We start from the raw sequence: 72089 nt of genomic DNA, 5'->3' as shown, positions 1-72089 counted from the left end.
ACGGGGCAGGATGACGTGAAGTGCCCACAATGGCTCCAGAGGGATTAATTTCTCCCACTTTATTTGTGTATTACTATGCGGAGAACAACTGGGGTGGCATTGACACAACAAACCGGATATAGTAGTGAGTAGCATTCTCCTGTGGCTCCTGAAGCCTCGTGCTCGTCTGTATATTAAGATCAGTAAACGCTATATGCTGCGTTATACAGTGTATAGCACTGAGGTGGTGCTGTATACTGCTATAGGCTGCTTGGATCCAAAAACGTACATTTATGAAGGCAAATAAAGGCAAATAAAATCGGTGTATTTACCAGCAACATATTATTTGGATTTCCATGATCAATGGTGTCAGTGGGCTGATGTTACTAAATTAAGCTAATGTGCAGCTTCCCTACAGTTTAGTAATGCACAGGCATGTTTCACACTATCAGTTGTTTGATATTTTCTGTAATTTTCTCAATTGCCCATAATTTCCTCATTATCGGTGACCCTTTGAGCTCACTGTTGTATCTGTATAAATAATGTAAGCAATTAAGTCTTTGTTTTTTCAGCAAACACTTGTCTTCCACTTTTGCTGAAGCACTAAACTATCACACAACCACAACCACAAAGAAGTTTTCAAGCGTTTGTGTTCGAACGTTTGCATAAACAGATATTTATTGCTTTTATTTGCCAAGATGCTATTCACTTATGATAAAAATAAAAAAAATGTCTTCATCTTTTACTGGACTTTAAATAAAATGTTCTATATAATGTTCCGATAGTTGCAGGAATTGAACATATGTCAATCTTCACAGTCTGCTTACATCTACAAATTTCATATGGAGGATTTCCCGTAACACGGGATACCCCAGTTTAGAAATACACTATAACATATTACGAACATCTTTGCCAGCTAATACATTTACTTACCTTGAAGAATTACATGCAATTATATGAAGAGAAACACCTTTAAAATGATGGAGCACGGGTGGAACGAAATGTCCAATTGTAGATAAATACTCCTAAATAAGTGGAACTTAATCTGGGCCCCAGCATCACCCTGGATGAGCTTGACCTCCTTTTTATATGACATCCAGAGATATTTTTGTACCTTCTTAAGCCATATTCCTCTCTTCTCACAGCAAGAATCTCACTCTGCCTATCTCATATGGGACTAATGAAAGTCATATTTACAGTACCCTAACCCACACAGGCAAGGTACATACACAAATCAGATGTGGTGCTGCGACTGGTTAATAAAATATATATCGAAAAGTGTGAGTGAAGAAAGGTAAAGTGGTAGCACTGCACGATACAGCCACCAATTTCTCTCTGGTTATATTTAAAATCTCAATACAGTAAAACAATCTGGAGATTTAGAAAAAAAAGTATTTATCTAAGTACTATGTTCCTACAAGGTATTTTTAATTAAGTTTAATTAAGGAAAATAAATGTATTATTCTTATACATGGTATTATTAGGAATATGGGCTCTTTTCTAAAATATCTCAACTCAGAACTTAAAAATAACTGTTAATAATAAAATCAACCTAAACAGAAAAACAAAGTCTAAATTTATGATCAAAAATAATCTATTGTCCGAAAGGTTTGCCCCCCTTAAAAAAAGCGTGCAGCGAAACGAAAATACACTGTCATCGCTAACAATATCCAGCCAGCTGCTAACAGAAGGTTAACACCAAAGCAACTTAGGTCCACCTCAGCTAACAAGGTTATAGCGTGGCGGCAAACAACCGCAGCTTACTGTGTTGTAGAACTCGAGCTGTTCGTCAAAATAGACTGATAGCAAGAAGGATCATGCAGACAACAAATCCTTTCAGCTTCTCTCCATCCTTCACTCTCATCAGAAGCTTTCTGTGTGAATAGCTGCACATTTAAACGCTATAACAAAGAAAAGCAAGCTACTGAATGTTTGCTACCCAGTTATTTATAAGTGTTACTGTATTGTGATTTAAAATAGCTTTTAGTTCTGTTTGTTTGCTTCCAGAGCCTATGTGTTCATCTGCATCTTTATTATTGTGCAGAAATATTTCATTGTAGTTCATTTATTATTCACATATGAATGTGTGTGTGCATACATGTATAATGTGTTTATCTAGTCTGTTTTGAATTATTATTATTTCCACATATGGCTTTGGTTTTCACTTTACATTTAGTTAACTGTAATAATCTTGGGCTATAAACTGACTTGATACAAAATAACTGTAAAGCTCATCCAGTTACTAGCATGTCTATTATTTAAATCTTACCAATAAATGCATAGTTTTCCGTGGAGGATGTTGCCACCAATATTAAGTAATCACATCTGACTGACAACAGTACTACTGTGCTGCCTGAGTCAGATTGAGTTAAACATAGCGAGACATCCGCGCCATAGGGGAATACTGTGTCCCAGCAGCAGCAGCTACCTTATTCTGGCTAGAAGACTGTGATTTTAATCACATTCCATCACTTAAATAGCCTTAGTATTTTATAAGAGTCCCAGGTGGTATGTCTGCAGTTGTAAAATACTAAGATTGGTGTAGAAAAGTACTTTTTCAGCATGTGGTCCAATGCAACAAAACAAACTACAACCTCAAAAATAGGAAAACTCATTTGGAGGCTGTAGTTTAAGTCTGTATTTGTTGTTTACATGACCAGGAATTATGTTATAGGTTATATCATAGTTATTAAAGAAGTGCAGCAGGATGTTGTCAACAAAATAGTCACAATATAATTTATTTATTTTGGTCTAAAGTCCTCTTAGTTGTTACCTATTTAAGGGCTTGTACCTGTTTCATATGTACCAACACTCACAATAAAACAAATCCATACAGTAAATACAGGGAAAATACAAAATAAGTTGTGGGTTATATTATCCAGTAAAGGGAGGCCTCTTAAAAATGAGCATCAAGCTTAAAAAAAAGAATAAAACAAGAAAAAAAAACATTAATTAGTCACAATGGAACAAAATCATCCCTCATTATCAGACTATTAGCTTTTGCATGGAAAAAGAATTTTCTCAATTTAATTTAGTAATGTCCTTTTCAGTGTCGTGTTTGTCCATGTTTTAATTTCCAGCTAATTTCCAGCTAACTGGCAAAATGATATTCAATTACTTAATTAAGTATGATCCAGCTGCGTGCCATCTCTCCACACCAGGGGCTGTCTCCCTGTGGGCTGCTGGTTTAAGCCTCTCTGCACTAATTATCACACTGACATTATCACACTGTACCTGGCATTCTCTGCTACCTTAAGCACTGCACCATTATGGACTTTTAACCAGAGCATCATAATAAAAGACAGCATATTATGCGCCGTCTTTGTCTAAAAAGCATGACAGAGCTTCCAGTTATCTCAGCTCATAGAAAAATATTTTTTATCTATCCCTAAATTTCACGTAGCTTTTCATAACCCTTTTTGACAACATTTTGCAAATGACTACTTAAGAGTTGAAAATTTCAGTTCTTTTCAATAAAACTCCTCTGCGCTCGTTTCATAGTATGAAAAATACAAAAATAAACATGGTAGCAGTGAGACAATGAAGATGTTTGCTATTATATGCAGAGTCAAAGGGATGCTATAGATAACCTCAAAGAGACATCCTGTGAGCTGTAATATGTCCCATAAATGACCACACATAAAATAAGCTCCTGTTCAGCAAACACAGACAGGTGAAAAACAGTTTTCCTGCTCCTACCAGCTCCTACTGCATTTAATGGTGAAGCGTATACTCTATTTCCAGGCTCTAATAGGGTCTTCCATGGATGGGAATACCTAATTAAAAACAACTAGGGACCTAAGACGGTACACATAAAGTGTCTATCCCACCCATGTCTACCTGACAACTGACAGCCCAATCTGATTAAAGGCTGATGAGAAGAGGGGCCTTTGCCGGCCGTCCACTGCAGGCCAAAAGTGATCACTATGGCGATGGGTAATTACTGCTGTCAACGCATTCTCCATCCTGCTGGCACCAGCTTGATTGCGCTCGGCAACAATGATAGACAAGCTTAGCACGCTCTCCACCAACCGCCACCACGCTCGTTCCCTCTTTGCTCTGTTTTTAGCTGACACGCAACGTTCACATGGCCACACAACACAGGGCAGTCATGGCATCCCAGCCCAGTTTTAATTGTTTCCCCTCTCCCTTCTTCATTTCTTCCCAGCCTCAGCCTCATCCCTCTGTTCCCTCCTCTGTTCTCCCATCTCCCTCTCCTCTCCCTCTCTCATGTGGACGGCTCAGAAGTGCAAGTGTTATTACATGAAACTCCCGCTGTAGCATTAATTGAAGGGAGATATGGTGGGACAAAAACGACGGGGGGTAGAGCATGTCCATTATCACTCCTGCTTTCAACAGGTCTCACATTTGGAAACTGCAAATTGCAAAAACTTGCAAGGGCAAAATGTTTGACATTATTTGATCTGCAACCATATGGTGCAAGCAGGGAGGGGGAGTAAACACACACACACACAACACACTCACACACAAAAACAGATAAATAAGTAAACAAAAGGAGCATGAAATGCAGGAACACGTGAGGAAATGTGGGCAAACAACTCAAGAAAATAATTATCTTTAAAGTAATTAATGAGAGGTTTTGCTTGCAATCGTATGTCAAGTGCTCCCCCACTCCTGACTAACTTCTCTTCTTGGTTGCCTCTCCTCTGCCATGCCCTTGCTTCCTATCTTATGGTTGACTTTGACAATAGCCATACTGTGGATGCTAAACAGCCTATCCTGAAGTCTGGGAGGCAGGACTACAAGTTCACATTGAAAAAAACATAGCCTTCCTGCTAGCATTGTGACGGTTGATTTAAGTTAGCAGTATTAATGAAGCCGAGTGTAACTGGACAGGGCTTCCATATCCTCTCTTAATTACCTGGCTTTGTCTCTGCATGCTTGTCCTTAATCTGACCTAATGTGGCTAATAACTGAACTTGAAAACAATCAAAACAGCAATTAGAAACAACAGCCCAGAAATGCTGAATTCTCAAATTAATTCTGTGAAACTGTTGCTGCCTTTTATGACAGCGGGACATATTTAAATGACATTCCAGGTTTTGCAGATTAAAAAACAACTCTCAAATAAAGTAAAAAAAAGAGAAAAGAAACAGAAAGAGGGGAAAAAGAGAACTGTAAGCGAAATCCTATAAAGAACAAAAGGGGTTCTTCTTCTAACACGGAGACAGAATCCTTTTTAATTTGCAATAAAAGTAGATTTCAAGAAAAAAGAATAAAGCGAATAACACATCAAAGATTGCGTTTGAACAGAGATTCTTATCCTCCCACGTTCACCGAATAACATTGTAGACCTTTGATACACTGACCAAATCATTTTAAAGAACAGAAATGTTTCCTCCTCCATGTTTTTTCCCCCCTTCATTTTCTAACACAAATACACCTTCAAGGAGGTCTTGTTTAAGCCTGTAAATTCCTTGAAAGTGGATGAAATTAGGATCTGCCTATTCCGGTTACTGTCCCGGCATGATACTGACAAAAACAGATGAGTGTTTCTCCTGAGGGAGAGGATTGTGGGTATGGAAGGAGTTAGCACTGCCTGTTATTGCAGCTGATCATAAAAGGCTACGTGCATGGGAATTCCACTGTAAAAGCTGGAAAATGTTTGCTCCTATAAAAACATGTTAATGCAAAACAGTTAGGTGAAAGACAAAACTTAAGCATGGTTAATAAGGTCATAAAGTAGGTGAACTTGATTGTCCGCAGTGTGTTAATCAATGTAATTATTCTGAACATATGCTGCTAAGAAAAATAAAAGGAATCAGAAACCTAGAAATGTATTCAGTGTGTTTTTTGTTTTGTTTAAAAAAAAGCATAAACACTAATAAAACTTTAGTAATTGATAGAATATTAAAAAACTAACTGATAACATTAATTTTCCACAATTCCACTAAACCCTGACTGCAAACACACTGGGCAGGATTCTAAATCCTTGCTGATGTTTGATTGAATCGAGCCACCTCCTCTCGCTGGCCCCCAATGCTGCCTCGCTCCACCAATGGGGCACAAGCAAGCGGATTAACAGGAATCCTGAGAGGAAGTTTAAACAAGAGGAAACATTAAGTTTGAAATAAAACACAGGAAACAGGGTTAACTGCAACTCCTCCCAGTCAGTGCCAGTGGTTCGGCTATTTTTTGCCCAATTATCCTTGGTTAACGGGATTAATTACTCTAAGTTCTTTTTCTTTTCTTCCTCTCAAAGCAAACGGGCAATAAATCCTTCTCTGTGCTACACAGTCCAAGAGGGCCATTCTAATTAGCATAACAAGTTAGAAAAACATTATGGCCTTAAAGTGCTTTCAGAGAAAACAACCATCAGTGGTGCACAGGATGCAGGACTGGGGTTTAGGGGGGTGGGCTATATAATTGAATAAAATGTTTGGAGAGGTGGGAAGATGGGCAAACACAACTAAGGGTCTGACTTCCACAACAACGACCCTATGTCAGAGGTATTAACACACATGCACACAAAAATCAGGCACCAGTGAACAGAGCGGGCCACCAAGATTGGAGTAATTGAGAGCAATTTAAACATAGAAAAACGTAACTTAATTAGAATAACTTGGACAACTTAGCCATATAAATATGGCAATATTTGTAAATCCAAAGTACAGAAAATTCAGTGCGGTTACGGCACTGTCAGCTCACCATCCATCGACTCGTGCCAAAACCCACACTGCAGAGTCTGAGGGCAAAAAACAGTCATTTTCTAGCCAACTTGTTTAGCATGAGTCCCACCCAGTCGTCTGCTTTCACTAACCTGTCCTGACAAGTACCCAGATTAACGTAATCTTATATCAGTGCAGAGGAGCAGAAGAGAGCAGATGGACCCCTGTGCCCCCCCACCCCCAGCCCTCCACCCCCTTCACCCAGCACACACACACACACTAGCAGGCGCACAAGCAAATGCAAACTCTCTCACTCATAAACACACATATTAGACTTAGCTGCAGAGTGCTTAGCATGCAAAACCTGGGCCCCAGCCACAGTAATTAATGTTCTCCCAGCAAATTGCCACAGCTTTGGATGATGCTGTTTGGGGAATGTTACCCTGTACATTCATATGCTGTGTCTCAGCGAACACTGTGGTCCTGCTGGTGTGTATGCGTGTGCCAGTTTGGTCATTTTAGCATAAGAAAAAAAGAGCAAAAATAAAAGAAAAGGAAGGATCTTTTCATTCATTTTTCATATAAATAAATAAATAAATGATCATACAAGTAATTGAATAAGACAGTCAACAAGAGGCTGCAGGCTGGGGAATTGAATTTGGGATTTTTAACACTTGTCATCTGCTGTGTTGAAGTGAGCTTGTCTTTTTACAGTTTCCGTGGTAAATCTCAACAACTTTGCTAAACTGAACAGATGGGCTTGCTAATTAGCGGCGCTCAGGCTGTAAGTTTGTTTATAAAGAGAGAAAGGGTTCCAGACATCTTGACACATTTTATTAACATATCATACCTTAAAGCTATGCTTCTTGGTACCCACCAAGCTCTTTAGCTAAATGCGCACACACACATGCAGAACCACACTTTCACACATGCACGTGCACTTTTATATAAACATGCCCATGTGCTTCAGTGCGCACACATACACTGTACCCACCAGGGAAACAATAAAAGTCAGCCTTGCGAAACGGAACACCCTGTATGTATGCTCATGAATATGCACAATTAACTCCATGTGTGTATGTGAGTGTGTCCGTGCATGAGCGCATGTCTTTACGGAAGTGTAATAGCACATTTTGCACATGAGTGTGTGTCCACTGTATAAATATGTGTGTATGTGACAGATAGTGTTTGTTTATGAGGGTGTCACTGTGTGTGTCATGCACATGTCCTTGCTGGAGCAATGGCATGCTTCTCTCTCCACCAGGCCCCCCTCCTAAATTCACCCCCTGTGGTTTTGTCAGCTTTCACTATTGTGTGTCAGGACACTGACACTAGATGATGTCCCAAGCAGACAGGGTTGGTGAGCTCCCAGAGGGGCCCAGAGTATTCAGCAGCGGTTAGGATGGACCGAGGCTCTATCGGTGCCATTTAAACCTCCTGCCGGGCCCCACTTAGGACACGGGCGACATTGTGGCACCCACCCACCCACCAGTATGAGGATGCAGTGAAATGTGAAAAACTTGCTTGAGAAGTACAATGACAAATAGACAGAGAACATTTCATTTGGCAGTACCTTATGATATGGCTGATATCACTGTTGCGCACACACACACACACACACACATACCCCCAGACATACCGCAGCCTGGTGTTTCAGCAGGCACATATTGCCATGGTGATCTTGGTTAAGAGGCTTACATTCGGCCCATGCGGATGGTTGCTGGGGGACACTCCCATTGCCATGGTGATGGCTACTGGGAGGACACTCACATTGCCATGGTGATGATGGCAGGAGCCAGGCATGCCAACCAATGAGATGATGGATAGATGCCATGCAGGAGGCAAAGGGAAAACGTGACTAGAATGCCCGCTTGTTATGTCTACTGCCAAGGAGACTTTTCATAAATTGCACCTTCCTACGTGGTTGCATCCAATGGCGACCAGCAGCTTTTGTGACGTATGAAATAACAATTACATTTTTAAGAAACACAGAAAATAACGTTTTAATCTATAAAGACACGTGTCAAATATAGGGGCTACTCTAAAATATATATATATATACATATAAAACACTACATTACATATTTAAGATTGGGGATGACATGAATTATGGATAGGAAAAATGCAAACAAGGGGCTTTAAATACTTCAGAGAAAACATAAATTTAGTACGGATGGATAAGTGTTGGAGACTATTTGTACTAGTAGTTATATGTGAATTATGCATACCAGCTAATTCTATATTCCACCAGTAATAACAACAATAAAGAAGCGGCAAAGGAAAATGGATGGCAATCTGGTAATTTAGCTCTGGATAATAGCTAAAGCCATTTCGCCTGGCTCCCAGCAGAGGGAGGCTGGGACTGGGTTTAGGGCCAGCGGGACAGAGCTGGGAATCAAGGGACTGGGGCTGCCTGAAGGCATGGCCCAGGTCCAAATCAGGCCTAGTGTAAGTGAGTACCAAGAATTATTGTACGTGTGTTTACATGAGTATGAGCAACAGAGGAGGCGGGATAGAGCAGGGACCTCATGAGACCAAATCCATCTAGAACATAAAGTACACACATTTCTCGATTTCACCTGTCTCCTCTTTACTACTGAGATGTTTTTCTGCGCCCTGCATGTCTTAAAATGCCTTCCCCAAGCGTACAGCAACCAGCCAGCACCTAAAAGGTCATTCACAACAGCCCATAGAAACATCTCATCCAGCTTTGCCACTAATGCCTTAAACCCGATCAAATGCTTGCACACACTTCCAAACACACACCAGAATGCTCAGATCGCTACATGTTGCTTGTCTTCTCTTTGTCACGACGGCGTCTCACCCAATAGGAATCAGTGCCGACAGTTATCGCCGACCCTCAGGCAATGGGGCTTCAAAATCGCTCACTGACTGGACAAATTGCGTGTGTGCATTTCCGAGTGTATGCTCATGCACGAGCAACCGGGACGCACAGCTCAAAAAGGGGAGCTGTACTTTTGACTGCCTTAAATATTGCCTGAGTTGACGGGTGAGCTAAGATAAAAGATTTGCTTTTTTCCCCCTTATAGAGTGACACACAATTCAGCAAAGAAAGAAAGTGTTTATAATGCATTCAGAGTGTGTCATGTCAACAAATTTGTCTCTGCATGGGCAGGAGCACCTGCCGGATACTATCTCATGGTGCACACGAGGTGGAGAATAATAGAGTTCACACTCATCCTGACACAGTAACACAATCACACAAGTACATAGCGTACTGTTTCCTGTATGTTATGCAACACAAACCATAAGCTCTCTGTGGCTGAATATTATCATAAAGCTGAATCAGTTGCTAAAACATATTGCCTGTTACTCAAGCATTATCTATTCAATGATCCATACTCTGCAGACATAGTATAACACGTTGTATATATATATGGGACACAGCGTGATAAAAATCATGTCAGCTTGGGTTCAATAAAACCATTCAGCAAGACAGGAATGTTTTCTTAATATTTCACCCAGATGGGAATTAACTCAAACGCTGCAGCCGGCAGCGAGGGATCTCATACAAAAGCTAATAGAAAAATGAGCTGTCAATATAATATGAATGAAAGACACAGATGATGTCTCAGAATTAAATAATAGACCCCTTGAGGTTTAATCTACAGCTCGTCATGATAATTGTGTGTAAGCAGGAGCGGACTAGCAATAACACGCAGCTCAGGAATTTGCTGTCAAGTCTCCCCACTTTGATTTACCAGAGTCAAACTGACACAACATGTTTGCTGATCAAAAAGAAAAACGACGGAAAGAAAGAGGAAAACATGTTAAAGTGTATTGTTTCATTAGCCAATATTTCAAGTGATGTAAAGACATTTTCCGAAGTCCCATCCCACCCTATGTTTATGTGCGCAGAAAGCAAAAATTTAAAGCAAAAATAATTAAATCATGTTATTGTGTGACAATAATTGAGAATTTTATTATAAATAGTGCCAGCCTGAAGTATGGAATCCACATGTTGTGTTTTCAAGGAAAATGCTTGTTTATTGCTGAGCTTGGAATCACTAATAAGAAAATATTAAAATTGCAGTGTTATTTTTTTTAAAATGTAAATATTTTTTAAATTTGTGGAAAACTAAGACGGAAATCTTTTTTTTTTAAATAAAAAAAGATAAGTTAGCACATGCTAGCTAGCTTGGTTCAGAAGCCACATAATTCACTGTGATATTAAGTTAAATGCTAACATTTGCTAGGCTTAAAACAAAACGAGCTTAACCGAAAAACTGAATAGTAAAATCTGTAGCGTGTCTTTTAGGATAACAGACTACACCATTCAAACAGATGAGTTTTATTCCAATATATAAACACTCCACGTCTCCATCGGTTATTTAGTTAATGTAAATTGTTAGCAATACATACCATGCAAGCATAACATACCTGCTCTTCAGTGATCTTACCTCTTTGTTACCGTCTTCATAACTCTTTACATTTGTTTATCTCCGTTTGATAGCAGCGTCAGCTAGCAAGACATGTTTCCCAATTACTTCTTGCATCATCAATACCTTCATCCTTCATATCTTAAGTTCTAATGGTGACGTACTCCTGCTCTTACAGGTTGGAATAGAAATGAGTTATGTCATTTCTGGATCCAAAAAAAAAGATCCAAACATCTTGATGTCCATTTCATGCATATGCAAAGTAAGCAACATCGTTAGGCCACAAGTTGCATATGATACAAAAAGCACTAACCAATTGAAACTGTACTATCATATGGACAACAGTAATTGTGGGCACTACAACAGGTACACTACACACCGGAATGTTGTGGAAAAAAATGGAATTATAGTGAATTTGATCTTAGCCATGCAGCTAACAAATGACCAGTATTTTTCTATTTACTTTATTTACTGAAACTGTAAAGGGCATATATTTTTTTTTTTTTAGATCAGTGGTAAATTGCTGTGCAACAGCAACACAAGACTTTGAGGAAATAAAAATGCTTAGTAATGTCTTTGCTTCCTTATTTGACCTCTTCCAACATAAATAGAAGTAACTATGTGTGGTGCATTATTGGTGGCAACCAACGTGGCCTTAAGGAATGATTCAGGGTTGCCTGACCCAGCATTAACTATAAGCTAAGTAAGTTGTACGGTGATTTTGAACGTGAAAGAACAAGATATTGTATCTTCTTTAATTAGAAACCTTTGAAGACTTTTTGATGCCTCACCACCAGCATATTTATCCCAAATTTTAAAGACTGCAAATTATTATTAACATAATGTGCTGTAAATATGGTCCTGGGCCTTTCCGAGTCCAAGCTTGGGGAATTTTTTACAGTCTTATGATGATTATAATAGGTGGCTGTATACCATTTTTATTCAGCTTCATAAATATGAAACCACGCCGGACATAATGTAACATTTGCAATTCTTTTGTGATTTTATTTTAGCTTTCCATATACAAAGCCTTAGGGAAGGAAATATGTGTGGATTACACCTTTAAAGACACCCCCAAACTTGCCCAGCCCCTGAGGAGACCAATAGAGAGCTGTGTTACCAAAGTCCCTGCAGAGACAACAAACCATGTGAAGTGTGAAACCCCTCGCCAACATGAATTTAAGTTTTCAGAAACGTACATCAGCAAGAATGGAAATATTCAGGGAGAAAGAAGAGAACGGAGGGAGAGAGAGAAAGAACGGACAGACCGCTGTTTGACAAATATTGTGAGACGCGGTGGAGGGATGGTGGTGTTTTCATTGCTGACATCAACATAAATTTTCCTGGCGCGGCTCTCCTTGCCCAGCATGGGCTCAGCACTGGGAAACTGGAGAGGAAATTCTCCGAGCCACAAGGGAGTGGAATCAAAGAGCCGGGACTCTGAGACCTCTGACACACTGAACTCCTTGCTGACCCCACAGCGCTCTACCTTACTCACACACACGTAACAGACACGTACAAATGAGCTCACGTAGCCAGAGCATCCAAGATCGACAGGGGGCTCAAGGTCAGATTGGCACAAACAAAACAGCACGTATACACCGCTTTCAAGACGATTTGGAATCAGTGGTCACCATTTCTTGTCTTTAGTGCCTGATCTAGCTGAAGACAGGGCATCTGTTTCCACCATCTGATAAGCTGCGTTTGTCAACTCTGTGGCTCTTGGGGGTGGCGCACACTGGCCCGCATTGGAGCTGTGAGACGTTCAGTGGTGAACCAAAGGTTCAATGAGCCTTATCTGAGGAGCCTCATTAAAACTTGACAGACACACACTCATACACAGATCAGTGTGTGCCATACTGAGCGCATATGCACACGCACACACAGACACACAAGCAAACACGTGTGGCTTGAGATAATGATGATGTAATTAGCCCTGATATCCTTGAAATGCCGGGTGCCAGGAAGTGGGGATATGCTTCATGTCATCTGCAGCGTCTGAATCTGAATATGTGCATGTGTGAGCACACTATGCCGTCAGAGTTGTTGGAGACTGTACAATGAACATGATGGCCGCTCTATTCATCGCCACAGTGAGTAGGCTTTCCGAGCCACCTCCTCCGAAAAGAAGCACATGCACAATGGTCAAAATAATGAGAAACTCTTCCACGCCATCGCACAAATACACAATCTGACAATTTGAGCAGGTGTGGTATAGGCAACTGCTTCACCAAAGGCATTTTTTGGAATTGGATTGCTGTCTGTGCCTGTTTGTGTGTATATATATATATATATTTATATATATATGTCTGTGTGTGTGTGCATGTACACATACCTAAGACGTCCTTGATTAGATTCCATGGCTGCATCCAGGGACCATTCTTGATTGGGCATCAGGTGAAAAAGGGTACAGCTGTCTAGACCCAAATGAATGCTGCTCCCTCTAACCCTGTGCGTGAATGTATGGGGGAGTGTACGCACATTTGTCTGTGGTTGTATAGCTGAAAAGTCCAGGGCATGGGAGGGCATGATGAGTGGACAAAGCCACTTTGTGAGATGCCACCATAAAAACACAGTCACTTTGAGAGGAAGGGCACAGAGGTGAAGGAAAAAAGGAGGTTTACAACACTGCTCAACCATGGCAAGTTGTTCAAGCCTTCTTTGTGTGTGTGTGTGTGTTTAGTTTTGCCCTGTTACCCACTCATTATCAATGGGACACAGGCAACATTCGCAGGGAGCAAAGATGGCTTTAGCCCCAATACACTATCCTGTTATGGGTGTAAATTAAAAGATGACCTTCAGTATCCGTGAAACAGTCATTTTAGAGTTCTGATTGATTCCAAGGTTGTTTATAGATGTTGTTAAATGCATGATTTATTTATTTTTTGGCATTCCTTGCCTTATATGTGTCACCTTCTAGAGCAGCAACAAGGTCCCCAAACAGAGCTCAAAACAGACGCTGGGGCCCAACGAGGTCTGTCAAAGTGTGCAGGCTGTTTTAATCCACTCTGCTGGAAGTCGCCTCTGTAGGCGTGTGTGTGCTGTGTGAATGTCTGGAACACTGGGCATGATAAGCCACAACAAGATAAAAGGTGGCTTGAACAATGATGTCATGGATTTCCGCAGATTTTCTGTGAGGTTGCCAAAGTCGCACATGAATGAAGCTAAGGCCGCTGAAATGCTTTGGACCTCCAAAGTCCCTGTGGTTTAATAATGCGACCGCAATAGCTACAAGATTAAGCAGCAATAAGACTGAAGATTTCTCTTATCCAAACCATATTAAACACCCTAATATGTTAGTGTGCCACCTCTGCCTCGGCATATCTTTCTGATCCTTACCTCTAAATACTGGTAAACACTTGTTCTCTCCTTCCATCAAGGAGGAAAGAGGAGGGTGACTAGAGGACTCCAAATAATGCAATTAAACACTGACCGCAGGGTTCAGTGCTGCTTATCAATACACCCAGCAGGGGAGCAAAGACCAACTCAAACCAGGGCTTCAGCTGTCTGCTCTATGGAGGCAGGCAGTTTTATTAGAGTCTGCTATATGCTGCTTCCTTTAAAACTTGTCTGACACCTCATTACCTAAAATAAAACTGTAAAGCTACAATAAAAACCGAGCTATTAAGAGAAGAAGAACAAGTTATCGTTAAATTTGGCCTAAACATTATCCATAGGTGTGCTGTGGGGCCGTACTCAGTGCTAAGGACAGGTGTGCTGTTCAACAAGTATGTCCCCTCTCTGCTGTGTTTCGCCGATGGCACAGCTGACCTCCGCGGGAGGCTTGTCTGAAGCAGAGCCAAACTGAGATATAGCACATCAGACTGGGAGCCCACAGAGCACATGAACCAGGCCTGAACCAGGCCTCTGCCACACAGTCGCTCTCCCAGCCCCACCCACCCCTTGGTCAGCCGCTGACAAACCCTGAGCCTCTCCCTGGTTTTCTGTTTTCCCCAACCTGGACGCCAGACACCTAGAGGATAAACCCACTCATACATAATAAACACTGGCCCCAGGGCCTGGTGTGTGATCTCATCATGAATGTGTCCTCTGTAGAAAGAAATGTGACAGACTGCAGCGAGGAAGTGTGTATCGGGGAGAGAGGCATGTGCAGATAGCTGCAAGGGTGCCAAACAGAGTGGTACACAACAGCAGCGTGCGTTCTCTGTTGCTCAGTATGCAATGCACTACCGGCCCTCAGTCATCTGCATAATGAAAATGTTCACTTTATAGGCATGGTTAAATTGACATAAGGCCTAATCAGGAGAAATTGCTATCTTTGGACTACAGGGTACCATTGGTGAAAGAAAAAGCTCTGGGAAGATGGGAGATTCAGTTACAGAGCCAAAAGGGCAAGGCAATGGCAAGAATGCAGAGTTTCACATACTCTCTGAGAAAATATGCCAAAATAAAAAAAATGCAGGATTGAGAAATTAATAAAAGGGGAGGATTTTTTTCTCTACAAAGCCTGACTGGAGTGATGAGTGATTCTAGACAAACAGTGCCGGAGAGTTTAGTGAACAGAGCCAAGTACTTGGGGGACATGAAAAGCTGAAAAGCCCTGGCGAGGTGGTCCGGCTTTTTCATCTCTCCGCAGGCTGAGGAATCAATGGGAGCAGGGAGCGAGGGCAGCGCTGGATGACTGAATAACTGACACGCAGTGAGAGAGGTGGTGTGAAAGAAGAAGAGTCATCAAGTAGAAAGGGCTTAAGACTTTATTTTTGCGTTGCGTTATCCTCAGCAAATATTCCACTGCTGCAGTTACCACGATTTTCCTCCTGCCTCCAAATCGTCATTACCATCTCTGCTACGATGCATTGGCCTGGTGCCCCTGTGGAGTTCTGAGCATCCTAGTTAGCTCCAGGCTGTCCCACGCAGACCAGAGTGGGCCTCTCAGAGGGAAAATAAGCATTTCAACAGCAGCTGGACAAATGGACTATTGAGACAGGTGGACAGCATACGGATCATGGACACACACACTAATAGCATGGCAGGATTACCCAAATACACATTTATTAATTAGGTACACACGAGTTATTCCACATGTGGCTGAAAAAGGCTTGCTCTTTCTAATACAATGTCTTAGTTGTAATTTATATGCAGTAAGTGCCTTGCTTTTTAAGCCCTGTCCAAATCAAACACCTATTTAAATATAGTTCTGTAAAACTAAACACATATTTGTAAATTAAAAAAAATAGATATATTTTTAATTAGAAATCCCACAGTCGGCCAACTGTAAAGGACACACAGAGCCTACTATACAGTGTATATCAGCCAAAGCAATTAGCCAAACAGGGGCTCACAGAGGTGAGCTTTGATCACAGAACTGTGAAATATTTATGAAGAGATGTGATACATGAAATGAGCTTCAAGAATGAGTATCTGTGGGGGTCCGAAAGAGTTCCCCTCAGAGGGACCTTCAGGGGAGGACAACTGCTTGGACACACAATGCACTTACTGGGTCTAGCTCCCCATTCAAAATGAAGGGCAAGAGAGTCCAGACAGGCCTAAAATGGCGGCCTAGTTTTTTGAGGCACAGAGTGGAACAGACAGAGTTAATCCACGGTTTGGAACAGGAGCGGAGGCAGCCACGATGCTGGCAAGTGCCGTACCGGGGGGACATTGAGCTGTGTTCTCCGCTGACATGCTCAGTTCCACTTGGTTCCACTCAGACAGAACACAAGAGTTTTAACACACTCAAGCATGCACTAATTAAAAATCTACACTCCACATCAGTGCTGCGGCATTCAATATGCTTAATTAATTCGTCTATACATCACTTCAGCGTACGGCGGACCCTAATTTTTAGACACAGCCAGAACACAGCATTCTACTTGTAACTGTTGCATTCAATGTCAATGCCAGTTACACAAAATATTCATTTTTTTTTTCCAAGTCAGAGTCAGCATCTAAGTCATTGTCAGTTCCTCCCAAATTATCGCTGGGATCAAAATCATTACAGCTCATTTCATTTTTCTTCCTTTCAATCTGTGGCTCATCTTGCAGAGGGTTTTGTGTAAATTATACATTTCGCCCACGATTAATGTTAACCAGGTTTGCAGAGAGCAGCCCATCACACTTACACCTTTACTTAATTAATTCACCCTGAGAGACTTGGACAAGGAAATAGTTTTACTATCCAGCCCTGGTTCTAAGCAAACTGCCCCTGGAATATTTTCACACTTCAGCATGGTGAGGAACTTGGGATTCTTAATGTAACCCTGCTTCTTTAGAGCGTGTTAGATCAGATGGGAAAGAAATATTAATCATTCCTGTGATTGTTCCTTCTGACATAAGTAGAAAAAAAGGACCAGCTCATACAGTTTTTGTTAAAAATCCAAAATATTGCAAATACTGCATACAGACATAGATCCATGCAATCATGCAGATTTACATGACCTGCTACATGAAAAGAAGAAAAAGAACTATGCAAAATATTGTTTATGTTTTTTTCCAGGTGTAAGAAGAAATATTCAAAGTATTTGCATTTTTCCTTGTGTTTTCCTTCTTTTTCACTATGCACATGCAGATTTTTTTCTAATGGAATGAAAATGATTGCTATCCACTGATGAGCCATTGGTTTAGCTTGGTAAAAATAATGGCTAAAAAATGGCATTAACACACATTAATAGAGTAATTTAAGCATGAAGCATGTATCTTATCTTGTCTCTTGGTAATAAAGATCAAGTTAACAGAGATTTCAAGTACATATCTCTGTGTACTCTTATACATATCTCCATACAGTTTTTATACATATTTCTGTACAATGTTACCTGTATATATGAACTTCAGTTGATTATGTATATAGGACCACTTTGTGTCTTCCTTCTGCTATAAGAGCTGTTTAACACCCAAATTTATCATTCGTAGGATAATAAAGGTTTATTCTTTTCTTCTCTATTCTATTCCAGTCTATTCTATTCTAAGTAAAATAAATAAATAGATAAACAACTTTTCAGGGCAAAAGAGTGGAGATTCAAGCTGAAACCATCAACTTTTTTTTAACTTATTTCAGGCAAAAACACCTTTAAAAAAAGGGGGGCACACAAAATGTTTGTGGATGCTCAAAAACTGTTTTAAATGTATCTGTTTTTGTGTGGACTTGCCCTCAGATGTCTCTCTCTCACTCTCGCTGTCTGTCTCTCTCTTATCTTTGGCTCAGCTTGGTGCAGAGGGCCCCAGCCCAGGTTTTCTGTGCCTCTGGCCAGGCCAGGTCCCCTTGAAGCAAGCCCACAGCATTTCTCTTCTGTTTGTTGAGAGAAAGTAGAAAGGAGAACCTTGTACATGACCCTCAAATAGGCTTTTATTCTCCATTCATGGAGCACAGTTCATGTGAACTCCCTCGCTTTATGTCACACTCTTTATTTAACCCTAACTATTTGCTGAGTTTCTGCTAAAAAATCCAATTAGGTTAATTCGAAACAGTCCTGGTGTGAGAACTTTATCCTTTTGGTGCAGAGATAACTAACCTAATTAGGACTAGACCTCTATCTCTGTCCTCTTTGAGCCTGCAAATTAAGGAAAGAAAAAGAAAACTTGTCAGAGATTAGGGTTGAGATTAGATTGCTAAAGCAAACACTGGAGGGAGAGGCTGCATCTTTAAATGCCCTTAAATTGTTTAGTACTCTTTGAACTCCAGGTTTTCACACCCTCAATTCCACTAGAGGGATATGCGGGGAATGGTAAATGTAATATAACTATTCTAAATGATAACAAAAACACCACATATTTAGCATTTAGAGCAGTGGGGTCACAAAGAGAGTAACACACTTAGACCACCTGTGAAAGTAGCCTGTGATTGATTGTGTTTTTATAGAAAGCCTTTAAAGTTGCTGGAACATGTGAGGCAACATAAGGGTGGTTTTATTCAGCTGAGTGAAACACACACACACACACACACACACACACACACACACGCACACACACACAGAGTAAACACAAACAACAGGCCTGCTGAGTTTAGTTTACTCCTATCAGCTGGCTCTGACCAGCCACACAGACCACCCTGACTCCTCAACTCCTCACTCTCATTGGGACAGGAAGGGGGATGGGGGTGAGGGGGGTGCTGTGGGTGGGGATTTGGATTAAGGGGGGATGGGTGGAGCTCGGTGCATTGGCTGAAGAGGGCCCTCCACCAAATTAAAACCCAATCAATGTGAATCTCACTCAGCCTGGTCAAAGCCCCTTTCAAACTAAACCTTTTCCAGTCACCCTCAGTGTAGCCCCCCCCCCCCCCTTCCTGCCCAACCATCAGAGCACCCCCCCCACACACACACACACACACACACACACACACCCTCCCATGCCCCCCCACACAATGCTCCGACCCCAAACTCAACCAGGCTATCATGGAACACTGACGTGATGTACTGACCTGTATTTGTCTACTCCACACCAGGAAAAGCAACCACAGCAGACTTAATTTACAATTACAACAGGGATTAAATCCTGCACTAAACCAACCTGATTACATTAATTAAAAGGGTGTTATAGTATTTGCTTTGAGAGATGTAAGGAAGCAGTGCAGGCAGAAAAAAGGGATTTTTTCTGTCAAGACAATTCACCAATTTAGAAAGTGGTGTGTTTTTTAATATACTTACCAATTTTTTATTAATGCTATTATTTTGTAAATTGTAGCTTAAAGCGATTTCGTCTTTAAGAGTACACCTTGAATGAATAGACACACTTCCCTTTTGTAGCTCCGGGGTACCGCATATGAATAAGGGTAAATTCCCCACAATGTGAATTCAAAGTAGGTATAAGCAGCTTTGATTTATTTATAACTCGTTGCATTGTTTCGTTTTGGTCTGGAGTGCCAGAGCGAGAGCAAAACTGTCCTAATGCAAGTGCAACATATAACTTGCATCGTGGAATTAAGCTTCCACAACATGCTTTCACTCACACACTCACATGCAGACACACATGCACATACACACACCACCTGCTGAAGCAGAGATGGCGAGAGTCCTTACTGGCTGAAGCCTAACAGTGGGGAACAATTAAACCAAATCCCAGCCTTTGATCACTTGGTCATGTGAACATGACAGGTGACCATATGGCTGATAAAATGCAAATGATAATTGGTGCTTAAACTCTCTAGATGTATAGTGCAACAAGAAAAGGAAATGAAAATAAAGTAAAGATGCCTTTTAATGACTTTTACTTTAAAAAAAAATCTTTCTAGGGTCGATGAATTCCCCAAGTGTTTATGAGGTTATTTCTTTATATTGTTTTTGCTTTATAATCTGTTTTAATTCATATCTGGCTTCGTCAATGTGTTCTTTATGTGGACAGATTCCAGAAATCTATCTCTGGAATAGAGAGAAAGCACACAAAGACTCCGTACAGTGATGCAAAGACAAAAAGCAGCACAAGATCATTTGACTTTTATAGCTGTAATGGCAGACAAGAAGGAAGAGGAACATTCAGCATCACAAACAATTGCTAGCAGATGCTGGAGCTGTTGTTACTGAACAGCACAGGGGTGAGAGAATAGGAGCTGAGGTCACGCATATATATGTGGAAGGATGCAGCAGAACACATCTACTGTGCAAATGTAACGGCACCGAGCGATGGGTAACTCGCTCGCTCTGACTGCCACATGCAAAAACACCAGCAAATAAATACAAACTCACCCCTTGCAGTAACGCAAACACACACACACAGAGTGAGAGTGAGAGAGAGCAGAGAGTGATAAAGGCCCAGAGGCAGTTTCCATCTAGTAGCAGCAGGGGGAGCAGCTCCACTATTGTTCTGACTGGATCCAGGCCCCGGGCACTGAGTTGGGAAATGTTTGTTCAAAAACTGCATTTGTATACACAAACTTTCAAATATATTCAAGGGAAAGGGATGATGGGTGCAGGAATACAAAAAAGAAAAAAACAGCAGACTACAAAGTGACTTGGTCACACAGTTGTATTATTTCCCTCCCCGTCTTTCTATTCCTTGTCTCTTTTGTCCCTTTGTGTGGCATCTAAAACTTAGTAAAAGCAGCACAAAGAAAAGTACAAATTGAAGTAAAGTAAATTTTGTTTTTTTGGGGGTTTTTTCCTTGCAGAAGACGGGCTTGGTAAATTAACAGAAAAAATATAAATGGAAGCTTCCAGAGGAAAAGAAAACTAACAATAAAGTTATCCGGTAATTTGGTGTAGAGCCTTTGTGCCACAGAACCCCACTGTCATTCAAAAATGATTAAAACACTGCATTTCTATATTATAACTAGATAAGACAGTAAGGGGTGCTGTCTTATTTGTTCGTGTTTTCAGATCTTTACAGCACAGCATGATAGCATTTTAGTGAGACTGTTTCTTCAGTACTAGTTGAAAAAACAAAAAAACAAACTTTGACATGAAGGTTAAGATTGTTTAAAGTGAAAGGAAGATTTTTTTTTTCAAAGTGAGGCCCAGACTTTTAAGAGTCCCCTTAGTTCTTTATTGTAAAAGTGAGACATATGTTGTTTTCTAATTGCAGGTAAAACCACATGTTATTAGATTATGAACTGAAGAACACAGAAACAATGGACATCCTGGCATCGCTTCAATACATGTTGGCCCATTTTATCTCTGTGCGTTGTGAACAGATTATAACTACCATGTTTGATTACCCTAATTCCTGTTTGAACCTCTTGCTCAACAATCATTGGTTTGGGTCTTCCTTCATTGGTTTGGGCTTTGTCCCTCCTTCACAGTTGTGTGGGGACACTTGTGGTTAAAGGCTGTTAACAGCACAAGTGTTAAAGCACCCAAATGTAGACAATTACAGAGGCGTTGTGCCAGAAAAGACAGATGACTGGTGTTGGTACAGAGAAGAGTGAGCTTTTATTCAGCGGCTCACACGTTTCTTTTCTTAAGCAATGTCTTGAGCTGAAAATAGAGTTTAACAGGCCACTTCACCTCAAGGGTCATTGTGCAGCAAATGCTCATGTGGACAAAAAAAACCCAAATCCTCTTGAAACTAAAGACATTCTTACCACAGTCTGAAAGGGCCTAAGAAGTGTACATCATGTTTTTACAATAGGCTCGATTTAGTATTCTCTTTTTACTGTATACCTACTTGCTGAAGGTGATACGCACCAGTGAGAGAAAGTTGGAGCAAACAGTCTGAGTGAAGAATAGATGGCAGTTCAGCAGATGACATCACATAGAGCCTGATTGAAACATGCACATCCCCATCAATCTCCTCCTTCAGTTTTGCCATCACTCTCTCCTCCCTGCTGCACAACAGACCTGAGTCATTTGACACTGGCCTTCTGTGTGTGTTTGTGTGTCCCCTTGCCTCCGACTGGACCCATCACCTTGACCACTACAGCAAACCAAAGCTAGGCTGACCTTGGTTTTTCCATTACCCATTAATTCAGTGTCTTTCTGTCTATCTCCTACTCAAAACCTTCATCTCTCAACCTTGTCTCCCATGGTTTAGGTTGTGGACACACACACACATGCGTGTGTGTGTGTTTGTGTTTGTGTGTGGCCTCCCATGGTTAGGGAAGCGTGCACGTGTCAGGTCCAGTGAAGGTGACACCTTATGCCTCGTGCCGAGATAATGAAGGCTTTAACTTTACAACTCAAGCATATCAGATTGCTGCGCCCCAGTCCCTCAGACATGCACCCACTACATGAGTGATCTGAATGGGTCGCCACCCTCCATTTCATGTGCACTGAGCAGTGTGCACTGTAAAATCTGCCAAAAGGCCTCATCATCATAACCATCACTTATTTCGGAGTGGGCTTCAGGATCGGGTTTAGTGAGACATATCACAGCACACATGCCTGCAATGATACACACACCCTTCGAGGAGGGCAGCTGAGGAGTTGCATACTGTTTACCAACTGTTACGGCAGCCTGAGGCAGGGAAGAAAAAAAAAGCAATCCTGCGTGCATAACCTCAGAACATGTGAGAGTCAAGATGTGAAAAATCATTCACATACTTCACTACTGGGCTAATGTGGTGAAGAGAGAGAGAAAAAACACCCCATCCCTAAAATTCCCTTACTACTTCTCTCTTCTCTCCTCAACTCACCTTTTCCTCCCCCGTCATTCAGAAAGGGTTCTTTCCATAATAAAAGGAACCTGTGGAACTAATCCTTGCAAATCTCCTGTGCTTTCTGTCCTATACCTCCAGGCAACACAGCACACTGAAATCCTCCATTTGCATGCCTAAACTGCACTAACTGTGAATAAACCCTTTTAGCTGCTAATGTAATAACATCTCCATTTCAGGAAAGGAGCAGGGGGTTAGCGGGCTCTCAGAGATTCAAGCAAACTCGCCCCTCTCCCTCCTCTCGCCTTCCCTCTCTCTTTTCCGCTCTCATCCCTTAGCCCCTGCAGTACAATAGGCCTGGCATACAGATGCAGCTAGCGGCCCGCCTTATCAGCCACATCTAGTTAGGGTCAGCCTTAAGGAAGGGGGGGCCCTGATGACAAGCAGATAAGCAAGAGCACACGAGCCTCACTTCACCTTGGAATTGTAAATAAAAGTGTTGTTGAACACGATTTTAGCGGGTTACAGGTGCGTGTTGTTTAAAAGCAGCAGACAGATTTCTAAACTGAATGATATTTACCGCTTATTAAGGCTTAACGGGCAAAAGTGAACTTTCACTAAATGCAGTGGGTTACCCGGAGGTGTTTATCTGATCATGTTCAGGAGTTAATACGCAAATAAATACCCAAACAATAGCAGTGTTGTATCTTTGTGTCACTGATAAAAGAAAAATAGATTAAAAAGTACGTCCTACAGCACAGCGATTAATACAGAATAGAGAAATCCACTCAAACAGCGTTTCATGACATTTTACAGGATCTAATTGGCCACTTCCACTCCCCATTTCTCAGCAACAATAACCCACGGAGCCCCATCACTGCCTTTCATCTTTAACTGAATTATATTAACACTGTTAAGTGGCACAGAGGCCACTAAACACACTTGCTTCACCACACACAGACATGTAGAGATACATAGCATTATTTTCCACAGTCATATCAAGATGAGGGTGAGAACACATTGCAACCTCCCATTTTCTTTTTTTTTTCCCCTCAGAGCAGACAGCAGAGAGATGCCAAGATATGATTTTAATTGTCCAATTACACAGAATATAGCTGTTCCAGCCCACCCTGAACTCGGTACTCCTCCCAAAATTCTGTATTCGTTTTCCTTTTTTTGGAAAGATCAGTTTGGTTGCAGCAATGATTTTTTTCTTCTTCTATGAATTAGGGCTTACACAGTGGAGATAACTGAGACATCGCACACATTTCCTCCTCTGAGAGCTGGTGTTCGCTACCTCACAGAGTTCACATGAATAATTTTAACATCAAAGAGAATTTCTTGGAAACCATCTGATCAAGCTGTATCATACATCGCAGTGACATGTCTATAACACATCTTGCTCTCTCTCTTTCACTCTCTCCCTTCATCCTCTCATCTCAATCTCCCATGCACGTGCACACACTCACACACACACACATGCAGTGACTTGCCTAACATACATTGGTATTCTACGAGTGTAAGGGGGAGATCCAGTTACTTCAAAGAACCCATTTCCACTACTACTACTACTACTACTAATACTCCTTACAGACATGGCAAGGCATCAGCCCTGAACATGAGTGCTGCTGCCGGTGCTTCACTCAAAGTCAAAGGCATGCAGTACAGGAGAAACTGAGCACTATAACCCATTCATTTATACATCTGTTACACAAATTGTTTGCAGCCAATGCATTCTGCTGACCCATTTTCTTTTCATGCATCCAGCTGAGTGATTTTTTTAAGTCATAAGCAGCCTTGCACTGCATCTACTCATGATCCACCTGCCTGCTCATGTTCTCCTCCGTATTCAACACTTTACCTATATGCATCCATGTTCACACGGGACAATAGACAAGGACAGAAACACACCTTCGTGATACAGGATGGAGAATGGTGATGCAAAACTGGTTCTTCTTGATGTTTGATGACTAAATAAATGAACACGCATGCATGCACGAGTGGAAGGGGGGAAAAAACACTGAGGAGGAACAGCTTGTAGCTCTGCTACTCATTCAAACAACCAACCAACCAACCAACCAACCAAATGCCAAGCATGCGCCAAAAAAAAAAACCCACATGAAAAAGATGAACTTATTGAGGTCTCTATTTCCATGGTAACACAGAATAGTTTTGATGATGTTCCTTCCCAGTCGGCAGGCAGGGCTTGGCCGAATCACGGCACAGATTGGTGCTCCGTGGCTTGTTACTAAGGGTGGGTTTAAAGCGTAGAGAGAGAGAGAGAGAGAGAGAGAGAGAGAGAGAGAGAGAGAGAGAGGCGCAGATGGTTGGAAGAATTGCCACTTTGAAGAAAACCCCAACCCACACTCACAACTGAGTTCTGCAATATTGATTTGAATGGATGGAAGGGAAGAAAACCTAGTGGCCTATGAATAAGTAAGTAATGGATAATATGGGCTAAATCAAAAGCCATTCAAACTGAATTGGATATGCGTTCTCAATGATGCAGAAGTCCAGTGTGTCTTTCTCTCTACATGAGGGCACAGCAAACTACAGTACTGAACCGTACTGTCAAGCCTCCTCATGTCATGTCGCTAATATTCTCCAACTAAAAAGCACAGAATAGAGACAGAACAGAAAAAGGGAAAATCAAAAAAGATGAAAACTCTTAGCTGAATGAGTCTCATTTAGATGAACTAAACCTCTTTGCTCAAATTGTGTCAAATATTAATCAATATTTTACATCAGAAATGCTAGTGAAGTTTATTAAAAATGATATTTTGATCGACAGAACCACTCACCAATGTGAATATCACAGTAGTCGCACCACTACTACAACTTATTAGATTCCTGCAATGACTGTTGGCTATTTTGTTTGGCTTTTAAAATCTTAATCACAAATTTCTTCACAGCACTTGAGAGGCTTCAGTTCTTTTTGAATAAACATCACACACTCATCGGGGGTTTTAATTTACCCAGCAGGAGAACTTGTGCTAAATACCGTGTATTTGAAAAATGAAACTCCCCCAAACTTCTTAATCCCCCTCACTCTCTTGCCCCTCTTCTCCTTTCCCACTGCAGAGAGGAGTACCACAAACTGCAGGAAACAGCGTATGAGCGCAGGGCCCTGCCAGGCCCCGGCTAGCTGTGATTCGTGTTCGACATGATGACACTGCTGTTCAGACAGACACAGCTGAAGACGTCGGGTTGATAGCGTGGCACCATTTACACTAGCGCAAGCTCCCGCACGCCATCCCTCTGTCATCTCCCCTTCCCCTCACCTTTTCAGCTAGCCCCCTCTTTCACTTTGACCCCACAACCCTAAATCCCCCTAGCACACGGCAACATGGCAGACAGGCAGCCACGCAGACAGGTGACCGTAAACAATTAATCAACATTGTGACACCTCTACATCTGCCAGGCCCAACACGGGGAGGGGAGCTGTCAGCTAGCAAAACAAAGCAGCCCCCAACACACACACACACACACACACACACACACACACACACACACACACACACACACACAATCATGTTGGTGAGTGACTCACTAGCACATAAAGAATGTCACTCACAAAACGCAGAAGCTTGTAGACATGAAATATTTACCACACACTGAAGAGGGAGTGACATGACATGCAGCGTTTAACAACTGATTTTTTTTGCCCGCTACGTGTCAGTGGATGCCACTTGCAGCAAAATGTGTCAGAGTTAAATTTTTAACAAAAAATTATACAGATGATATTTTATGTATATACTACTACTGTCTCGTGGCTCGTGTGTAGGTAAAAAAACAGTGTTGAGGTTTTTTAGCTTCCAAATAATAATACTAAAGTCACTTTGAAAGAAAAACAAAATGTTAAGAGTCAACCAGCAGATGTGCTTTTCATCCAAACACACCCAAGAAATAAAAATGCTTTCCACGTATTTTATAGAAAACAGGTTAAGTGAATAAAGCTCACAAATGATAGCAGTTTTTTCTTATTTTGGTCGTTTTTGTTACCTGTAACCTTCTCTGATTGTTTCCTTTTGTTTTTATTTTTTAATTTTTATTTTTCTAATTATAAAATAAAAAGGTCCTCAATTACACATTTATGCCTTTGCTCTCTACAAGGCACATTTTTGTCCTTAAATGGTTCTTAAAGTAAAAATCGAAATAAAAAAAGTAGCTTGCTAATCAGCGTTAGCTTGAATTTTGAATGAAAAACAAGCATTAAATGCAAAATTTCCACAAAAAGCTCTCCCTATTCAAATTGATATACTCAAGTTTTTGTTTTCACCTTTTAACATGAACCCCAATATGAATACAATCTGTTACCCTGCACAAATAATTGTTTATCTTGCCAGTGTTTTTTCCTGATATGTCTCTATTGTCTTAATTAAACTCCCCCATGCCCTAAAGTTGTCCTGCAGGCTAAGAAATAGAAGTGGATAGTGTATTCATATGGATAAGTGTGGCTAACAGGTGATGAATGTCACAGCCACTGGTGGCCTATTGTCACCGAGGACAAGGACAATATGAGAGGAGATGGAGAGGTCAAAGCTGCGAAAGCTGCGAAAGTTGTTAAAGTTTTAAGCCACTGCTGACTTATGTCATCCATCAATACAAGGTAGAAGCTCTGGTGCAATTCTGCATGGGAATATGCAAAACTGCTGTTCAGGATGATAATGAATAATTTCAGGAATAGCATTTTAAAATGAAAATGTTCTAATATTTTTCCTATTTACATAGCTTTTGGTGTCATTTCACCGCATGTCTATACTGTGTATATGTTGGGTCTTGCTAACACCAAAATGCAGAGGGGTATGCCCCTGCACAAACACTCCTGGGGAATCTAATAACAATACTGTGGTCCTGGGGAGCCACAGAGCTGCTAGAGCTGTCAGGCCTTTTGTTTCAAGGGGCCACTCATTACATTACAATCCCAAAGATAAGAATCCTTTGGGGGGTACATAAGGCCGTGGAGGAAGAGGTATTGTTCTTCACAACATGCACACCTCTGTGCTTTTGCAAACCTGCAGGAAATGCACTCTTATAAAAGGATAAATGGTAACAATACAGAGATGTAGGCAAGGGCACTGTGCACCTGGTGTTAGGAGTAAGGGAGGACAAGAAAGAGAGGAGGGGACTGAGGAGGAGAAGAGAATGGAAAAAAAAGCTAACTTGGATTTAGATTAACCTGCCATTTTCATAAAGGTAGTCATTATGCTGCCAGTAGGAAACTTGTGGGATGAGAGTTGAAAGCAGAGGAGGTGAACACAAATCTCTAATTTGATTTTTTTCTTCTTTTTTGTCCAGAGTGGTTATCCATTTTTGCGAGGTAGGTGATGAACAGGTGTACAGTTGTGGAGGAGATGTTTACACTGGTTTTGGGTTTGGGGGACTTGTTTGGCGTTCGGGTTTTGACTGCATCTCACACATCAAATTGAAGCAAAGTAACATGTGAATGTTGTGACAAATAAAAGACACATGACAAAAAGCAGAAGTAGGTGAGAATTGGGAAGCAAAGGGAAGGTTTCCCTGGGGAATGCGTGTGAGTGTGTGCTTATATATAAATAAAACTGTGTGTTCAGATCCTGCATGTATGTGGAAGCTGGGTTTTTTATAGCTGCTGAAAATGATAAAAGCAGCGTTACATTTTGGGTCATCATTATGGAAGCATTTTTAGCACTTAAAAAACCACAAAGGCGTGCTCCTGTAATCGTTTTAATGTGAGGAAATCCTAAGTGTCCAAAACTCTTTCACTATAGTCTGTCTCACATTCTCCATGGAGACAAGGGTGAAGTAAGGCAAAAAGCTTTTCAGGAGCTTTTAGAAGTGAAACACTAATCGTCTAACGATTATAATTAAGTAAGGAAAACTACCCTTTTTCACTGGTGATTCTGCTGATAGCAAAATCAAATTGCATTTAATCTATACAGTACTAAAGGAGTTTGGCAGAAATCAAAGCACGCATTTAGGAAGATATAGTGGATTCAGAGAAAAGCTAATAATATTATGATCACTGCCTCAAGTTACTTCACTTTGATATATTTAAAGTGATGTAAGTAAAAACAGGACAGCCAAAGCAGTAAAAAATTTGTAAAAAGTGGAGATTTAACAAAAAAAAAAACCTAAATACCTGCTTGAATGAAGGAATTCAGTCAGAGCTTCGATATCATTCATTTGCTTTAAATTTGCTTTTATTAATAAGTGGTGATGCGCTGCTACATTTCCGTATCTGGCCAACTTGCTGGAAGTCGGTTCCTCAGAAAAACAGTTCAACCTGAAAAGGTTTCCTAATCTAGCACAAGTTTGTTTGACACGGTGTGCAAGAACCAAAGATGCGCGTTTTCTCTCATTTGGTAGGTGCGTCAAAAATCTTACTCAGTCAGCAGTCACGTGAATACACACCAAACCGTATTAAACGGGCATTACACACAATGGATCTGCTTCGGTAGGTGCAACACTTGGGTAATATAACATGGTGTTTAATGCACTACAGCTTTGCTAAGTTCGTATTTTTGATTTGTTTTGTTGGAGCTGAATACAGCCCTACTATATTTTTCATTGTGTTTGCCAATCACATTTGCTGTGGTCCCCAAGCGGTACCTCACAGCCTCAAATGCAGTAGCGTTACATTTACCTGCAGGCGTATATTTGCTGCAATGTAGCCAAATGGATGTAACTCTTAACGTTGAGGTGAAACCACATTACTTTATCTTGAAAATTGAATTATTACTACATCGCAACTGTATCTCTGCCCTGTGAAATGTTTTTATTTGTTTGAACTAAGTTGAGGTGGCAGCTCAAAAATGTGGCAACCAGCATCCAACAAGATGTCAGTGTTTAAAATACTGTGGTCATTAAGGTCTAGAAGACTGGTCTGTAATGAAAGGGTGTGAAGGAAATAACACAGTGATCCCCCTTGCTCAAAAAAATCTGACGACACTTTCATCACCTCGCTGTCTCTTTCTTCCTGCAGCCCTTTAATGTTCCACAAATGCCACCAAGACCTTCTTTTAAGCAAAGATTAAAAGATGACCATGGGTTTTTTTTTTAGAAATATTTGATAGCTGGATCCATTTGTTTTGCATGTGTTTATAGAGCTCAGTGTGATAGCTTTCTTAGCTGGAATAAAGCAGCTATATAAATATGCAGAATTTAAACTACATTGGCGTGTTCATTACTTTCTTTTCATACAGGTCCTTTGCAGACCCATTCTTGTTCTTATTCAGTATTAATAATACACTGATACACTTTTGCACTAGATGGGGCCGTTCTTAGTGTAGATACATTTAACTTAAGTTTGCATCTTTTCTTCAGAGGGCCCTAGAAAAGTGAAAGTTGATCCAATCTCAGAGCCTCTAGGCAACTTCTGCTCTAACTAGGACAAGCCTGAAGTCTCTTGTTTGAAGGATTCTACCTATACAGAGCACTGTCACTGCCACTGTTAGCTCTTTTTGGAGATTGCAATGCTACTATAAAACTCACACAAAGGCGTCTGCTTGAGGTGAGGGTTACCTTCCAGACTTTAATGTAGAAAATGTGGTGATTCATTGATAAACGTGTCAGCCTGCCATTTTCCTCTCCTGCCTGCCGTGTTCTGCTCAGGCCATTTAAGTTGTCTAATTATCCATACAGAAATAATTGGTCCTCCTCTAGGTACACTGACCCTTTTGTTTCGTGCATATGCGTGGGCAGGCACACGTGAATGCACGTACGTTTGCAAATCAAGTTTTCACCCTGACAATCACAGCTTTAATTAAATTATAGCAAAGGTGTTAAAGCCGCTGATTGTCACTGTGAACGGGCGAGGAGCACATAATACAATGCATATCAATGCAGCCATGAGTGACTGCAGTCCCCCAGGTGTCAGCCAAATGAGTGTGAATATTCAGCTTTTTCCCCTCCACTTAACTCTCATTTCACTCTGATGACATTTTATTAGCCCTTCCTTGGCAGCGCTGGTGGGTAAGCGTTCCGAAGAAAACTGCTTTTTTGTTATGTTCAATCCAGCCAAATACAAAAAGATGCAAATAGAAACAAGCAAAACAAATATTTTGTCTGCCTAGCAGCAGAAGCCCGCTTACATGGGTTTTTTATTTCATTCAAATACAACCAATTAAATTTTGTTGACTTTCATTTATTCTGGTTTAACTTTTTAACCAAGGATCTTATTAAACAGCATTTTCATAAATGACAGCTGTTATTATTGTTATTATTTTTATTTTATTGTTTTAAATCCATTATTTGAAAGCATGCGTAATTTGAGGAGATACACTTCTCCCCGCTCCGCCTCCTTCAGGTGTGCATCGTCTGCCCGTGTTCTTCATGTCAAAGCAGATCTGCGCTCGCTCCTGATGGCCACTCCCATTCAAAGTCAACCTCCTCTTTCTTCTGCGCTGCATATCGATTCAAATGAAAACAAGTTGCCAATCCAAATAAACACCATGTCAAGGAGCCATCCAAGCAGACAGAAATATCTGCCCAGCATGATACCATAGGGCAGAAAACCACAGGGGCACTGGTGCTTCTGACCTCACAGGGGGTCCACAGAAGAAAGTGAGGTGTATGTGTGTGTAGACACGTGCATACGCTCATATGTGCATGGGTGAACATATGAGTGCCTAATCATGTGTGTGGTTGCGACTCTATACAAGACATTTATCTGGTCAATAAGTGATATCACTGGTATTGCAGGAGCTGCACTGTATTATAAGCAGTTCTGAAAGCACTCTAATATAGATTTGCTCACATAGAAAGATCTGCTAATCGGCTTCTGGTAGTAGCGTAATATGGCAAGAGTCTATAATGACTTCTCAATTGTCATTTTATTTATTTTTCTATTTTAATTTTTTGCAAGAAGCTACTTTTCCTGATAAACACAATGCAATACTGTTCAGTAAAATGTAATTCAATCAAGACCACTAAAGTCTTTGAGAGATTTTATTTTAGCTCTGGTCATTTAGATTTGGCAAGCTGGATCTGTTATGAACCTTTATGTCTTTGCAAGTGCGTGAGTAGAAAGCTGGAGGCTGGGAATGAAACTACAAGACCTTCATCACAAAACTGAGCAGGCATCAGTAACAACAGATCTGACACTTATAAATAATGGAATATAAGCAGGATTTTGGGAGAAGGTGCTCTGCAAAATGGCTTGCAGATGTACAGCAACTGTGCAAAGCCTAATGGTAAAATTATGGTTCAGGAATGGTAGCGATTGAGCAGTCTGTTGGCAATTCACGAGCAGCTCCAGACTGTCCGTCTATCTGTAAAGAGTGTCTTCTGTCAGAGGAGGGCAGTGTCAAAAATATGTAATACAACTAGTCTGTGTGGGCTATGCTTGTTTGTGTCGTTGTTGGTCCATCAGCCAGCTGCAGAGAAGGGCATTTATACAAAGATTTTCTGACTTTGACTTTTTTTCGTGTCTCTACCATTACTGGTTATATCTGCTGTTGCTCACTTCCCAACCAGTCAGCATCTGACCAACACATTTTTATCCACATTATGCACTGTGCAGTTGGGATTTTGGAATTGGTTAACAGTGGTTAACCCCTCTCCGCAGGCTCTCTGTAGTCAAATGCATCTGTAGATACAACAGCAGTAATAAGCCTAACGCAGATTCAGTACTGTAATCTATATTCTATTTATCAAATTGAATTTTTAGAAGACTGTCACACAACAGTTTGCCAGAACTGCTTGGAGCCCAATCAAAAGTGTTGTTCAATGGTCTCTTTTCCAGCCTGTTGATACATGTCACTTGCCAAGGACTCCTCTTCTGCCTGACAGTACCCTCACAACTGGTCTCATTGTTATACATAGTCCCCCCATTTTCAGATGGTCAAAAACAAATGGACAAATTAACCAAATTTAAATGTAAGGACTGTTTTTTGTTTTTAATTCATGGATGGAAACCTATGCAGTCTAGAACTGCAACCTAACTGAAGTCTTTAACCCATGGACATCACCATATGCTGTGTTTCTTCCCTGGAGATATTTTGCTAGGCCTTTAGTGCAGTCACTTTCAGTTGTTAATTATTTGTAGCCTCCTCCTCTTTTGTCTTGAGTAAATATGTAAATGCTCGATTGGGTTGGGATCAGGTGACTGATCAGAAGATTTTTTTGTTTCTTTGCCTTGAGAAACTCATGGGTTGTTTTTGCTTTTGGTCATTGTCCATTTGAACTGTGAAGTGTTGTCTGTTAGTTTTGGAGCATCTGGTTGAATCTGAGCAGGGAGCCCTGTACACACACGATCAGAATTCCCCCAGCTACTTCTATGAGCAGTCACACAATAACATTGCCTTCACCATGTTTGACAGATGATGTGTTATGCTTCAGACTGTAACCTATTCCTTTCCTTACTGATAATTTAGTTTTCCCATCCTCCTGGTACAAGGTCATTTTGGTTTCGTTTGTCCAAAGATATTTTTTCCAGAACTCTGCAAGGTCTTTCAGATGTTTTCTTGTAAAGTCTCACAGGTTTATTTTGTTTTTTCAATGTAATGGTTGCCTCTCTCACTGGCATCAACGTCACTTTCGGCCTCATACTGATAATTCCTTTGAATAGCTACCAAATGCAAGTTCAGCACTTGGGACCTACTCCAGATCTTTTATCTTAATTTATCACAAGTGAACAGGCCTCGTCTGTTTAGGATCCCCGACCCTTGTTTTAAATCCAGAGCAATTCGTCTTTGGAAATTATAGTGCCTAACCTTTGGAACACCTTTATCCAGCCTATTAGGTTGGATAAATCTGTTGTTTGTTTTAAATGACAGCAAATTTTCACAGGTTAGCATTTCCTTAATCTTTCTCACCTTATTTTTTGGCCACAGTTCACATCTGCATAAATGGACGTGTTTATGATGGAATGAATGTAAGACTGTAGGTTTGATTGTGTGTTTGTATGCTGGAACATGCCACATGTCAGTCATTTGTACAGTTGCTTTAGAGTCTCTGGAAATGGGCAGTACAGTGCCTATAATTCCCTAACACGTCAACCAACATATTTTTAAAGCTTTTGAATTAAAGCTAAAAGCCTTCACTTCAATGACATCTTGATTTTGGATTTAAGATCGACGATGGTGGTATACAGAGGGAAAATTAAAATAAATAAATGTAATTGGCCAGAAGTTTGGACTTGATTACATCTGTTATAAGCAGGGTTGGTGGGGCTTTGTAGAAATGGTATGATATGACTGACAAACATATTCTAAAAGTCTTTTTCTTGCACCTGAACAGTGGAAGTATCAAGTTTTACACTTTTTTGAAAAGTAAGCAATCTCAGTGACAACAACAACTCTACAGACTTTATTAGTTTTAGAAATTGTAAAAGACTTTGTGGCATCAGTTTGTTCTGTGATACCCAAAACTCAAACTTTGTCTTGTAGAAAATGTAATAAGCAATTCATTAAAATGTCTGGAAGTCATAGAAACAGATTTTTCATTTTTGTGGTTTTCTGTCCTGATTTGCCCGTAACAGGGAAGTTACCAGTTTGTGTGTTTTTGATGTGTATAGAAGCATTTTCAAAAAAATTGGAAAAACCTGTGGTGGGCTCATTATATTGAGGTTGTGTTTTAAATTTAGCCAGAACATGCTTCTGCATATGGTTAGGTTTTTAGCAACAAAAGGACATTTTTGTTAAAACTAAGTGAGGACTCTAGTTTGATTTTAATGTGTTCTATCATAGTATTATGGGTACTTGTCATGGCCTCTGACTGCCAAAAAATACCAATAAAGTTTAGTTGTTCTTTAATTCTTGAAGTCAGGACTGTGCTTTAAAAGCATATTCAATTGAAAACAGTGAAACAAACAACATTGTTAATGAACATTTACTGGAATACTCATTTAGTTGATCAAAAATGTATTCCAATAAGCACCTTCTTCATAAAACCTATTGGCCATTGTAAATTAGCAGCACTGAGTTGTGACCTTTACAAACTATTTTAGGCTCCTATTAAATATCCTTTTGGTGTTTTTAGCTTGGCTTACTCTATTACACATGTGCTGCTTCTTTCTTGAAGGCACAGTATACTATGAGCATGAACAGTCATTACAACCAAGTAATTTAAACAACATTTAAAGAAGCTGTGGAACCTTAATTGGCTATGTGGAAACTCAGAATGCCTTAACATGACTCAAAGTAGAGACATCCTTAAGGGCAACAATTTAAATCCAACAACAGTCTATGCTGCTCATTTGAGTAATGATGATTTGGGGATAGATGACAAAGAAGTTATCCTCAAGGAACCTGGGGGACCTGTGACCCCGACTTGTGTCCTAATGTATTCCCTCAGGGCCCCGTGAACTAGAAGGGCCACAGTAATCGACTGGATCCTACTGTGTGTGAGCACAGCTGCACCACAGTCGGGTCAAAAAAGAAGGACAGGCAGAACTAGTGGTCTACAGGGCAAAGGAGAATGTGCCGGTGAGTGTCAAGGCTCTCGTGGTGTTTTTAGGTCATGCTAATTGCTGTGGATTTACAGCATGAGCTCAGTTAGCTATACTTCTGCTGAGGAAGATGGGGGGTTGAGGAGGTGGTGGTACAGGTGTGGACCTTTAATTAAATACCACTGCAAAGGTTAATGCACAGAACCAAGAACTGCAGTCACTGTTAAGTGGAGGACATTTAAACAGGGCCAAGAATATGCCACACACTCTGTGTGTATGTGTGTGCAGTGTTGGGGAGTAACGGAATACATGTACCGCCGTTACGTATTTAGAATACAAAATATGAGTAACTGTATTCCGTTACAGTTACCGTTTAAAAAGGTGGTATTCAGAATACAGTTACTTTGTTGAAATAAATGGATTACACGGCGGTACTTTCCTGTTTCATTTTGTCGCGGGTCAGGACTGTTTGGGTTTTGTTTGACAGCTACGTTCTTTCGTTCCAGGCGGCAGCGTTACGGTTGCCATGGTTACAGGGCGACGCTCTCTCTCTCTTTCTGCGACTGTGTGTTTCCTGGGTGAGAGAGCGCCTTTTCGTTGTTGTTGTTGTTGTTGTGCTAAGCTAACAGGCAGAATGCTACAAGCATAACTCTAAAGAATGTAGCATCATGGGCAGTATAGTCCGTGTTGCAGGGAGAATGCACTGCCATACACGTTATGTGTCTGTGAGCGCGAGGAGGGAGAAAAAGGCGAGTGGAAAGGTACGAGTTGTCGTCGAGGAAAAACGGGAGCTGGAAGCATGTAAATATAATAATAACCACTGCAGCCAAGAAGAGTGCCTGACGAGCCCAGTTGTAAGTAAGCTATTAAGACTCGACTGTACACCGTGTTCGTGTTTTCCTCCGAAAACAATAAGTTCCGTTGGAGCAGTCTTTCAACGCCTCTCTCTGTCTCTCGCAAGAAAAATTGACCCACACAACAAAGTAAAGCTATTTTTCGGCTATGAGCCGACAGAGACGCCGCCGTATTAGTCAGAGGTCCCTTTACTACAGTTCGGAGTCGCGGACCTTCAGTAATAGTAATAAATCACACAGCAATAGTACATTCACGTTGTTGTAAAAAGCACGATAATATATTAAGTAATCCAAAGTATTCAGAATACGTTACTCTCATTGAGTAACGTAACGGAATACGTTACAGAATACATTTTGGGGCATGTATTCTGTATTCTGTAACGGAATACATTTTAAAAGTAACCTTCCCAACACTGTGTGTGTGTGTGTCCATGAAGAGGAGGAGGTGATTTTTTTTTTTTATAAAAAGAGTGAAATTTAATCTGTTCTCTTTTGGAGGTCCAGGAAGTAGATATTGCAGTGTAATGAAAAATGACAGTCATTGCACAGAAATAAGACTAAATCTATTAAAGGGCTAGTAGTTGATGAAAAATGCAGTGCAGTAAAAATAATCTCTACACTCTGTGCAACGTCATCAACTAATTTCATCCTCTGTTAAGTGCAGCATCTGTATGATTTCGCAAAATATATTGCAAAGAAAAAGAAGACGCTAATTTAAGAGGTATTGTGACCCCATGAATAACCTTAAATAATATGCATGTGTGTGTTTGTGTGTGTGTGACCCTTGATAATTAGCACCATCTGCCATATTAGAACACCTCTGGAGAGACAGGTGAGCTTCACAAATGGAAAGACAGACAATTTGACATGAATTTCCCTGCGACTGAGACAACAAAGACTGTGCTGGTTAAACACATGGATTGACAAATTGGCTCAATGAGACAGGAAACTGTCTAAATGAGAGACTAACAGAAGCGCTTACGAAACATAGGCTCGGAAACCATTTGCTCTGTTTCTTACCATTTCTTCTTCTCCACACCTAAAAGACCTTGTGATGCAGCTATGCAGTTGAAATACACAGTCCAGCTGTAGGTGGAATCCTCCAGCGTTCAACAAATAAATATATAATGAATAAATTAAACACGTCTGCCCCTATTACAGTTTTGGCTTGAGATCAGCAGCAGAATTAACACTTACACACATAAATGGCTACATACATGCATAACTCGCTCCTCAGACTCACCATTAGGGAACTGCGGACTGGAAAAAACGAGCTTAGGGATCATTTCAGCATAACAAAGATATTCACAAAGCCAAAGAATACACACCAATTCAAATATGTCCTCCTGAGAAAGAGAGAAAACACTCTTTCATCTCCAGACTCAAATTAGTCAAAACACATAAGAGTGAACTTGTGTAAAAACTAGAAAAAAAAAATCAATGCAAACTGCTTGTCATGGCGTTAAAGCTCTGCATCTGGAAAGTCACTATGTATTATGAACCGGTGAACCCATGGAGAATAGCCAGGCAGTGGTTTGGGTTACTCTAAACCTACCCAAGCATGCTATTAGGTCCTCACTCAAAGCACTAATTGGGTATTCATGTGGCGTTTTGTTTGTTTATCACCGTATTACCACTGCAAGTCTTCGTTCAGCTCATCTCATGTTCATCCACAACATGAAAGCTGGAGACAGTGGAATTTTTGCACTGTATTTCTGCCACAGAGCATAATCTCGGTTAACACAAGACGGTCCCAGTCGTTTTTTGGTCTGAATTACCTCCCGCAGTGGTTTTCTTGTCCCCCTCACACCCCCATCCCTGCATGTTTTGTTAAATAATTCAGTCTGCCTTTTAAAATTCTCCCATTATATATACCTTTTTGCATGCAGAGGGGTGAGGTGGAAGATGGCGAATATGCTTATGGGTCTTATTTAATAAGTAGGTGGCGGTGGTGGGCATGACGCATGGTTACATGGTGAATGGTAAAGAAAATGAACATAATGACCTGAATTCTAATCTACATGGTTCCCCTTGTGTTACCACAATTCAAATACTCAAGTAATACCACACTGGTTGCGCTAAATCAATACATCCATATGCATTATTCTTTTTTTCACATTTTAACCACATATCCTTTCCTTGTCGTACAAACGAACGTGTTCGTGACCGTTTTCCTTTCTCATCCACACTCCAGAAAACTTGCCCCTTTTTCTGACCATGAACCCCTGTGACCCCAAAACCTATCCTAACATATGACATCCCACTTCCCCCTCCCATTTGTCTTATTTCATTCAGTTTATTGGTCCTTCTCTTTCCACTGCTCCCTTTTTTTTTTTAAACCAAAGCCATGTATCTCAACTGTTTCCAGGGTTTTGAGTTTCGGGTATGTCTAAGCTGCTGTCCGGCTGAGAGCTGAATCTTGCCTCATTCAAACTCACAGCTTGTGCTTGCCTCTGTACTCCTCCTCCACCTCCTCCTTTGCCTTCAACTTCTCCTCCTCAGCTTCCATGTTGTGGCTGCTGCACGACATGGAAGCCTTTTGGGAGAGGACCAATCCCAGCAACCACTACCGCCATTTTCCCAGCTACCAGCATGTCCATCTTACATGGTGCGCATGTAAAATAAATCAAAAAATGGACACTTCTTATATTCAGTCTTGACCAGCCGAGCTGCAGCTGTTGCAAATACCAGAAACCATCAGATATTTCATGTAAAAAAAGATTTACTCTTTAAGTAAGAAGGCGGTTGCCTACAGTCATGGGCTCTTCTTACACAATCAGAATCACATTTGATTTAGGTCATTCTTCTTCCACTGACAAGAGGCCGCCTGTTGTACAAAAAGTAATGAAATTGCTAAACACCCTTTTTCATATCAACACTATGCAGCTGTTATTGCTACTCTGTGTATTTTTGAAAAGAGAAACTGTTGTAATTTAACTTGTTTAGTTTTCAGTGCAGACAGTCTTAACTCTCATTGAATAACCTATTTTTTTATACTTGAGAATAAATGGTTGCCAAAAACAGGGTTGTCACAATATCATATTTTCACTCCACACTTATCCTGTACAAAACAATTCATGATACCAATATCTATTGAAAAAAGTGGTTATCAGTCACTGGGTGTTAGAAGCTCCTAATGCCTTGAATATAGTTCATAGCATAGCTGTTTATGTGAGTATGCTAGGGTCCATTCAGGTCCAAGATACACCTGCCTGATTTTTGTTACCCCAGCTGACTCGTTAGCAGAGAATTTACATTAAAATACATCAACTACACATGCGCCCAAAGCAGCAGGCTGTTAAGAAGAATGGCTGTTTGGTCATCGGATCTCAAAGTGAATCTGTCCATGTCCACAACACAGTATGATCAAAGATTAACACAGGATGTGATTTTGGGGTTTCAAAAACTGTTCCACCAAATCTTGTCAATCAAGAGCTGAAAAATAAAGTAACTAACAGACATTAAAAAAAATTGTTTTTCTCAAAAACATAGTGCTAGGTCTGGGGTTTTATGATGGCGATGAGTGTTGAGGAAAAAATAGAGCAGTCGGTCACGTCAATCACTCATCTGAGAGTCAAAGCAGAGTGTCACTTTAAAATGGTGCAGCTAGCATCCTCTAATGCTGCTTTACTATTTGCCTTGGATGCCAGATGTTGGAGCTGGGAGTGACATCACTTCTGAGTGGAGTAAAGTCAGAAAGGCAAAAACAGGAATTGCTTTACTCCTTAGAACGGTAGAGGCAGTCATGCAACACTACCAATAAAACTCAAGCTTGTTTATTGCCCCTTTGAAACACATGCAGCATGGATAGAGGCTAATGAATGCTCGTTGTATGGCTTATTTATCCAGTAACAAATAAATAACAGATTACAAGTTTCACAGTTTTACTAATGTTTGCATACACTTCCACCATTTTGGATTGCGAAGATGGGGTTGATGGGACTGCTGCAACTTTCTGAGTTGGATGTTCAGTTTCTAACTTGAGGCTGTATTTTAGTTGAAAATTCCAGGTAAGAACTCAGGAATTCCAACTTCTGGCTTAAATGGAACGCACTATGAAGCCAAGAGAAAGCTAGGATCCACTCCTCAAACACATGGCTCAACACAGGAGAGCCACCTCAACAGGACAAGACTCACTACATTTAAAGGAGAAGGGACACTCTTGCAAGGATGCCAGTGTTCCCATTTTGGACCGAGAAGGCAGATGGTTTGACAGACAAGTAAAGGAGGACATCTTTATCCACTGTGAATGACCATCATTAAACAGATGCGCTGACTTACGACACCAGACACTTGACACTTGAGAGCCCCACACACTTTGCCTCAGGTGACCTCAATAGGTCAAATGATGGGGTGTGGCAAGGTCTCGCAGTGGTTTATCCCCTAACCCCCCCCCCAGTAATGGTAATGACCCGCTCCTTTTTTCACACTTTGGCTCATGTAATGACTAACATGCTTAATAGTGGGTCAACAACCTTCAGGACCACCTCCAAACTGGATGGCCCCGACTATTTAAATACCTGGGACCCTCCACCTTTTATTTTTAGAACTGAAGAAGCTTCTTGGATGAGGAGGCGAAACGGCTTCACAAACCCAAAGAAGGCCCCTTGCCTTTCGCTTTCAAGCTCTCAAGACTGCCATGATCTGGATGACAGAGAACCTACACAGACTTGAGGTCAGAAAAATGTAGATCTTGTCATCAGACAGTGAGCACAACTGTCCGTGTGGACATTTGAACGCATCTCTGTTTTCTGTAACTGTGCAGACTTGTCAGCAGAGAGTTTACATTACACTGGGCCATCGGCAGCTGGAATGACTACTTGATCACCAGGTCTGCAGCTCTCTGTGTCCTCGTGTACAAAGCAGAGCACAGTCAAGGCTTTAGGGCACTTTGAAATCGGAGAAAAGAAAAAGAGCAGCAGTAAGTAAGCAAATTAGTCACTTAGTGATTAAATTCTTAACAGCTCACCTGCCTCCAGTTCATCCAGTTTTCAGCCTATATGCACTTGCTTGAGACTAAATCTAACTTGGCAAATTTGTTGTGGGTGGTAAATCTCTCGCAGTGTGTGTGAGAGAACTAAATGCAGTTTCCAGTAGTCAGCTTATACTTTAATCAGCCGTGAAGTGTGTACATACGCTGAAGCTCCAGTATAGTAGTCATTAAAATGAATGAACCTGCGATAAACTGGAAAGTGAGTCTGTAGCCTAAGTGACTAAGGTACATTTGCATATTTTTAACATGATTTTATTTTAAATCGCCATGGTTATTGTCTATAGTTGCCTCTTTTCTTTTGCAGGACCTTGAAGCAGAGTAGAGAACTTGAATGTTGTCCCCTTGGGCCTTATGTAAATAATTTAGCATTTTGACATGCTGATATGCTGTCTTAAAGCACCTTGGTCACTTTTATGTCAAAATCTTAACATCAGTCTCACTAGGCTGGACCTTGTAACATTTCCATGTCGCTTTCAAGTAGAGTTGTACAAGTCTGAGTTTAGTGCTGTCAGAAAAACGCCATGCCTTGCACGCTGTCAGACAATATAATAGTGTAGGCAGCTCAATTTGTTCTCTAATAACTTTGTATTATGATATTGATGCAAATATATGAAAGGATTAAATGAGAGAGGAGGGGGTGACTATCCCCGGGTCTCGAGACGATCGTTAATTAAGGCTTCGACAGCCAGTTCTAAAGCCCATCAGTGATGCAGACCTCGAGAACAGAAAGCAGTGTTCTTCTTTGCAGTCATGATAGTTTCCTTCACTCTCCTCCTGTGTCTCTACTCCCAGCTTTTTCTTGTACTCTAAGTGCCAGAAATTACAAATGCATCCAGATTCTGTAAAAGCACTCTTACGTCAAAATGAAGCCATAAAGAACATAAATGTCACCTTTTTTTAAAAATGACAAAGTTGTGTTGTTTCACTGCATTTCAAGATGTGTGCCTGCAAGCAGAAAATGAACAACTTTTGATGACAAGCATGAACTCATTCCTTTTCACTCACTTAGCCACCTTGCTTCACATCAAACATTTGGGTTCCTACTACCTGCTCGCACAAATTAGTGTCATGGCTGATTTCCTATTTTGAGTTTTTCCCCCCTAGAATTTATTTCAGTGTAGTTAAGCACACTTAAGCAACACAGTCTAGCAAGAGAAAAAAAGACTCTGTGATCTCACATATGCCACAAAACACTAGAAAAAAAACACCTTGTCATTGATAAGTGCGAAAGCAATGTGTTTTACTACATCTAAAAAGAACGAGGGGAGCCTTTTAATGGTCACACGCTCATCTCCTCTCCACACTAATCTCAACTGCTGTTTCCTCCCAATTAACAGAGTTTGTGGTTCCTCTCATCATTTCCTCCCCTGATGGATCAGCTCGTTCCTAAAAGAAACACAGCTGCTTTTCCACGGATGTCCATGAAAGTATATTTAATGTACCCGAAAGTGTGTGTTGGTCATCGTAGCTCCACCCGGCTGCCAACATTGTTTATACATGCAGATTGAAGAAGCAACATTCAGATGCTGCTCTGCACTGGCACCCTGGGTAGATTGGTATAATTAAATGATTCGACTAAAAGGGATGCAGTGAATATCCAAACACAGGGTCAGGTCAGCGTTGCTCGCAAATTAAAGCCAGGGGCCAAAAAAAGGGTAAACACTAATTTATCTGAAGTGGCAAAGTAGAAGAATATGTTACCGGCTTAGCTTATGTTTAATTGTCTGTATTTAAGAAATTCATTTTTGCATTCTGTGGATGAATTTGATTTGATCTATTTCTGAAACTGTATTTTTTTCAGCAGTATTCAGTAGTATAGATCTGTTTTGGGGGTGGCTCCATATTGCAATAGTTAAAACATTTGTCTAACAAGTGCAAGATCCCTGGTTCAAGACCGAGACAACGCATAGATCCCAGATCAATTCATGTTGACTAGCATAAGGCAGAGAGAACACACCTCCAAGTCATATATGGAAATGGACAGATCATGAAAGATGGAGGTGGGTTGCAAAGCAGCTTGCACTGGTACAGCAATTAAAAGATGCATTCTTTTTTTTTTTAGGTCTGGATAAACTAGGTCAACATGATAAAATGTTGGAAATAAAATGCAATGAACCAGCTCTCTCCCACAGAGCTCCCTCGTACAGGTCTGGGGAAAGCCCAAGGTAGCGACACCAGAAGATTATGATATGAAAAGGCATGCCTATGTCTACCGTTTACTCTCTGTATACTATCTTCTATTTCATGCACGCATTAGGCTCTGCAAACATAAAAATAAACAAGGCAATTACAATTGACAAAACAAATGACACGTGCCTACTCTCCTCACAGCTGTATATGCATGCTAACACAAACAAATTTACCTGCAGCATGCGGTGCTAATTAAGAGAAAGTGAACAGCAGGGGGTATAATTCCAAGAAACCTATCCCCGACAGCAGCAGCATAAAGTATGGAATCTGTATGTGCCATGGGCACTATTGTGCTCCTTCGGTTCTCCTCATGTCTTCCTCATCCCTGTGTCTCCAGTGCTTATGTTCTCTCTCCTCATTTGTCATGTACACCCTCTATTGCTTTTCATGGTTGTGGATTGGCAGAGTCTTTGGACAGCCTTGGAGACAGTTGTCTGTAGCTGTTTCCTGTCACTAGGGGGCAGCTTCACAAACAACAGGTTTCTGGGCTGCTTTTGCTTGCACTGTTGTTGGTCCTCCAACCAGAGATGAAGAAGAGTGAAAGTATAAGTAACAAAAAAAGGTCAGAGTTAAAATGAGCGTTGAAAACAATTGTTTCACTCTCTTCCGTGTTGTAGCCAACCTTTTAACCAGTCAGCAATACACATCTTCAAGCTAAGTTCTGTTGGTGTTTTTGGAGGAGTGCACACAAGCACATCTTCTTAGGTTGCATACTCAATCAAATATAATACTATAAAATCTGCATTATGCTTAATTTACATTTCATCAGTGCATCTATGTAGAGCCTACGATGTAGTCACTCAAATGATCATTGCTGTTGCTAGCATGCAGGATGCATCACCAGGGACATGTACTTCCTTTTCTAGGGAGGTGCGCAACAGAGGTGGCCGTTATGATTTACCTGCAGCATAGATTTAACACAGAAGTATAAATCCCCCATTAGTCCCTCCCACATGAAATACAAGCAGAGGAAGCAAAAAAGACACCCAGGGAGCGAGAGAGGAGGCAAGTGGCATTTAACAAAATGAGGCATTGTTGCTTCAGCTTTATCATCTGTCCATTCTTTCATTAAAGCCTACTGCTGCGTTTGCTCATAGCTTCTTTGGTAAGCCTTTGTATTCAAGATGAATTTTAGGGTTTAAAACACCTTTCAAGATGGCCAATTGACACACAAGTCAGGAAGCTTTAGGAGCCTAATCTTTATACCATCCTTTACATATTTGCTAGTAAGTTCGGGTTCCTGTAAATTTCCTCGTCAAGGGATGCACGTGAGGCTGTGTGCAGTCTTCTGCATATCCTGCAATCTGTTGCGACTGCACAGTTTTTTTTTAAATGATATATTATTCATGTCTGAATATGGTATTTTGAATGGTAACTGTACTTAGATCAGTTCAAGGATTACCATAATTATCACACCACGGTAAATGAGCTCTGTATTGACCCTAGAAATGTCATCCACTGAGCCAGGCTGTAGTTGAAAAGGACAAAGACGGAAACAAGAAGTGAAGCATAATGTGACATGTCACTAAATGCTTGCTTGACTCTTTTGCTATCTGAAGAGTACCTAAATTCAATTCAGTCTAATTAATTCACTTCATTAAATCAAATATGGTCAAGTCAATACGAAGGGGTTTGCATGAAAAATGTGATTAGCTTGCAAATGACACCCTGATTCTTGACACCATGCCAACTGCACACTTCAGCCTTGTAGTGGCTGTAGCTGGGCAAAATGACCCGACACTACATGTTCTGGAGCCTGATTGATAATGACCCCTTCTGTGGGGGAAAACTGGTGCTCCATCTGTAGCTGCAGTTTCTAGAAAGTGGGATTGGGAGCTGGGAACAATAGCAGAGCAGCTAAACGTGGTCAAAAATACTTCCTGCTCCACAAGAAAAGTTTGTTCATGACGTGGATGCAAATCCGAAAGGTAAAGTGTGTATTTGCAAGGTTTGTTTTTTATAATTCAGAAACCATCCACATTCCAAATGCTGTGGAGGGCTCAGATCAAGACGAGTTCAAAGCACTTCTTGATTGTGACCTATACTGATCTTCGTCCTGTGCTTGTGTTTTTTAAAAAAAAATGGAGCAGAAATACAAATCTTCAATTTGCAAACAACCATACTGTAGTGTCCCACTATTAGTTTCTCTGGGGATGTGCAAAAGTGTTCCTGGTGTATGACATACACGTTTACCTTGAAGGTAGCAAGGCAATCAGAACAGTGAGGCATTTATACATGAACTTAGAGAGTGGAAGAAAATACTTTGATTTTTCTTTTTTAAAGACAAAAAAGAAAATATAAAAATATAACAAACAAACACATCATCTTTGTCCAAATCAAACTGAATGAGACATGATTTAAGAAAAAAATAATAATGAAACAATTTTTTAGCATTCACAGTTCCTATCAGAAGATTGTTGTTTATAATGTTAAACTGAAGAGGCTGGTAACAACTCCATTGTGCATCAGGCGTGCCTCTTATCGGTGCACAGAGCCTCTGCATGTCAAGCAGAGGTGGGGCACTGTCCCTAGAGTCCACTATCACAGCAGGTTAACCTGGCACTGCTTTTCTAAGGACTGATTGCCAGGCCCCCTGCAGCTCGAGGTAAACCGACAATTTTCCATCAGCAGGGAACGTGGCTTTATTAGCAAAAGTAGGGGGGATGGTGGGAGGTAAGGGAGAAAAGTGAAATCAGGTTCACAAAGTAGCTGCGGTTGTTATGGAGGAGGGCAGCAAAATGTGTTGGCAAATCCAAATCTTACATTTGATCATGATATTAGTGTCTAATGTTCTAAGGCTGTTCCACAAACAAACAGCATTTAAACGACCTCCGAATGACAAAACAAAACACGCCCCGGCGATATGGCAACCGCTCCTGAGCTTAAACACAGATTTTATGGAGATTTTTTTGGTGGAGTTTTTGCAAATTAGCTCTAGGGTATCTTTCAAAGTAGTCAGATAACTGTAAAAGGCTGTATCTAAAGACTTAATGTCAAACAGTATTTCATCTTGCAAAGACTTTTTGACAGGTGGGAAAACATTCACCTGAATAAAAAAAAAGCAAAAAAAACTGAAGCCCTTGTATCTGAGATGAGACAAACTCTGCACAGCAAATCAATAGAATCCCTGGGCTGCATGTGAATTTGGAAGGGCCATCTCTGCAGAAGACTTTATATTTCTAAACCAAAACAGAGGTAAATCTACAAACAAACACAGACCATGAAGCTATCTGGGCAAAAAAATAAAAATAATAAAAAAAGGTACAACTTAGAGGGCAAACAAGCAGTGCCTTATGGTTTTCAAGGTCTCTATTTGTTTTTCCATGTTCTACTGTCAGGTGCAGAGAGGGGAGAGAGCAGTGGAGAGAATGGCGAGCCATAGAGGGTTAAAAGGCCATGGCTGGGATTATAGCACAAGTAGGGACCCCATACTGTGGCTTGACATGCCTAGCAGCTTACAGTACATTTTTCTCTGACAATGCAGGGTCATACACTGTCAGAAAGCATGAAATGTCTTCACACACATGTTGGAAGACAAGTGAGAAGCTCAACGTTGAAGAGTCTCCCCCTCAAAAGGTTATTTGCTTCGCATTATGCTTTTTAATGATAATGTCCCGTTGCAAAGTCAACATCCAATAGTTGAAAGGGCATTTTGAATTGTGACCCTGCAAGGGCAGCTCGACATGCTCCTGCGCACTTAGCGGCTGTGAGCCTCATTTCGTCTTTGCTAGTGCTCTCTCTGGACTACGAGTGACACAAGGACTTAGTTTCTCTTAAAATGATCTTCTGTAATGATCTTCAAAATTTCAAAACGCCATTGCATATTGCAAATAGATGCCATAAAGGCTATGGTGTAATCACATATACAATAATAAAGTGTTGTAGCTGAATAATCAGAACTCAATTCTGCAAAGTCATGAAACCAGAGAGGTATTAGCTCATGAAAAAGTATCTAATATATATATATATATATATATATATATATATATATATATATATATATTTTAAACAGCAATAATACACCATTTACTAATGACTCACTGAGTGCCTTTGAAATAATTACGCAGATATTTGTTGCTAGGTTCTTCTGATCTGTTGCTGTTATCAAGAGGCCAATGTGAAAAAGGACATAGTGAGGCCTGCTCGGTAGTTAGCTGCTAATCAGCATGGGAGCTAGCTAATCCTGCCACCAATGAACTCATCTGTCTGGCCACTCCACCCTCAGACATGTGCTAACATGCCATAATAGTCATAATTCTACTCCTGCCATGGGCTCTGCCACCTCAGCTACCTGATTAAGGCCCAAGTCCCAAAGGTATCGGTGTTAAAGCTTTACTAATTCCACCCTTAGCTTCACACCAGCCTGTCTATAGCCTTTCCATTAAATATGGAATATCTGAGTCAGTGAGGAAGACATGTAGACATGTGTATAGGGGAGGGGAGATGGGCTGTTTTCTGAGAAGCTTTCTGTGCATCTGACAAAAACAAGAATGCTTCTCAGTGTGTCATCTGCATTGCCCCGTGATGCAGCATAGGATTGCCTTTTATCAACAACTAGCGATGACACTTTCCAAATATTTAATTCATGGGGGAATTTCTCACTCAATCCGAGTGTGTTTAAACTGAAAACTGTACTTCCTTCGGAAAAAAAAAAAAAATCCCCCCCTCCAAATCATTTTTTTTCCTCCAGCCACGAAAATATCATGTCATGAATACCACTCTTTTCATGTAATTCCCCATCCTCCTGCTTCACTGTAAGCACCTGTCAACAGTGTGTCTGATTTATTTCTTAAGTGTTGGCGGTACAGGGACTCCCACATGGCACTCCTGTACCACGCTTCGGGGGGTGGGTGTGAGGGGTGGGGGCCCAGAAGGGCAGGCAGAGTCTCATTTCCTGTGGCTCAGGAGACTCGTGGTGGGAAGTAAACTTAGCCAACGCTCCTGGAACAGGGTGCCACACACCCATCAACGCCTCCTTAGCGGGTGAACGAGAAAAGCGGGAGGAAACGTCAGTCTGTCTCTGAAAAGACTCTTGTGTGAGGTGGTTTTCGGAGTCATGTTTATATTCATGTTTTGTAAGACTAATATGGATCTCTCAAGAATATATGCATGCACCTGACACTGATAGGAGCGAAAACATACTGACAAACGTGCTGCCCTGACACTTTTGATTGTCTGTCGACAACACGTGTAGACAACACAAACTACTATGCATCTGTGTCACGCCAAACAGTGATGACCCAGCAGATAAAACTTCGGGAAAACAAATCCCAGCTCCTAATACAATTGTAAAATAATCATAATAATAATTTAGAAGGATTGACAAAATTTAGCCAAATTCAATCATGGCGAGTTGAATTTATAAATGAAAGCCTTGTATTTCTGTGCCCATGGGTTTAGTCAGAAAATGGCCGTGGGTGGCCACAGTCATCGCTAACTAAAGGGCCCATTATGACCCCTGTTCTCACCTTTGCAAGCACCAAAAGCAGTGTCACATCTGCTGGTGCAAGCCATGCTTTGTGTTATTTTAGCTGGTGATGCACCTCTCAAATTTATTAACCGTGTGAGGTTGTCATGGCCACCGCTGCCAAGTTACCCAGACAGCACCTTCCATCACTGTGATGTTGGCATCACAGAGGAATGTAGCTGGTAAAACAAGCTCCTTTAATACAGCGCAGTGATGTATCCTATCTCTGAGTGACTCTACCCAGGAAGCATTGGGTTGTTTGGAGAGAAAGCTACATTAACGCTGCTCTGTGTTTGTTGTGCATAGAGAGTTGGAACCTTGGCAAAGCAGCTCTAAACAATGGAGAAACAACCTCTTCCCACTGCATAGCACCTACCACCACCCACATAACAGATATTCGTCGACGGTAAGTCACTGTCATTATGGCTTTTACCACCATTTCGGTGTTAATATGGTGCAGAACTTCAGCTATTCCCAGATTATACATGGGGAAGTACTTAAACAGCTTGAAAAGATGAGACCTTCTTGAGGAAGGCTTTCTGCCACGTTCCAGGTACTTCAGATGTTGGAACTCAGGAGTCATGTAGCTCCTGAATTAGTGCAATCCAGTAATAATGTTGGAAAAGTAAGAAAAAACAGGATTGGTTTGATTTTTAATAACTGCTGTTTTGTTTGTTTGTTTGTTTGTTTGTTTGTTTGTTTGTTTGTTTGTTTGTTTGTTTGTTTGTTTGTTTGTTTGTTTGTTTGTTTGTTTGTTTGTTTGTTTGTTTGTTTTAACTTAAAAACGCTGTGCAGTTTTAATACTACTTATGCTTCCTGCTGCCATCTTGGATTGTTAAGTAAGGGTTGGTGGGGCCGGAAGGTATGCATATACTCATTTATACACCTACATCAAATAATTATTATCATTGTAGCAAACTTTTTTTGTTCAAACAATGCAAAGTAAATTTTTTAAAATGTTGAAACATCAGTGACTGTGCCATCCAGTGTCCCGATGTAAATAATGACCTCGGCCTGGTGACCTTACCCAAACTAAGTTTATTCCTGGGTACAGATACTTTGCACTGGGGTTAAATCTGCCATAATCTCCCAGACTGCTGTCAGATAAATCAGTTCTGCCAATGAGAAATATACACAAACACCCAGAATCTTAACAAGACCAAGACTGGACTGGACATTGACATGTCAAGTGCTAACTGACTGCCTGTCAATACACTCACTGACCAGAAAAGTCTTACTGTCAGGGGACTGTGGTGTACAAGGGAGAGAAAAGAAAAGGAGGTGAAAGTCAATGAAATTAGCTCCTTCCAGCTCACTAAACTCAAGAAGTAGAGGTAAGCAAGTTCACCCTCGTCTCAGAGAACAGACAATGTCTGAGTGGTACCCTGCTGAGAAAGCCCAGCACTGGAGAAAACTTGTCATACTTCCAAATTTCCAATAAAAGAAGAATATGCAAGAAATATAATCAATACCATATATCATTCCTGTGACCAAATGGTGAATTTAATGGAAAAACAAAAGTTGAGGATTGCTGATTTGCATGTGACAAAGCCTACACACGTGTGTTATTTGTTTGTCTCCTCTGGTGAGTGGAACCCTCTGGAGAGAAGCAGACTGTGAAAATGCTGTTAAGATCAGAGTGATAATGACTTTGTGAATAAGAGTCTGCGTCGCGACGACCGCAACTGGTTTGATCTCTGTCCACTTTCATTTCTTTCTTATTAGTTAAACCAGTGGAAGTCAGACAGCCTTTTACCACTGATGTGCTTTAAGATATTAAGCATTCAACACAGTCACGTCGCAACACATCAGAAATGAAATCATCTCAAAGTGAGGCGAAGATTTACTCCAAACTCTCCTCGCTGCTTTCCTTTAGATTAAGCTCATGTCAGGGGTTGTCTTGTAAGATTTGAGAAGAAGATCAATAAACAAAATCTGAAAAGATGAGAAGACACACAAGTTGACAGAAGGTTTGTAGGCTTGCGTTTGTGTCTGTGTGTGTGTGTGTTGGGGGAATTAGTAGGGGGCATATTCAACTCATTCCTGTGTCATGTCATATAAAAATATTTGAATATGAGCAGTGACTTTTGTTTTCTGATCGTTCTTGATCTGAATGTGAGTGACAGTGGAGGGGGGCATGAGCACTGCGCTCGCACCTAGCTTCGCTGGCATGAATCGCTTTCCTGAAAGAAAAAAAAAAAGTAAAATAAAATAATAAAAAAAGGTCCCTCAGAAACTTTTCTAATCTGTCACAGTGAATGTTCAAATGGGAAGATCAACTGAGTGAACGTGATTTGCATTGCATTTTCATATTGCGATAACGTTTTAGCTGTGACCTTTTGAGTTTGCTGTCACTGTCGAGAGGAAACAAATCAAATGCTGCTCGCTACAGCTTAAGCAAAAATCCTCAATTTGCCCATTTCAAGTGCTATCAGTGCAGTCTTTTTAAATAAAAATACAGACTAACACCTCATAAATGATCAGCTTAGACTGTTCACCATGATCGTATTTGCACAAGAGGTGAAATGACTCCCTTTGAAACCCTTCTACTCACTTTCTGACTCGCTTAAAATGCTTTGTTCTTTTTTGCACAGGTACTATTATTTTAAAGTGTTGCATTTAAAACATTTTGACCTAAAGTGGCAGTTTTTACTTCAGCATTCAGGCTGCAGTCCTTGTTCTTGGACTTGACTGTGAGGTGATCGGGCTTCAGCTTCATCTGAGATGCTCCTCATTAGGAACCCACTACAGCATGGGCTTAAAATATGAAATGCAAAATGGCCGTGAGGTATGCTCCATTACCGGCCAGCATTCCTATAAACCAGAAAACACACACCACCTAGTCACCCTTTCTGCACGGGGTCCCCCAGGGCACAGCTCTGGTCTGTTTGAAGATCAAAAGAGCTGAGGTAAAACAGCATGTTTACAGGTGTGAGGAAATTGAAAATTTCCTTGGCCTTGTCTCTCTCTCTGTGTGTGTGTGTGTGTGTGTGTGTGTGTGTGTGTGTGTGTGTGTGTGTGTCAGAGACAGAGAGAAAGAGAGAGACAGGGAGTAGTGTACTTCTTGCAAATTTCTCAAAACATTCTGCAATGAACTTGTCACATGTTCCACATTCTGTGTGTATAAAAATGTGCAAACTGTGGATACATGAGAGAGAAAAAAATCAATAACATAATCTGATTTCTGGTTAGCTTTGTTTTCAGCATGCAGATAATTGGTCTTTGATGCTACACCTGCTCCTGTCTTGAAGAGTCTTGGCTTTGGCCAGAGAGAAAGAAAAAAAGAGGAGTTACCTGAAAACGTCTTGTATTAGCAGCACATTATCTATTGTTTAATAAACAGAATTGGCAAAGTGATGTGTAGGAGCCACTTCGAGAACTTCACTGCAAAATCAGCAGCAGGGGAGGATGCAGAGTTTTTTGAGGGATTAGTGGGTTTCAAACTCTTTTCTGGGGGGACGAAGACAACAATAAGTCAGTCCAGCTCGAGTATGTCATTTACTCTGCACCTCTCCACTTTGTGTTTCTCTGTGTGCATAAGAGGACCAGTCATGCCAAGCTTTCTGCATGAAAGGGAGAGTGTTTAGCTTTTAAGGCTATTTGTGCTTCTGACTCTGTAGTGTTTGTGTCCGATGGGAGGTGCCTGCGCCAAGCTTCCTTAAAGGAGTAGGGGGTTTTGTTTGTTTCTCCATCGTGCCAGGAGAAGTGACAGCCATTCCGGCTCTTTCACAGAAACACATTCATCTGTGTGAGAAAGGCGGCCGCTGAACTCAGATGAAAGGCCATGAGAGCTGCGTTGTACAGGAAGGCAGACTGTGCATCGACTTCAGTACAAAAACAACAGAAGCCGTGTCACAGACAGACAGACGGGCAGACAGACAGACAGACAGACAGAAAGAACGAAAGAAAGACATTTTCTCCCCAGCGCTTCAGAGAATAGCAAATAAAAGATGAATTAATAATTAAATAACTTCATTTTTACTTTTCTTTATTTTTATCACTGTTGTATATATAAATTTTTCACTTTCTCATAATACAAGGCCCTCTATCTATCTATCTGACATAGTGAAAATGTTTATATTCTACTTAAGCTATTTATTGCTCTGGATATTAAGTGGACTGCACTTGTCTGCACACTGAAGTGACACCCCTATTAACTTTTACGAGGGGAGACCAGGAAGGCCTTGTCACACCTCCTCCTCCAAGTCTACATGCAAATTATAATATCAGCATTAAACTAATCTTGTCAGTCCAACTTTAATTCATATATAAAAAGATAATAAAACATTTTTTCTTTACATCATGTGAGTAAAACTAACGTGAGCTGTGACTGTAAGTTTTTTTGTTTTTCGTTTTCTATAATGTTTCTCTTTCATTGTTGATCTTTCTTTAAGGAAATCCTACGTGACATTTACTACACGTATTAAAATTCTCTTTAAGGTGGGAACGCCCACTGTTTGAAGTGACAGAGCGGCTATAAATAACACGCGCAGGCGAACAGACGCGTTCATTAGAACGGTTCAAATTCAATTAAAGGATGTGACGTTTTTGCTTTAAAACTTTTCTGACCAAACATGCTCACCGACCGAAGAGCGCTCATGTTATTTCTACTGAGAACGGCCCGTTTGGGAAGTAGCCTGCCTGCATCGTGATATGACATTTCTTTCAACGCCAACTAAAACAGCAGAATTCACAGATTTGGTAACGAAGCAGGGCAGAAGAAAAGAAAAGCAGGCTCATATATATATATATATATATATATATATATATATGAGCCTGCTTTTTTATTTATATATATATATATATATATATATATATATATATATATATATATATATATATATATATATATATATATATATATCGGTCAGTGTGGAAAAAAAAACCTCACTAATCCACCCACTGCCCCTCAGTGCTCCGCATCAGTACCGCGTTCATAATGTGCATCGTGACGTTTGATATCTCAAAGTAAACCGGATCCGTTTTATTTACCCTCACGCTGGCTGCCTGTCTGATCAGGGGAAGGTAAAACAGGTGTAGCTCTGTCCGTAGCCTTCGCTACAAATAGGCTACATGGACAAAATGCTCGACATTAAACTAAAACAAACAAAAAAACAAGCAAGCAAAGGGTGCCATGAATATGAATTATGAATGACAAAGAGCAATAATTTATGCTGTGGTAATAACCGATGGGCCTGCTGTTACTTTAATTTTTTATTTATTTCTTTTCCCCCCCCCCACAAGACCTCTAACCAGAAATAAACATACACACACAGCCACACGTGTTACAATAAAGCACCTTCACGTACATATTTATACTGGCTGAAAGCAAACCGTGGACACTTAGAGTGTATGAGAGAGAGAGAGAGAGAGAGAGAGAGAGAGAGAGAGAGAGCGAGCTCCTGAAATCACCAACGAACGACGCGTCTCAGGTGTTGCTGTGGTTGCAAACCCAACAAACTACAGCAGCTCAGGACACGCGCGTTACGACTTGGTTTAATTCCCAGGAGGCCCACGGTCCCATCCAGAGCTGCCTCCCTCTGTTACTCAAACTTCAAACCAGCTCCAGTCAGCAGATTCCCTTTTAGCTCACATCTTGAACTGCAACTCCGGTGCAGCTGAATTTAGATATTCTCGAGTCAAACGCTGTACCTAATAGTTGTTTGCCGTAAACACGTCCCTAATTATGACCGAGGACATCATTCACAATTCCCTAACTGAGTGTAAAACTATCCCCATTCTCCCTGAGAAATGACAAATAAAGTTGGGTGCAATAGTATCCTAAGTAGCATAATAAAGGCGAAAAATACACTTGTCATTTTTTTTCCTATTTCGTTATCTACTGTATTCTATAAATGCGCAATACGCTGTCTGTTAAAGAAGCCATTATTTAAAGTAGCCTATAATGTGAGTGAAACCTGTTGTTTCCAAGCTGATTTTATTTTACTGACATGTTGGTCGCAAAGGCGACGATGGTCTAGCAATCAGGGTGCTGATTGCGTCTCAGTAGCAGTTTAAAATCCAATTTGTATTCTCCATCTCGGAAATTAAACATCACCCCCAAATAGTCGTCCAATTTTTATTTATTTATTTTAATTTTTGCATTTTTTAAATGCATATTAACAGGTTTCACCTCTGCTGTCCGCATATAGTCTGACCGCAAAAGTGACACTTTGTCAAAGTCAAAGTAAACCTTTTTGTCATCTCTGTTATATACAGTACAGTAAGTATAAAGAGAGACGAGACGACGCATAACACGTTGTGGAGTGAAACATCACAAGACTTTAACAGACCTATATGTAAGGGCCCTAGTGAGGCAAGTCGAGTGTGCCTTTACAGTATACACTACAGTATTATCCTAACAGAACACAATGTAGCCTACAAAGAGATGTGAGAAGGAAAAAAAACCCGCTTCCTTCTCTGCGGATCAATATCAGCACAGCAGGAGCCGAACAGGAACCGACATCGACACACTGTGTGGAGCTGACCTTTCCCACTCCCCACAGGTCATACCTTCCTCATGCGAGGAGGTCACCGGGCCAGCCACTAAAAAGGCCATTAGGAGGTGATTTCAAGTGCTAAATACTGTGAAAAAAAATCCACAACTAATAATTCTTTCGTCCATCTCTGCCACAATGATAAAACAGCACCAAACTCAAGTTTGCGCTCTTGATTGGCACATAATCCAAGTATGTGAGGCGGAAAGGAGTCTAACAAAACTCAGCTGTATTAAAGAATTGTAAAAGTGAGAGAGACAAAGAGAGAGAAGGGGGGAGAGAAATAAAAACATATTTTTATAAGGTTCTAACAGCTTTTAGTTAATATTGTCTGGTCGTAATCAGCCTGACTTCCCGGAGGATCCACAATCTTTTCATTAACCACATCACTCCGAGAGCCAAGAAATGTGAGCACTAACTCAGTGTTTGCTAACAGCTCAAGAAGACAGAGTGCCACTTGCTGCTACAGCGGTCTGGAAAAGATAACGAGTCCCACTTCGCGTTTTTCTTTGCTCAACATCCATGAAGCACGACTCATGTAAAAATAATGACAGCAGCTCGTTCTGGTAAGCATGCGCAATACAGCAGAGGCCGGCGTCTCTCAAAGCGTCACGCCACTAGACAAGCACTTGTCGTGGCCTCAGACGGTGACATTTAGCCCTTGGGGTGTAAACAGGCTGCAAGGTGACACTGATATTAATCTGAGTCGTTAAGTTTAACAGCAGCAACACAAACCTTCACATCCGAGCACTAAAAACCATCTATATTAATAGCAGGACTACGGGAAACACATGGTCATCCCCAAGAACAGGCTGAAACCAGAGCACCAAGATGAGCTCCCAGAAAACAACTAAAGCCGTGTCAAGTTCAAGTTCACGGCTGCTTCACGGCTGCACTAAACTCCTGTCCAGTGAAATGTCCAGCGTGGGGGGAGGGAGGGTGGGTTATATTTACAGTTTCTATTTTCAAATAAAAATCCCCGCACCTGGTTTGGGAATTTTTTTTAAAAGGGATAAGACAATGATGTACGGAGAAGAAAAGCTTTTGCTCCCCCCACACGCCTGCGCGAACCGAACAGCTTTCGCACGCATTTTGTTGCGTTCACGTGCGCAGAAGTTAAATTGCGTAGTTTGCTTTGTTTTCCTCTTTAATTAAAATAAAACTAATGTACGAATTGAATCATTCTTTTTAAAAAAGTTAGAAATTAAATTCATTATTTCAAATAGTTTGGCTTTCAGAAAATTCAGACTGTGTGCGCACACAGGCCACTTTTAATTCCGGGACTTCTTATTTATCTCCACAGCCCCATTGTCTTAAGGGCCTGACAGCATGATTTCCACGATGCCTTTTCCTCACCGAAAAGAAAAGAGTTGACAGCATGGACATTTAGAGGGGAGATAATGACTAGTTTAGAAAAAGAAAAAAAAAATTGGTGAAGTCATAAAACTTCTCTGACCCATTCCAAACCAGACTAAATCCCAAACTGCGTGTAACTCACTACAAACTGCACCAAGCACCCAGCAGCGTAAAAAGGAGGAAAGGCAAAAGGGTATTTAGCACTTGCAACACCTTTTATTATATTTGTATGCAGTAAAATTCTTATCACAATAAGGAAGAAAACACCTCTTAAAACTTTGAACAAAAGCACATAACGAAACAACTGCCCATGTTTAGCTCGTAATTGTACATATTTATAGTAAAGAAACATTCTTTATAAATACTGTTTCATCTGTAGCAAGTAAATACCATAATTTAATTACAAATGGATAAATATGGCAGCTGATATTTACAAAAGGAAGGGTGTAGTTACAGGAAAGAAAAAAAATCGAACGGCACAACGTTTATTGTCCTCACAATCTTCCAGATAGTGTTTCACAATTCCAATTTGCAAAGCACAAAACATCACAAGTTAAGCCCAGCAAACTAAAATATACATTCACAAGCATAATATTGTGGTCTGTTTGAGTTAAATGTTAACTTTGGCACTCTTTCCAGTTTATAGATGTTTAGTATAGTACAATCAATTTGCCTTAGGATCACAATATTCAACATTATAGTACAATTTTATTGTAATGTGTGCACTAAAAGGTCCAGTTAAGAGAAATAGCTACCATTGAAGGAACATCAACACACCAAAGACAGACGAACTATCACAACCAAATGGAATTTGGGCTTTTAGTGATTATTTACATTATATGAAATACACCTCAAATATTATACATATTTTTCCTCTGTTGGTAATCATCATCTTCCCTGGTAAATCCAAAATAATAAGATTAAAAAATAAAGAAGTGTTCGTGTGCCTCCTGTGTGCACATGTCCCAAAACTCAGTGAAACGAGTGTGTGTTGCTTCATTTCAGCGTAGTCCTAAACATACCATTCACTGAAATTGGAGGACAGGCCACTGTGGTTGGTGGTGTTGTGCACAGCTGAGGCTGGGGAAAGGGTGGTGTTGCTTTGAGTCTCCGTGGTGGGTGACACCAGCCCTGGAGGTGTGGATGATTCGTAACCAGAGCTGGCTGCTGGTGATGAGTCTGACGCTGGTGGAGAGGATTCGTGGACCTAAAAAAAAAAAGAAATAAGAAAAAAGAAAAGAAGAAAATACATATTTATTTTCTGATTTACACGTTAAACAAAAAAAACACACAAAAAAAAACCACCATAAATTCTAAAAACCACCTGGTATTAGACTGTACAAAAATATTTAAAAAAAAAATAGAAGAACACACACACACTTCCCTCAACGCCTTACTTACCTTCATGTGTTTTCGTAGAGAGCTGGGATGTGTGTAAGACTTGTCGCACATTTTGCAGAGATATGGCTTGTCCGACGTGTGAACGTGCATGTGTTTCTTTCGGTCGCTGCTGTTTGCAAATCTTCTGTCGCATCCCTCAAACTCACACTGGAACGGTTTCTCTCCTGCAAGAAAGAAATAAAGAAAAGAAAAGATGTTTTTGAGACTGCCTCAGGCTGAAGTGTGTAACAACAAGAGCTTGTGCAGAACCAGTCTGTTGTAAAAGTTGAGTGCAGAGTATTGCTGATGCCATCCATTTAAAAAAAATGTAAATAAAACGCAGGGTTAAAAGCAACACGTTTAGCCGTAACAATTGTGACAAAGTTTCAAGCGTCTTTTAAAACGAAGTGGGGGTGCTGCAACGTCTTATTTAGCCTAAATAATGCGCATAGTGATTGGAAGGGGGTGGGAGAAAGACGACGAGGCCGTCCTCAGTAGGCCTGCAGAAGGCATATCATTTGCCGGGAGACAATAAAAATCTAATTAGCACGTGGCCAATTTCATGGCACGGCACCGTAATGTATTTCCTAGAAAATAAGTCAAAATGTGAGAGGCTGGTAATGGCCCTGTCTAGCACCTCAACACATATGAGAGAGGCGCATGGGAAAACAAAAGGCATTCCTGGCAGCATTGCTGCTACTGTGCTCGGCTAAATCTACACACAACCCCCGAGCAAACACCAAGTGCAAATCGTTTCAGAGCTAAATACAAATATTTAATAAGGACACAAGGAGAAAAACCTATATGGAAAAGGGTGGGTGGGGTTGAGGAGACGCGAAATACACACATACATACACGCAGAGTATCATGAATGAGCTGATGTGATTTTACTACGAGGCTGGCTGCTCTAGGACGCACGCAACGCGCTCTCTCTATTCCCTTTGACCCATTTCTAAAGTTTAGCCTGAACAATAAAGCTCCCAGAGAGCCAACTAAACTGCTTTCTGTGCGTTTTTAAAGCACCAGAAGAAGAGTTCGAACGGGCCCAGAGTAGCCGTGTAACGAAGAAATGAAGTATCCCCACCATTTTAAACGCATTTGTTCTCTCTTCTCTTCTCCCCCCGCCCCCCTCTCCCTCTCTGCCCTGGATGTGATCCTGGAATACTACTTTAGCAGCCTAAAATACCCGCTGGTAATTAGATCTTAATGTGTGTTTGTCTTGGCAAGACACGCATTTACAACAGCGAAATAAATCCTCGGGTACGCTCGGTGACAGCACCCACACCGGGCTTACTATTTAAATAAAACAATTTTATATCAAATAAAGCTTGCGCGATCGTTATTATTTGCATTATTATTTTAATTACCTGTATGCGTCCTCTTGTGTATCTTCAAGTTTTCCGACCGTGCGAAGACCTTCCCGCAGCCAGGGAAGGGGCAGGGGAAAGGCTTTTCTCCAGTGTGCACCCGAATGTGGTTGACCAGTTTGTATTTTGCCTTGAACGGTTTGCTCTCCCGGGAGCAATCCTCCCAGAAGCAGATGTGGTTGGTCTGCTCCGGACCACCGACGTGCTCCACTGAGACGTGAGTGACCAACTCGTGCATGGTGCTAAAAGTTTTATTGCAACACTTTTTGGGGTTGCTGAGCTGCTCGGGGTCGATCCACTTGCAGATGAGCTCCTGCTTGATGCACTGTTGCCTCATGTAACGGAAAAAGGCACCGGGGTGGTGGTGGGCTGCCATGTTCATCCCCATGTTCATATTCATGGAGCCGTACTGGTTGTGGAGCTGCGCGGCCGAATACGGGTCGGTCCTCGGACTGGAAACCTGGTGGTATTGGTCGGAGCGTCCGAAAACTTCGCCGGGTAGTCCAAGCCTCATTTGCCCATTCAGGACGTTCGGGGATCCGTGGGACCCATGCTGGTCGTGGATCCCGGGGAACAGAATGTGGCCTTGAGTGTCTGTGTGGGAGTGATGAAGGGATCCCGCCGTGGGGCCAAAAATAGTGTGTTGGCTACTCGCCGGAGAGGATTCTCCGAAGCCGCGACTACGAAAGAGAAAGTCCCTGGTGGAGTTGAAAGGGGAGCTTGCATACGAGGTGACATGGGCGGCGTGAGCCCCCAGAGCCGCTGCGGGGTAGCCCGGCGCCTGGGTGGTGAAGGCAGAGCTCTGTCCTGGGGAGAGATCATGGTTCAGCTTAAACGCACCCATGTGTGCAGAGTCAACAAAGCTATTTTGTGCCAAACTCAAGTCTCTCTCCTGCATCTCGCTGGCTGAGTGATGCCTGGCAAACGAGCCCACTCCGAGTCCTGGGAACTGGTGACCAGCATCCAGTAGCATTATGTCTTCAAAGCGATTTCTTTTTTTTATATATATATATATAAAACACCAGCACAGAGCTCGAAGCTACAGCAAATTAGTAAAAGAAGAAGACGGAAAAATCAAATCTCGGTGCTGGCACGCGACGATTGAACTTCCAGCCTTGGAAACAACATATCAGGCGTGTTTCAAAGCGCTGCTCCGCTCAAGAGTTGAAAAAAAGAAAAGAAAAGAAAAGAAAAATGTAAAAAATAAAAAATAAATAAAAGAGGGAATCTCGGCTTATCGAACACTGAATTTACTTCTAGTTTACTTGTGACTTAAAAATCCAAGAGTTTCCTCGTGTCCTCTTCTCTTGACTACGGCAGTTTTTTTGTTTTTTTTTTTTGTTTTTTTTGCGTTAAAATTGACTCGAAGAATTAAATAATTATCGTACTAGGTGCCTTCTGCATACAGCAGAGAGACAGTAGCTGGGGCATCTCAAAAAACGCCGTTCCCAAACGCGCACGTATTTATTTCTCTGGCTTTGCCCGTGTTTATCGCGGAGGGTCCCTGTTTCTCCGTGGACTGGCTCTACCTCCTCTTCCGCCCTCTTTAACTGGAGAGCGTTCATTCATTCCTCGCAGTCTCATTGGCCGCCGCGCCTCATCAATCCCAGGTGCCCCTCCAATAGCAGGTAGCGCTTTGGCGACTTAATAGCGCAACGCCATTTTCCACTAATAATTACCGCCTACTTTTAGGAGAAGATTTGGGAGGTGTGCGGGCGAAAGGATCACGACAAGAGAGAGGAGAGCTGTTTTTGTTGTTTATATTCTGAGGGAAGTTGTAGTATGAAGGATACAAACACAGCATTTGATGAGAAATAGTGAAGATTGTAAAAAGTAAGAGTTGACATAATGGATTAAGGTATTGATTAGGTAGTTTTGTAGATGTGACGTAAGTGGTCTGTGTTTTACTGTATCCCTGTTTTTAAAAAGCGCTGATGTTGTATTTAATTTACAGAAACTGACATCAAAAATAAATTGTCAATTAACCACAACGCTATACAGTCATATCATCTCAGTAAAGGCAAAAAAACCCATCTATCCATCCTTACCAGAAAAAAATAAATAAAGTTTGAGTCACTTAATTCATGACAGCTGAAAAAGCATGTGTGGCTCCATATGGAGTCCAGTGGTTTTCCACTGGTTGTACAACCACAACTGGGCCTTTAGTGGTTCTCCAGGTCTCACCCGGGCAGCCGCCAGTGGTGGCTGACGGTTTCTTTAGTGGTTGTATATGTCGCTAGTTCTGCTTCGTTGGTGGTTCTCACTTTACCACACCAATTAAGTTACATGTTACAGCGGTGAACTGGGCTAAGGTGAAAGTTAACTCTTAGTGACCTATAAGGTAGAGGTTGTGTTGAACTGTCAGTGACGCATTTTCGGCCATAAAGTAGGATGTGTTGATAGTGACATATGGTGTGTTTTTGTAAGAAAAAAAGTCGATTTTTTTTTTTTGCCCCACGTTAGCACAGTAATGTCTACATTGGATTTCTTGTTCTTCTTTCATTTTCCCCCTTTTTGGTGTCCCACGCAGCCAGACAGATAGAAGTCAAATACTCCAAAATACTTCTGTGAATTATTTACTGACACCTTCCCACAACAAACACACACTGAATCTGTAGCCACATAAATACACAGGCCGTGCACCAAAGCTGCTTATTCACATGCAAGTCAAAGGAAGTTTACTTACATTTTCACCCCCCAAAAAAATCCCACAAGCTCTGCGGTTCCGTCACACAACACAGCTTTCTGCCTGTCTCAGCTTCTCCGGTGCACTCTAGACGACAAATAATGGTGAAGACCAGGGAAACGTTTTAAAAACTTTTTTTTTTAATTGTGTCTCCTAGCTCTGAGTGGGACAGGCTGAGCGTTGTATGCCATTCTTCCAAGTCTATTTCAACTCGCACCACAGGAAACGCAGGAGCTGATCCAAGTTCAAAGTCACGTCTGCCGACCCCTATAAGAAGTTCTTTATTTCTCTGAAGAAGAAAAAAACACACAAAAACCTTCCCCAGATAGGGGAAAGGAGAAAGAAAATTTTGAGAACAAAAATCAATCATCAAGAGGCTGTGGGTTTTCCCTTCTGCCTGGAAAAGAAAAAGCCTCCAACCTATTCAAAATCCCCCACAGACTAGTATTTCAACAGGTTTTAGAAGTACCAATACTCACTATGCTCACACACGTAACAAATAAATCACGTGAAATATTACACACACAATCTACAGTTACAGCTGACAAAAATACAAAAAAAAAAAGAAAAGAAAAAGCCATCTGACAGGTTTATAACATTAAACCCAACAATCCCGATCGCGCAAGGGGCGCTCTGCCCGTGTGTTATAATGGATGCCAAAGGCATATTTCTCCTCTCCGTTGTCTGACAGTATCAATATGTTGACACATTGCAAGGTTACTTGTGTGGCTTGCTTGACCTTGTGTTTCATGCATGTTTGACCTCTGACCTGTTAAGACCACATATGTTGGCCTCTTGACTCCTTTTGGTAAAATAACCCTGTTTATGACAAAGCGTCTTTGTTTTAGAGGGAGCGAGAGAGAAAGAGCGAGCGAGAGAGAGAGAATAAGAGAGAGCGAGAGAGCAGTAAGACGCCCCCCTCTTCTGTCTGAGGCATCGACAGCTTTGGGTTATTTGGAAACTATAAGTAAATAAAAATTAACCCATTCCTACACCGATTCAACAAATCCCAAACTCCATTTATTTATTACTTTTTAAAATGTATTTCCTTTTTAATCATTTTATAATAGGATTCATGTTAGAAATGGGGAAACTACGTGCCAGTGACCAGGATATATAATGTCCTTAAATTGCCACGATCAAAGCAAAATATTTATAGCCAACTAGCAACCAGTGCTTTACCACCAAAGTGAGACATTTGTTTTATGAATTTCTAAGTGTGTAAATTATATTAAACCCAATGTGCTGCTTAATGTGGTGAGCGTAAATCAGGGGCCCTTGGAGAAATCATAAACAATGCACTCACTACTCTCCTGTGTTTTATGGATTTCCAGAAGCTCTCTTTGGAGAAGGGAATAATTTATTTATTTAATAAAGAGCACAGTCGGTACACACACGTGGTCGTGGGTGGATGTTTTTGTGTGTGTGAATTTACAATTCCCATAAAAATACATTTGACACAACAAGCGACAATAATATGGGTGCCTATAACTGCTAATCTTGAAAAGTCTCTTTCTCTCTCTCTCTCACACACACACACACACACACACATATATATATATATACTTAATGTCACTGCAGCGCCCTATTTGTACGTATGAAAGGTCTTAAAGCAAAACCTTCAGTTGCTGATTATCAAGCTCATAAATCAGTTCAGCAGGGGGGCACGTGCAACAGGACCATAACGTGTAGAGGTTTTCCTCCAACATAATGAAAATCAATTACAAAACTTCAGTGTCCGTGGGGAAGAAAAATGCACTGCTTAATAAATATTTTAGATTCTCCCTATTTTCAAAGTCGGCTTCTTTTTTGTTTAAGGTGTACAATAAAACTCCTGACACAACTAGCTGACATGCTGATTTGCGGTTTGAGGCGAGACATCACAATTCGATTGGAAAGGTGAATTAAGACATATCAGTGATGGATACACGTACTGCTGTCAGCAGGGGTTACACCGTCACGCCATAATCTGTCATATGAAGTAAACTTAAATACAGCTGAAATGTCTGCCAACCTAAGTCATAACCAATATTTTTTTTTTAAAAAGCTGGTAAAAAAAAATAAAGAGCTGGTGAAATGAACTGAGGAGAAGGGTGTAAAAATAAATACATTAAAAATAAGTGTTGCCTTTGCAGTTCGCTAAAATAGAACGAAAGGTTAGGCTCTGCTACTCTTGTCCTAGTGTGCTGCTGGACCTTAACACCTCAAGCAAAAAAAAAACAAACCTGGCTTACATTTTCTATTTATAAAATTTTTATTTTTAATAATTGTAATAGTTTTTGTAGTTTTTTCCCATCTTTTGTGTGTGGTGGGTGGGGTAAGATGTGTGAACATAAATATATATATTTTTAATCTTCAACATTAAAATTAAATGACTGCCTGTAAACACAAAGTTATTTCATATTAATCAATATATTGGGGAAATCGGTCATGTGTATATAACACTTAAACAGTTTTATGCATTAATGTTTAATTGTATTTGTGTTTTACTTTAAATTAAGATTTGCATAACTTCCACTTATCAGGAACGTGGGGCGTCCACTCTTGTATTTTGTGACAAATCTTTGTACGTATGAATAAAAAAAAATTAAAAAAAAACAGAACTCACTTCACATTTGAATATTTGTACATATCAATACTTGAAATATTTCACAGCATCCACAAGCGCATCCACCCCCCCCCCCCCCCCCCCCAAAAAAAAAAACAAACCCAAAAAAACAACAAAAAATGTGGATAAACCAAAGCCGGAGTAGACTAAGGTTTGACATGTCACACAAACTGTTATTTTGGTCATCCACATGCACCAGCAGCAGTAAACACAAAGCCGCCCAAACGGATCTGCTGGTAACTTTGAGTACAACTTTTTGGAGTCAACAGCAATAAAGAGAGTGAGGGGGCGGAACCCTGCTGAGCCCCTGCGCTGAACGACAGCCAATCGCTTCGTTCTCCTAACTGCCAGTCACCGAAATCCGTCCAATACCCGCAGTGCCATTTCTAAACTGTATTCCCCACTGTGTCCTCCAACTGTTGTATGTTCTGCCAATCGCTTGAGGACAGAGTGGGAAAAGGAGCAAGCAGAGTTAGAAGCCGGACAAAAGAACTTATAGACCCCTTATATACATATTTTCCTAATGTTTTAGAGAGCGTAGTGTGGTGGGGAAAAAACAGTTGCGGTGAGTGCGGATGGACTTGTCAGTGTAGTTATGGAACCCCCTTTAAGCAAGAGGAATCCGGCGATAAGATTAGCGGATTTGGCAGCGACTCAACCCCTTCCTCATCAGAATATGACAGGCTTCCCGGGGCTAGGGGGGCATCACCCTCTCTCCACCATGCCCACCTCCACCCTGGGGAGCTGGGCAACGACCCCGGAGTGGCACTCACTCCATTTGGACCAGAGCACATGGCACAGACAAATGCTCTCAAACTTAGCCCATCTCAGCACATTCAGAGCCATCCCGAAGCCCAGACCGCGGCATCTTTCACTTCTGCTCAGACCACAGTTGGTTTCCCCGTGGCTCACCCCCACTCAGGCTACTCAAGCAGCAGGGACTTCATCCTCAGGAGAGAACTCTCAGCCTCTGCTATGCATGCACTTGGCGACCAGCATAGTTCCGCCTCCTCCCCTCATCACCATGGCATGTTCATCTCCCCAACAGGTGCTTATGGGCACACGGAAAGTGGGGCCCATTCACTTTTCACTGGACTTCACGACCAGGCGTCCCCAGGTGCCCACCACCATGCCCTCAACGGGCAGATGCGCCTGGGTATACCGGGGGACATCTATGGCAGGCCAGAGCACTTCGGGCACAGGCCAGAGCACTATGGACCGTCTTCTCTCCACAGCTACAACTCCATGAACCTCAGTGTGAACATCGCTTCTGCTCCTCACGGAGCCGCGGGGGCGTTTTTAAGATACATGCGGCAGCCCATAAAGCAAGAGCTAATCTGCAAATGGATCGACCAGGAGCAAAGTCAAAAAAAGCCCTGCTCTAAAACTTACAGCACCATGCACGAACTGGTTAACCACGTCACGGTGGAGCATGTCGGGGGACCGGAGCAGAGCACCCACGTCTGTTTCTGGGAGGAATGTCCACGAGAAGGAAAAGCTTTCAAAGCGAAGTACAAACTGATAAACCACATCCGAGTTCACACGGGAGAAAAGCCTTTCCCGTGTCCTTTCCCGGGATGTGGGAAAGTGTTCGCGCGATCGGAGAATCTAAAAATTCACAAGAGAACTCACACAGGTCAGTACTTCAAATTGAATAAAGAATACGCACCACAGTCTGAAAAAAACATGGCTTGGTTTCAGAGAATGAGACTATGTCTGAGGCGATCTTGTTTTACTGTTCACACTCGAAACGGACGTATGACACGATCGTGCGTAATTGCGCGCAGAAGCGAGAAAAAAAAGACTTTTATTGATTAAAGAATTCGCGTGGTGAGTTACCGTGTTCCATTTTCTTTCTTAAATATAAACTTTTTTTTCCCTTACTCACCAAGACACTCGCAGTAGGCGTGAAAGGATTAGAGCATATGATTTGTAAAACGTGCTTACGTACCTACAGCACAGCGACAGAACACGCGTAAATGTAATTGTCTTTGGGCGTAGGATCCTTACGCAAAAGCACGGTTAATATATTGATGATGAGTGTATGCACATGGCAGATGGCATTTAAACAAAAAACACATGCTTTAGGCTTCGACAGATTTATTGGTAACCTATCGGGGGTGCAAAATATTTACAACTACCTCTCTGAGAGTACCTTTAGAGAAAGACAGTTTGCTCTCATATTCTGTCTACTAAAGTCTGGCAGAGCTGCTGAGAGATAAAGAAAGTCAATTTTAGCCGAACAACTTCCTTAAATTGTAATGTGTGCTCTTTATGAGAGCTGTTTATGTTTTTTAAATAGACTGAAAGTCAAATTTTGACCAGTAAATAGCCCAGTTTTGGCTTTTTGCCACCAGTATAAATAGGCCTCTTCGCCTAACTGAATTATGTAAAATCCACAGGGGAAATAAATAATTCACTGAAGAAAAAACGTGGAAAACCCTTTGGAAATACTCTAACCAATTATTGTTATGAATATACAGGATGCATTAGACTTCACATTCCATTCCGGGTTTTTGTTGTTGTTTGTTTGTTGTGCGTGACAGGGTTGTATGTATCTTTGTGTGTGCGTGTGTGGGAGAAAGAGACCAGTACGGCACATATAGGTCTCCTGGTGTTTTCCGAACTGCCCCCTTTTCAACTACATACACACATCCCCTGTAAACTAGAGGGGCCTAAAGGCATGTTACACGTGTTCACGCGGGAATATAAAGTGGGTGTGGAGCAGTGGGTGTAATGGACGTTTAGTCTGCGGAGGCATACAGGCTTCTACACTGAACACTTGTATTTATTTAAGGTGGAATGCTGACAAGTTGTGGTATAATAGGTACAGAGCATTCAATTCCAGTTGTTGTTCTGACTTATTAAAAAACTACAACAAAAACAAAAGCCATAAAGCTTTAACTTCGTGATGTTATCACTCGTAACAGTATCTGTGTGTTTCATTTCTTCAAGGAGAGAAACCTTTCAAGTGCGAGTTTGACGGCTGTGACCGAAAATTCGCCAACAGCAGCGACCGGAAGAAGCACTCTCACGTCCACACCAGCGACAAGCCTTACTACTGCAAAGTGCGCGGCTGTGACAAATCCTACACACACCCGAGCTCGTTGCGGAAACACATGAAAGTGCACTGCAAGTCCCCTCCGCCCCCTGCCACCAATGTCACCTATATTTCCTCCACAAACCCTCTCGGAGACCCTCTTTCGCCCACTTCTGAACCGCACAGGAACCGCTCCTCGAACCTCTCCCCTCAGGTCACCAACCTCAACGAGTGGTACGTGTGCCAGGGGAGCGGAGGGCCCAACCACCTTCACACCCCCTCCAGCGACGTGCCAACTACAGATTCAGACGACGAGGACTCTTTCAGAAATTCAGACCCGAGGACAATGCTCTGATACCTGGTATACATCCATGGGGACTTTCAAACTTGTCATCTAGTTGACCCGTTAAAGTGTGCATCTGTGTTGTTCCCCCACCCGGTTCACTTGAGATATTGATCAGTAGTGATACTGACTGTCCTAAAAAACAGCAAAATTACATTCAGTGTGGATGCAATGTAGCTTCATCAAACAAGAAAGGATTTTTTTTGTCCCCTTTAACCCAGATGACCCCTGACCTTAACCTAACATGTAAATCACAACTGTCCAACAATCAGTTTAAAACGGAGATTTGACATTGAAAGAAAGAACAAAATTTGCTTCCAATTTGAAAGAACCAAAAAAAATTTTTTTTTTCTTTGAATCAGGTCGGACTAGAACTAGATTAATGTGTGTGTATTTTTTTCCACGAGATGAATGCAGGATTTAATTAACTGCATAACTCAAGACTCCACTGGTGTGCTGAAATGACATCTTTCACATCCTCTTGCAGTTAATAACTTCACTGCAATCAATCAGTGTCACATTAAAGAGAAGGTACTGCTTGTAGCTCCACAAGTAGAAATAATGAATTTTAAAAAAATCTAGAGGCTAGAGAGGAGGCCTTTTTTCTATTTCAGCTAATCTCTTTAAAATGTGGTACAAACTTTGAAAAAACTAATAAGAAAAAAAAAACAGGAGAGGAGGCAAACATCTGAGTGTCTTAAGGGTTCGCATTTACCTTATCAGATTTATACATGTGTTTGGATTGAATTTTGTAATATTTAAGAACTATTTAAGACTATATTTTATGCAAAATACACAAGTTTAACACTTGTTAAAGAGTCCAGTAAGTCCCTTGAGACCCTAAATGTCTACACTGACAGGCTTTGATCCTGTAGGATTTGTACATATGTAATTGTGCTGATGCTTGTGAATGTTGTGTAGTTTTTAATTACAAGGAAAAAAATGTTGTTTTGTACATTGTAATTTATTTGCTGGTTTCAATGTTGTACTGGAATTACAGAAACACCAAAGAATAATAATATCAGTTTTGGTGATGCATAGTACCCTGCTGATGGTTTTTGTTTTTTTGTTTTTGTTGTTTGTTTTTTTCAGATTCACCTTTTAACTTTTTGAGTTTATATTTTTTATTTGTGCTCTGTAAAAGAAGAAACATTTACTTGAATAGGCTGTGTAATGTGAAAAGTCCCTCTCCCCCCGCATGCCTTTTGTAGTGATCTGTCTTTCATATTGAGGTGCATGGTGCCATTGGATAATAATGGATGGAGAAAAAGAGAGAGAGATGAATCAGCTATGATTGTGCAGACCTTTGATGTTCAAGAATTAATTTACAATATTAAAAAAAAAAATCATGCTAAAATTTAATAATAAAAACAGGACATATACAGTAAATAAGTGTCACATTATATCATTAACATGATTTAAGGGTGAGTTTGATTATAAGGGGTCATTTGTTTTGGCCTTAGAAGTTTTTATAGGAGGACTGTGCCTGTACTTCTTGTTATTATTATTATTTTACGCTATGTGATTTAGCAGACGTCTTTCTAACGTGGACTACACACAGTGACTGCAAAACATCAACATCAGTCTCACCTCGAGTGAAAAAGCTGAAGCAGCTCTCTTCACCTGCCTCACTGACGTTTCTATAAAATATCCAGCTCTTCTCAGAAACAGGCCTAACGGGCCAAGGAGGCTGGTACAAACTAATCACTGAGCTAATGGGAAAACTTATAGCCCCCTGATGGCGCTACCTCTGAAAGGCGCGACGGCACAAAGCAGCCGAGGCATGAATCATTCATGGGAAAAATAAAAGATAAAAAGATATCCGACAATAAGCAGAGCCTTGTATAGAGTGTATAAAACAAGCTCCCCCTCTTATTTCCTCCATTAAAACGCGAAATCTCACTTTCAAAGAGTTGCCTGTCCAGTCTATAGAATTAAAATTGACCAGCGCCAGTTCTGCACCACTTCAAAGGCTGCAGCCTCTGAGAGGAAGGCTGGCTGCTTTGACAGTCTTCATGGTGCGTTAGGATTTCTATGGCAATTGGGTATAGAAACGCTCGCATTTGAATATGTCCGTTTAAAAGGGGAGAAAAAAATGCTAACTGCCACTAAATGAATTATAATCAAAGCATAGGATGTACCCTCTCCAGAAATGTGTGTGCTGTCACAAATATACCTTTGGCAGGTTGGCACCTAAATTCCAACCAGTCTGTGAGCGTATGTGTGCAACTAGATTCCTGTGATCACAACAAGAAAAATTGTTATCAACTAACACTCGCATATAAAAAAAAAGAACAATGAGAAATGATTATGAGATTTAACTGATAATACACCTGACTTGGATCAGCCTGGGAGGATTTGGGGACTGAGGCAATAAAAGGCGCACAAGGGAATCGTCACCGGCGCGTAAAACAACATTAAATGAACCTAATTTTACAGCCAAAGAGGAAATAATAATAATAATAATCACAGCAGCACCGCAAAGCTTTAATACAAGGGCAAGTTTGTATTACACAAGCTTGATCAATTTTACAGCTGCCTTCTCAAGAAAAAAAAGAAAGAAAAATGGGGGGAGAAAAGAGAACACTTTATCTGCCGCTTCATTCAAACTATGCGCACTTGTGGGCCTCTTCTTGTTTTGTGCCTCGACTTTTTTCTTTTTTATATATATAGAAGGGGTAGGGGCCAAGAGAGTAGCGTGCTCTTGTATGTCCTGTTTGGAAACAAATGCTCAATGAATGTTACAAAATAAACACGATGAAAAATAACCAGAGACATTAAAAGGAGGGAGAGTTCATTTAAAAAAGGAGTGAAGCGGTCACCCTTCAGTGAGAAACGCTTTGAAGTAGAACTTATTATCTGAGAAATACTTTTTTGGTTGTCCTAACGACGCTGTTGAATTGGAAAGGCACTCCTTTGTCAACGATTTGTTCTCCTTAAGAGGGATGTCCGTGGAAATCACTTACATGGGCCACCTTAACATACTGCCTGCAAATCAGTAACCGGCAGAGTCAGACATGCAGACGCCACTTGGGAGAGGACAAAGCAAGAAGTCGCAGTGAGAGCGCCGCTGCTTCTCAATCGCGCCCCTTTAAAAGGGGGTTGAACGATAATTTCTCAGACGAGCGTGGAGACAAAACAAACGCCGTCTTGTCAGAGTTTACAAGCATTATCCATCTCCTGAATACTACCGGCACAATGCTCGCCAAAATTGCATGTGAAGTGATCTTTTTTTTTTGGTCACAAAAGTTAAGAGTCTCGACTCAAGACTGCAAGAGATTTGATCCGAGTACCTGCGCCAGAAACTGCAGTGCGCATGGATCACCTTTACGGCAACAGAAAAGTGCTCTTGGGTTTGGGGGGAATAAAGTACAAGAAGAAGGAGAGACAGAAGAGGGAGGATAAAGAAGTTGAGTTTAAAAAAATATTTTTTGATTAACTTTACTTTTAGTTTTGGGGAAGCAGAAATCAGGTGCGGAGACGCAAACGGCACCTCTTCACACTAACCCCCTCTCACCTCCCAGAATTCACATACAGCAGAACAGCAACACCTTGTGATACCTCTGGCCCGTTTTACCATCTCACCTAAAAATAAATAAATCACACTTCCCCCGTTTCCTCAATATGAGAATGAAGACGAGGGTGATAATCGTAAGCCACCACTCCTGTAAATAAGACACGGAATATGGCTAAATAAATCTGACATGTCGAGATTCTGCAGGTATTTCACGTCAAATGGATACCAGTTTATTAAAGTAAGTGCACAGTTCACCTACTCAGCTCAAACAAACGTCCTGATGGGTGGAAATAGTTTTTATTTATTTTCTTTAAATATTTCCTATCAGTAAGAGAATCAACCTTATAAACTAGCAGCCAGTAAAAAGACAGTGATAATAGCGTTACATTATCTGCCAGTTCTTGCTGTGGAGCCAAATGTTAATGGAGACTGA

At 41.1% G+C, this 72089-nt stretch overlaps 2 protein-coding genes across 2 annotated transcripts; one reads left to right on the top strand and one right to left on the bottom strand.

Annotated features, from left to right (window-relative positions):
- Window positions 1-56920: 56920 nt before the first annotated feature.
- On the bottom strand, window positions 56921-60830 carry zic2a (zic family member 2 (odd-paired homolog, Drosophila), a). Its single transcript, XM_082508212.1, has 3 exons — window positions 59463-60830; window positions 58117-58280; window positions 56921-57922 (listed from the first exon to the last, which is right to left on the bottom strand). The coding sequence occupies exons 1-3, from the start codon at window positions 60433-60435 to the stop codon at window positions 57728-57730; spliced, it is 1332 nt and encodes a 443-aa protein (XP_082364338.1). The 5' UTR covers window positions 60436-60830; the 3' UTR covers window positions 56921-57727.
- A 4113-nt stretch (window positions 60831-64943) lies between these two features.
- Window positions 64944-69510, top strand: zic5 (zic family member 5 (odd-paired homolog, Drosophila)). The gene is given in 3 exon segments (XM_082508945.1): window positions 64944-65466; window positions 65469-66392; window positions 67712-69510. Coding segments are annotated over 3 exon segments (1479 nt in total). The 5' UTR covers window positions 64944-65351; the 3' UTR covers window positions 68152-69510.
- The last annotated feature ends 2579 nt before the right edge of the window (window positions 69511-72089 follow it).

Source organism: Aulonocara stuartgranti (assembly GCF_965226115.1).
Source record: "Aulonocara stuartgranti genome assembly, chromosome: 16".
Lineage (NCBI taxonomy): Eukaryota > Metazoa > Chordata > Actinopteri > Cichliformes > Cichlidae > Aulonocara > Aulonocara stuartgranti.
The sequence above is the reverse complement of the archived record's forward strand: the minus strand, read 5'-3'. Positions and strand labels throughout refer to the sequence as shown.

What these genes read in the sequence shown, in the direction of transcription:
- zic2a (XM_082508212.1), bottom strand. Translation starts at nt 60,435, where the DNA reads ATGCTACTGGATGCTGGTCACCAGTTCCCAGGACTCGGAGTGGGCTCG. An exon ending in ACACAAGAGGACGCATACAG is followed by an intron (nt 58,281 to 59,462) that starts GTAATTAAAATA and finishes TCTTTCTTGCAG; the next exon opens with GAGAGAAACCGTTCCAGTGT. An exon ending in CTCTACGAAAACACATGAAG is followed by an intron (nt 57,923 to 58,116) that starts GTAAGTAAGGCG and finishes TTTTTTTTTTAG; the next exon opens with GTCCACGAATCCTCTCCACC.